The 72,089-nt window shown below is 41.8% G+C and overlaps 1 protein-coding gene across 2 annotated transcripts; it reads left to right on the top strand.

Annotated features, from left to right (window-relative positions):
• Nucleotides 1-12,360: 12,360 nt before the first annotated feature.
• On the top strand, nucleotides 12,361-71,170 carry hspa12a (heat shock protein 12A). Of its 2 annotated transcripts, XM_039783839.1 has the most exons (13): nucleotides 12,361-12,774; nucleotides 38,256-38,332; nucleotides 45,112-45,239; nucleotides 49,050-49,236; nucleotides 50,172-50,276; nucleotides 50,670-50,786; nucleotides 56,726-56,897; nucleotides 57,046-57,060; nucleotides 61,532-61,618; nucleotides 65,755-65,859; nucleotides 65,950-66,208; nucleotides 69,293-69,396; nucleotides 70,096-71,170. In XM_039783839.1, exons 1-13 carry the CDS (start codon nucleotides 12,732-12,734, stop codon nucleotides 70,725-70,727), a joined length of 2,031 nt encoding a protein of 676 aa, XP_039639773.1. In that variant the 5' UTR covers nucleotides 12,361-12,731; the 3' UTR covers nucleotides 70,728-71,170. The 2 variants fall into 2 exon arrangements, with proteins under 2 accessions (XP_039639773.1, XP_039639774.1); XM_039783840.1 differs by lacking the exons at nucleotides 57,046-57,060; nucleotides 61,532-61,618 and having other exon boundaries at nucleotides 12,362-12,774.
• Nucleotides 71,171-72,089: the final 919 nt, after the last annotated feature.

Raw genomic sequence — 72,089 nt, 5'->3', positions numbered from 1 at the left:
CATTTTTTGAACATGAGTCAGTATTTTTGTATGTTGGTTAGCCAAAGAAACGCACCTTTGCTTTGATTTGATTTGTTTCCATGTGCTTGAGATGCAACAAAATCCCCCTAACTGAGGACATACATGTAATTGTCTGTCTAAATCTATAACATACATCTGGGTGACCCTGCTTAGCAATATGAGGATGCTAAATTGTTGAGTCATACAGATTCATGTCAAGCCTAAAATGATGACAGAATTCTATAGAATTCAATTTAAAAACAGTATGCTTACTGTTAATCAGCAGTAGTTTGCTGGTGAAGCTGCTGCCAGTATATTACTGTAGATTTACGGTAACAAGTTTTGCAGTGGGGTGATCATCTTTTGTTGTTTTGACATCAGAAGAAGAAGAAGCTTACGTTACGTTAGTGCAGTGTTAGGTGCAGAAGCAGCTGAGGGCAGGACAGATGTGCAGGTAGCTCAGCAGTGTGTTGAGTCACACACAGCTCTTTGTTTAAGCCTAAGAAGTGTCCGGCCTCTCTTTCCCAGCATGCTTAGGAGGATGACTTAGTGTGGGGTTTAGAAAAACTCTAAACTTTTTGTCTTTGCCAAGTGCAGCTGTAGTGTACAGATATCACAGACTCACTGCAGCCTGTCTTTGGACATACAGTGGCACATTTGAATTCATGTTCTTGTAAACAACAAACTGTTTGTGTCAGATGAAATATTCCATATAGTCTGTTATGACCTCATTTAGAAAATATTGTTACATTACTTTAATAAAAGATATGCCGTTGTTTCTGGATGAAACGGCAAAACGGGGCGTAACATAAAGTTATTAAAATGAAATGTCAGGACAAAACTACATACATGTAGTGACCAACATTCATCTTCTCAAAAGGCCACAGATTTTGTGGTATTTAATATTATAATATTTAAATACAGTTCATACTATCCATTTTAAATTAGTAATTGTATGCAGTCCCCACAATTACACATATTCTGTTTCAAAGAAGCTAAAACTATCAGGGCTGAACACTTACCAGTAGTCCATATCAACAATGCAAATATGAAGATTGCTGTTGCGCATAGATTCTTATTTTTGACTATTTCAGTTTAATTAGTAGTCTAAACAGCCCACTAGGCAATTCATTTAGCCTTTCAGGATGTCTATGTCCAAACCGTAATCTAACACCTCCATGATGGAAGCCTGCAGGTCTGCAGTCTGCTCCAGTTTCTACACTTGTACTACCCTCTAGTGATGCATACGGAGTACTGCAGATTCAGTTCAAATCACATACTATACACACCATGGACGTCAAACTCAACTTCACTGAGGGCCATAATGGAAATGAGAATCACATCAAGGGCCACACATGTAGAGTTTACTGACATGCATACATCGAAAAAGTAAAATATCTTTGACTGTATTACCGCATGTCTCTTTGTTGACATTTTTGTAGCTTTTTTTCCGTCATTTTTGTTCCCTTCTCTGACTTCTTTTTTGTGGCTTTCTCAGACGTTTTTGTCACTTTTTGACAAATGTGTCACTTTTTGCAAAAAAATGTTCTGCTTTTTTGTCTCCGTTTTCAACTTTTGTCGCCTTTTGTGGCATTTCGGTCAACATTCTGCCGTACATAAGTCAGCAAAAAGTTCCTTAGCCGTCATAGAATTAACCATCACGTTGTCCTTGGGTCAAATATGACCAGTTTTTCAAAAACAAATTATATCAGAAATATGGGACGTTGAAATAAGTGCCGAAAATGTCAAAACAAAGTGACAAAAAGGTCAAAAAAAGTGTGAAAAATGTTGAAAAAAACATAAAAAAACAACCATAAAAACTTCAAAAACACTGGAAGAAAATGTCAAAAAAGTTTGAGAAAGCGCCCAAAACGAAAATATATATTTTTTTAAATAGTGACAAAAATGTTGGAAAATAAGCGACAAATCGTCAGACAAAGCAACAAAAACAACAGAAAAAGTGATAAAAATGTTGAAACCCCCCCCCACAAAAAAACACAAAAGTGTTTTTTTCATAGTCAAGGGTGAGGCAAATCAAGTGAAACCATGATGAGAACCTGTTCCACCGCCTGGATAGAAACCTCTCTGGTTCTCAAAGTCGGTAAATCGGCCAAATTCTGCTCTGAGTGTTAACGTAATTGGAGTTTAGAGTCAATTTAGAAATCTGGTTTTAAACCTGCAAACTTCTACTTGTAACTGCTTGTAGAGTACATGATTGTACTTTCTTTTGCATTGTTATTATCCTAATTTATTTATCAAATAATTTTTCCAATTCAGAAAGTTTTCTTTTCTTTTTCTTTTTCTTTTTCTTATGATGGTGTCGCTTCTTTTCGCTGTTGTTTAGTTTTGTCTCTGTAATTACTCCACGTTGTAAATGAGGGCTCAATGATTTCTCGAGTAGAAGTAAAGGTTGAAGGAATGAATGAACGAGTGAACATCCCTACAACTTCTAAACTGATCTTCATGTGTACAAATTGGTAGAGGGGTTCTTTAAATCATGCACGGCCATGACAAGCTTGATAGGTGTTAAAAATCTGTTCCACTTCTATCGGTCAACTTAGCCTTAAATCAGCTTTCAAGCCAACAAAGAGTATAGCAGTCTCGCTGCAGAGGAAGGGGTATCTAGTCCAGGTCTGGCATTTCTTTAAACCAATCACAATCGTCTTGGGCGGTGCTAAGTTCCGGACGGAGCCACGGTGCCTCTGCTAAATAGCCTCAGGAAGGAACTTGTTTTGGTGGAACATGTGTACGTTCAAAAGTAGCTTTAGTCGTACAACAGAAACCTCCGATTGGACAGATAGTCTAGCTAGCTGTCTGGATTTACCCTGCAGAGATCTGAGGAGCAGTTAACCATAGTCCTCACAAATCCACCGGAGGTTAGAACACCAACACAGAGACAGAGGAAGGTGTGGGACATCTGTGCCGCTGGCACCTGAGCAATGAACTATGTTTACTGTATATAAACTGAAATGTAGCAAACACCTTCAGAACGGTAGAACAGTTCTCGGTACATTGACCAGAGGCAGCAGTATGGAAGGCAGCCGGCCTGATACTGGCTATCTGTTGGATCATTCCTCTTGCACTACTGTACGTATTGTATAATCACTGTACATATTGTATAAGTCCTCCAATACTCACAGTTTGCACCACTGTACATACTATATAGTTATTTATTCTGTATTACCATAGCCATAATCATAACCTTTACATAGGCTGTACATACCTGTAGTAATAGACACTCATATAGACACATATCTATATATTTATATAGCATTTCATACCTTGCACTCTGTATATACTGTAGCATGTTATTTAATCCCTCTGGTTAGACACTAAAGTGGAATCTAATCTAACCCTAACCCTAACCCTAATTAAGTAAACCACGTTTATCATAAAACATTTTTTAATAAGTCTATCCCCCCCCCTTGTCATTTTTGTTGCTATGGGTATAGGGTCAAGTGCCACAATTGAAATAATAATAAAAATACAGTAGCAGTCCGACCAATAATCACTTATAAATATACACAATTTGGCATATCTAAACAAAATCTACAACTACCAGTCAAACACCTTAAGACCTTAGCTAATGTTAGCAATTAATTACAGTTAACCAAAGAAACGCGATTATTTATATAAAATCTAAAAATAAATGGTTCCAGGCCTACCACTAGATGGGGTAGGATGCTGAGAGACCCAAAATGACCGACACCCTCTGGTCCTCCACTGCAAACACTCTTCTTCTTTTCAGCTGTAACTCAGTCCGAAACCGTTTGGTTTTTTCCACCGAGTAACAAGAAAATTAGCCAGAGGGCATCTTCTTCCTTCGCCAGTTTCATTATACTGTTGTTCATGGTTTACTGTCAGTGGTGGTTACCATGGCAACTTAAAAGAAAAGCCTCCATACGATGCTTCAATGCAGGGCATGACAGCTCACTTAAAGTGACTATATGTAACTTTTATATGTTTCTGAAACTGTGTAGGGGAGAGTGGGGTGATTTGTGCCAGGGGGGAAGTAGATCCACCCCTTGTTTCTGGAAAACCATTGAAGAAATTAGTCATGTGACCACATAATTTTGAAAAGCCATCCATTTTACTCATCTTCCAAAGAAGAGAACACATGGCATGAGAAGTAAGCACATTTTAGCTAAAAAAAATGTTTTTTTCCTTTCAAAGTAAAATTTCTAAGATTAAGGTTTTTTGATTGTAGTGTCTGAACAATTATAGACAAGTTTGAAAACATTTCACACATGTTTTAGTGCTTTAGCAGGCTACACAATGAGTCTATAGAGTTAGCATGATGTTAGCTCTTAACTGCTGGATCATGCTAGTTCTTCAAACTTGTGGGTCTGGGGTGATTTGTGCCAAAGGGCCTGGGTTAAGTTGTGCCAGTGATGAAGGAGTCATCCCTAGAGGTGATGTGCTCAAGAAACTACCCACACCCCAAAAACTTGGTCGTACAGCCAGAAGGGAGCAGAAGTTTAGATTCCCCTGCAGCATTGACAAGTGGGATGTTAAGTAGTAGGCCAGATCCAGACCACCTAGACCTACATACACATAGGGGATAATCTGGAGAAGTGAGGAGATGGGCATGCCTCATCAGTGTTTGATTTAGGCCTACCTGCCATTTGTTTAATTTAGCTAACACGAGGGTCTGGCTTTCAACAATTACAGGATTGTAAATGATTCCAAACTGACACTGAATTGGCCCTCAGGTATTGTAAAATAACTTTACAATGTGCGATGTGGTTGTAGTCAGTACCCTACATGAAATTACGCCCCCCTTCCATTTAGCGCGCGGTTTAGTCCGTGATTGTGTCGGCCTATTTTCTTTTTGTCCCCCTGTACCTGTGTAAACCGTCCTTGGAAGCTCATGAAATGCGCTATATTAATCTAAGTTATTATTATGTTGGTTGCTACAACAATCTCTTAATGCTTTGGCTCGTGTACAGTGGCCAGTGACAGTGATACCTGTTGATCTCACAGACATCCAGAGTAGGCTGACTTACCGTATGCAACACTTGAAATGCAACGATGCATCTGGAACTTATTCTCTTATTGTAAATGAATGATTTTCTGTCTGAGCAAAACATTCATCACGACTACATGACCTCCCGTAACACTAACTCAGTAATGTACAGTTTGTAATACAGCACCGTAAAGAGAAGAGCTTTATGACAGCAGGTGTGGTAAAAACACTACCACTTTAGTCCAAAGGGGCCGCTGGAATCAACATAAACTGAAAGTTACAATAGACACTTTAAAGTTACTATGTGTAACTTTTTAATGCTTCTGTAACTGAGTAATTTTCCATCTAATGATCTGTAACAGCAAACTGTGTCACCCATTTGTATAATATTTTGCTATTGTGCTTTCTAACATGTCATCGTGCTAACCGAGCACCGATAGCTTTTACAACAGAGCCGCTTCACTACACTTGTTAGATCATGTTTCTTTACACAGTTCTCTGTTGATTTTGGTTTGTCGCTGTGTGCTCATGGTGGAAAATGCAATGCGCCATGACGTAGGTCCCCTTCAAGGCCAGGCTGATGTTAGAAGTCCCTCTAGTGGACAGAACGTGTAACAACAACCACATGCTGATAATGGCATTGACAATGCATAAGCCTGAGTGGTGTAGTACATATTAACAACTGCTAACAGCTGCATTTGAACATTAAATATTCAAATATTATTCCAATATTAAAAAACAAACAAATGAAATTTGAATGGTAGTATAGAGGATAATTGGCAGCTCTAGAGGGGACCACCTCAACCACTTCCTTTAATCGGTATGGGTGTAACCTGTGCTTTTTTCTTTCTAAAATCCACAATAAGCTCCTTAGTCTTATCTACATTAAGAATCAGCTGGACTTCCTTACGCCATCTGAAAAATGTGCCCACTTCCTCTTGGTTATCTAAGTTGTCGCCGTTAGAAATGTAGCCAACTAGGGCAGAGTCGTCAGAGAATTGTGTAAGTGGCATGATGCATTGCTATGCCTGCAGTCAGAGGTGAGAGATGAAGATAAAACTGTACCGCCACATACTGAGTTCTACATGTGAGCTAGGCCTAAGCCAAGACCCATACAACTGTGGAACTATTTAGGTTAAAATTAAGGAGTTTGTTGGCTAAAATATGTGGCTGTATTGTAGGAAAAGTGCTAGACAATCTAAACAACATTATTCTGACAGATGCACCGGTTAACTCCAGATGGCTGTAGATCCTTTGTAACAGAAAAAGGAGGGCATCTTCCACCGTTACCCCTTTCCTGTATGCAAAGTAAAGCGGGTCCTGGAAGGCACAGATCAGCCTACTCAGATTCGCCAGGACAAACCTTTCAAAACATTTCACAATATGTGAAGTGAGAGCAATAGGCCTACGGTCTTGACATGCCCCTGATGTCTTCCACATAGCTGGAATCTTGTACTGGGACAAAGACAAAGAGAATATATTGTCAAGCAGCTTGCATAGCTGATCTGCACACACTTTAAGAGCACTTGGAAGGACTCCATCCGGCCGGGGACTGTATTTGCATTAAGCCTTCTTAGCTGGGGGCTTATCAGCTGTACTACTACAGACCCATCGCTCTGACCTCTGTGTTTATGAAGTCTTTTGAGCGCCTTGTTTTGTCTAACCTCAAAACCCTCACCGACCAACTCCTGGGTCCCCTGCTGTTCGCTACAGAGCCAACAGGTCTTTAGACGACGCAGTTAACATAGCTTTTCATTTCATCGTCCAGCACTTAGATTCCTCAGGAACCTACTCCAGGATCCTGTTTGTGGACTGCAGGCTTTTCTCCCTGTACACCAAAAGCTGCACCTCCGATCACCAGTCCAAACTCCTGAAGTCCGCGGATGACACCACCCTCATTGGACCCTGGTGGGGATGAGTGCGCCTACAGGTGGGAGATTGACCACATGGTGACATGCTGCAGTCAGAACAACTTGGAGCTAAACGCTCTGATGATAGTGGAGATGGTTGTTAACTTCCTGCGTCAGCTGAAGAAGTTCAAGCTGTCAAATACTATGATGGTGCACTTTTACCACTGCCATCATTGAGTCCATCCTCACATCCTCCATCACCATCTGGTACATTGCTGCCTCTGCTAAGACAAGGGCGTACTGCAGCGTATCATCAGCTCTGCTGCGAAGGCGAAGAGCTGAAGGCTGCAATCTGCCGTCTCTCCAGGACCTGAAGGCTACACCTCCAGAACCTTGAGGTAGGGCAGATTTTAGCTGATCCCTCTCACACTCTCTTTAGGCAGAAGGCTGAGGTCCATCAGGACCAAAACCTCACGCCTCAAAAACTTTTTCCCGACTGCAGTGGGAGTCATCAACAAGACATAAGATCCACTTGACACAGACTCTTAACCCCTGTATTATTATTAAAAAAAAAGTATGGCTACGTTCAGACTGCGTGCAAATCTGATATGTTTCCTTAAATCGGATCTTTAGTTGAAGTTGTAGTCCGTAAGATTTGAGTTCGGTTGTTTCTAGCGGCAGCTTTGACGTTAAAATGTAATTGACCTTGTCTCCCTTTCGAAAATGAACAGTGTCGACGTGAGTAAATTGGAAGCTCTCACCAGCGCGATGCAGATACTCCCGTCCACACTGATAGTAGTTTAGTCTAAGATGAGCTAAGAGCTAATACAGCCATGAAGAAGAGAGCTGTGTGGGGACAGGCACACCCGTGGAGAGGATAGAGCTGGAAGCTATCTGGTTCTAGCTGGTTAACATCTAAACCAACCTGAGCATTAGAATGTGCAGGGAAGAAAAACTCAGAGGCCATACAAAATGTACGCCCTTTATAAGGGGGTTGTTGGTGGTGCTGCCTTCTCCCAAAGGTAGCGGCACAAGCCTGCCCGAGGTGGGCGTAACGTTAGGTGAGCAGATCCGGGATGGCAAGTGACGGTGGTAGGCCTATCCCCGGAGCTCTCTGCGGGGCAGGGGAGCTGCCGAACTGCTAACAGGGCGCTGACTGCTGCTGCGTGCGAAGATGAGATCCCAGCTGCTCTGACCCTACAGTCACATTAGCTACAAGAGACAGCGACACAGCGACATTCATTTTCAATGGGAGTTTAGGCTGCCATTTGAATTTAAGGCGGGAAAGTCGCCCCAGATACTCAGATTGGATTACTTGACAAAGCAGCAAATACAATCACTTTCATCAGTTGGTCATATGCTCAATCACCATTGTTTTAACTCACTTTTTGATAGATTGTTACTTTGTAGACAATTAACTGTATACATGAACAACTTTAAGACAGACTGTTTGCACTGTTATGTGCATGTGATCAGATCGGATTTGTGTGTCCAGACATCAGCGACCTATCTGCTTGGGTTGCTGTGGTAACACCAAAGACGTTAGAGTAGCTTCGCTGGCTTTTTAACTCGGAAGCATGAGAAATAGACCATCATTTCACCCTCCAGACAATCACGCTGTCAAGTCACAGTGCAGAACCCTCCACATTGGTCTGCTAGTACTGTAGCAGAATTGATTGTGCTCAGCACTTCTGTCACTTTGGATTTGACATCCTTGTTGTGTGTTTTGTTGAGTTGTCTCTTTAGCAAAATGCTCGGAGTGCCATTGACAGTGTGGAAGTAAATAAAAACCGTCTTGGTTCACGCTGGTTTGGACTACAGAGCGTCTGTGTTTTTATTTTTTTACGTGCATAAGTATAGGCACAATTCATAGCCCTCGGTTACGCGAGTGACCCAAAAGACACTTTGAAATCCAATTTGAGATGTATTTGTCGAAATCAGATTAGAATCGCATTTCAAAGATTTGCATTTCATTTTCACATTTATATGGATACAATCTGGATATGCCAAAAAGCTGATTTGGGATGGCAGTCTGAACAAAGCCTTTGATGGTTTTACATGGAATAATAATGTCAACTAAGAAGTTTACATACTCAGTAATATGGCCACATTATCAACCCCAGTGTTATTGTTCTCTCCATAAAATACAGACCAGTCCGTGCATTCAAAACAACCCTTAGCTCCTGGCGTGCCTCCTCAGATATCACTCTTTGGTGGAGAGGGGTGTGTATTTGGTAGTCAACAGCAGCAGGTTATTGTTTGAGCTTCCAATGGGTGGCAGAGCAATGGAAGAGTAACTGTCCTTGACATTAGCATAAAACAAGTGAATAGTTCTGTTACTCCACATTGGGCAAACTGCCTAAAAGAAGGCAATGAAGGGAAGAGGGTGCAGTGGTTAAAATCACAATTGACGATCATAAGAGCATCCGTGAGTGACTTTGAAGGTTGTGAGTAACTCTGGCTATTGTGTCTTTGACTAATTTTGCATTAGCATACGGTTGAACATATGCCACCATAGTCTCGCTTTGCCAGACCTTCCTCCACATCGCTGCGGAGGAAGGTCTGGCTAGTCCACACAGCATTCCTGGTTGGGAGAAGAACGTGCTCTGGTTTATTGGCATTTCTTTAAACCAATCACAATGGTCATGAGCGGCGCTAAGCACCGGACAGAGTCACGGTGCTGCTGCTAAATAGTCTCTGGAAGGAACTTGTTTTGGTGGAACATGTGTACGTTCAAAAGTAGTTTTAGTCGTGCAACAGAAAACTCAGATATCGATTAATTAATTAATTATCTCTAATGAGTCAACACACATATAGGCACAATTTACTCTTTCCTCCTCTATTGCATCTTTTGTTGGGGAAGTGACCTCTTTAAATGTGCATGTGGCACATATTCACCTCAATGATTAATTCATTTTAATTCATTAATAATCCCTCTGGACTGTAATATTTCAGATGTATTTCAGCAAGATTTCTGCTCATGTTTACAACTTTGTTCACTTTGAGTCGTGATATTTTGAGAAAAAATAAAGTTATAATTGTGATGTGGAAGCAGGGAATGTGGACCCAAACGCAGAGAGAGGCAGGCAGGCAGGAGATGGTTGGACTCAGGGATTTATTGTAACAAAAACGGCAGTACAAAGACTGGAAAACTCACAAAATAACAAACTGACGGGCAAAACACAGGAAGGAGTAAACTGACACGCAGGAACAGACACAGGGCACAGGGAAGCAACACAAGACGATCTAACAAGAGACAAAGGGAACACAGAGGCTAAATACATGAGGGGATGAGTAAATCAGGAACAGGTGAGACACATCAGGGCGGGGCGGGACAATCAACAAAGGAGGGAAAACACAGGAAGTAAATTGGACAAGACAAGACAGAAAACCAGGACTATCACAATAAAACAGGAAACTGAAATACACAATCCAAACAGGGATATACATCACAAAAAACACAGTCCACAGGATACATAAAACAGGATAAATCAACACAACAGGGAACAGAAAAATACAGAATGAATACACAAACACAGGAAACACACAGAAATCAATAATACAAGCAATAGAAATGGACAAACCGGTAACAGGTCATGTCCATAGCCATCACAATAATAGGCTATTACAAGAAAAAAATCACAATATTTCAGGAAATAATCCACCTGCCACATAGTCTGCTGTGTATTATGTGATTGCTCTGCTAATACGGTAGATCTCAGACCTTCTGACAGACACAGAGCCCCGTTTGGTCTCTGAATGAGAAGTTTATGGAAGCGGCTGTACGTTGCTCTAAACTGGAGGTGGAAAACCGAAAGTTCAGCAGAAATAAAAGTATGTCATTTTTTTAATATAAAACCATTTATTTACTGAACTATGTTGACTGGTTTATATATTTATGTTTACATTTATTTATATATTTACTGCCTTTTTTTCAGGATTTATTTCACAGCCATATTTATTTATTTAATATTGACTAAAATTATGTACCATACAGCAGAACACGAAGCTGCTGAAAACCAGTTTGAACTGAGTCATACCAGTTTAAATGTAGAACATGTAATCTCTGTAATCTTTTACTGTATAATGATATAAATTCAATTAAATGAAAAAATTCAGCAGCTATCTGGAAGGTCGGCAGCTGCGTGCTTTGCCCAGTTGTTAATCCATCCTCGATTGTAGTCATGTAATTCTTCCATGACATCCATGTAATTCAACCAAATTAGCACCAGCCATCATTCAAGTAGGTTGTACAATAGATGATGATTCTCTGTTTCACTCCAACATCAGGTGTGAACCCTCCCTTCCCTCCACTGGACAGTCACACCCTTAGACTATGACTTGCAAAAGTAAAAGCTGTTCTGGGAGCACTGAAAAAAAGTCATTTGAGGTCTTACCCAATTTAATAGATATAATCGACAGCAAGCCTCTCTTTCAATTGGCTGATCAAAAGGATACCTACCAGCCACAAAAATGAACAAATAAATAAAAAAGCTATTAAAAAGATGAATTTTAGAAATAAATAAATACAATGCCAATTAAAAAATGGCCAAACAAATATCCCACTTGGGAAACCCAAATGGGACTCAAACCCTTGGTGGATCACTGGGTGATTGATACACTTGGCCCAGTAGGTTCCTGCTGAATCCATATCCATATTTTACATGTTCTCTTTACGAAAGCCATAGACTGTATTATACAACCAGGTTTCAGCTCCATGTCCTGCATTTAGCTAACATGGTTTAGTTCATTAACTTTAATTTATTTACTCTAACATAGGTAACATTTGGTCAAATTTCCCCTTACTCATAAGAAACACACTAGGGGCCCATATAGTCAGTCTGCATGGGCTTGGCATGTGGCCCAAAATATGTGAATGATGTTAATGAGGACATTTTTTAATTTTATTTAACCTTTATTTATACAGGTAATCTTATTGAGACACAGTGGTCTCATTCTCAAGAGAGACCTGTTTTGGACAGTTACATACAGACAAACTGATTACAACAGAATTAACAAGATGACCAAATAGTATATACTTACAATAATAATATTATATGAAAGGATTTGGCCTCTCTGGTGTGATTTTAATATCCAGTTTCAAAATACTCTTCTGTCTATGTATTCAGTGGTGTAGTCTATGTGATACGCAGTATACCCACTAAGAAAGCTCCAGAATTTCCATATACCCACTTAAAAATGCCCAATGACATGTAACAACATACTTTCCATTATATATTTGATATATTTTGAATTATCATCTGGGTTTTTCTTCTTCACATAGGCTAAATAAAGGTATTTCCACCATAAATTGGTGCATAAAAGAATATCAAAATACAGGAAATGAAGTCGTTGATGCTCAAACCTTTACACCCAGACACCCCCACCACCACTATGATATGCCCCCCCGCCCCAAAAGGCTGATTATTCTGGCCAATATACAGTACAAAGTATACCCACTACAATACATTAGACTACACCACCGTATGTATAGATAAAGTTAGTGTGATGTGTGGCTGCTGGAGGCTGTGCTGAGCAGATGAGCTGCTGCAGACCAGACTCGGGGATATTCCTGGCCAGGACAGCCGTGAATGTGGTGGGAGGGGCGGACAGAGCTGCAGCAGCGGCAGTCTGGGGTCCAACATCCTCTCTGCGAAGTCTCACTGCCCCCCCCCCCCTACTTCAAAAGAGCCCCCAGAACCCAAATCTACTCCATGTGCCTTTTTTTTTAAACGGCCTTTCACATAGACCAAAAGCGGCGAGGCGAAGTGGAACCGGAGGGTCCATCGAACGAGCAGCGCGGAGGCTGGTTCGGTTCAAGTTTTTTCTCCTTCGCCCCTGTACAGTAAAGCAGGAAAATTGCTTGGTGTAGCTGTATCGGTGAGAAGGCTCGGGAGGAGGTCAAACTGCGGGAAATGATGACGGAAAAAGAAACTGCGACAGAGAAGATAATAACAGGTAAATACGCAATAATATTGGCAAATAAGCTAATGTAGGCTACGGTCCAAACAGTTTTTGGTATGTTTTGTAGTTTTTCTAACATTGGTCATTATCGTTAACGTAGTGAGCAGTTTATGCTTCGGGTCGTCTGTCTGTGGCACGCGCTCACATGCACCCGGGTGGGATTTCTGTTGTTAGTAAAGGTTGTTAAGACAGAAAATGGATGAATTCAAAAAGTCTTTTATGACACCTCCCCGCCGTATGAGTGATGAAGCACGGACTTGGCTTCCCAAGGGCAGCCGCAGTGTAGCATACAGGAGCCCGCCTACTGGCCGCCACAGGGCTGCACTCTCCTGGAAAACATGGCGATATTACACGGTTATTACTCCGCCGCCGTGTGTTTTCCGACTGCGAGGTCGAGCTCGGTGTTTCAGGGTGTTCCCAGTTTGCTGGAGAACAGATGCAGCTCAGTTCGGTTCTTCATAACGGTGCAGAGTTTGGCCCGTCCCACCGGAGTTGTGACTCAATGCAGCAAAATAGTCTGCAGCAGCATGTCCTCAGGTAACGCAGTGTTCACCGCCCCCCCCCGCCCGCCCAGACTCGGCTGTGTTTGGGACCATGCTGGGTCTGGACCGGTCTGCACACAGTGCACTGAGGTGCGTTAAAAATCAGTGCCATACATGGTTTTACAAGTCAGACATGTTTAGTCTGCTCGATGGATAGATGGGAGATACGTTTGCCCCCGATATCACTTTCTTCATTCTTGAGGCGAACTTCATTGGAATATCTCTCATTTTTTGCCTGAAAGCACAAACGTTTAGTAATTCATAATCATTATGTAAGATCCATTGCAAATACTCATATCGTGAGATTCGGCAGGCACTCAATGCACCAAGCAGAGTTTGGTAACAATATTTTTAAATGATAGTTTTCTCCCACTGTAAAAACATGATGTCACATCCACTACCGCCCTGATAACAGTGAGCAGTGTGCGCCATTCCCACAAAGTAGGAAGTTTAAAGTGCTGCTAGGGGATTCACTTAGTATCCTACATATGCTGATAGTTTCAGTTTTTAGTAATTAGTATAACATCATTGTCTGTTTGAGGTTTAAGGAACAAGCTTTCAATTAGGAAAAAAGTAAATGGAGTAAGGTTGGTTTGAAGAGCTTTCCTCTGAAGACACATTTGAGGACTAACCTTTCGGGTGTGTGTGTGTGTGTGGGTGGGGGCTTGGCAACGCTCCAGTGTTATGTAATGGAACAGAATGAGTGCCATGGAGAACGCACCCTGATGGTGTCCTGCAGGGATCTGAGCTAAATACCAGACTTTTGTGTAACTTCAACTCTAAAAATTGTTGCTGCTGTTGAATGGTAAACGTTAATTGTGGGTTAATAAAGTCATACTGGAAAGATGGCAGATAGGCTACCAGCTCTGTATTCTGTTGACAGTAGGGCTGGGGATCGTTCAAAAAGTTTCGGTACCGGTACCAATACCGTGACTTCGATACCGGTTAATTTTCAGCTCCTGCTATGTGAGTGTTGCATAACGTAGCTGAGTTTTTCCTGTGTGTCTCTATGACTTGTAACCTTAGACAGCCAATCACAGACATTATTTGATCTTGGTAGAACCATGCTGCGTGCTGATTGGAGATAGGTATTGAATGACGAGGCATTTTTCGATACTTAACACTAAGGAGGCAATATTGAATAGGGTACCCAGCCCTATTTGTCAGCCACAAGGACACACCTGGTTACCTGGATGTTATTATCACTGAGTTGTGAAGGCAGGGCTTTATACATGGTGTAAGAGATCATCACACTGCAGGTGCCATGTGTGTGTTGGGGTGTGATCAAATAAGTTGCCTGTAGCACCCTATATAGTCTGAAGATAATTGGATGTTGCTTAGTGACTTTTTAAAACTAGTCTAAACTATAGATGATGTTTTTTCCCAAAATGTTGTGTGGTTTGGTCCTGCCTCAGTCTGTTCTTCACTCCTCTTTTTTAGAATGCAAACATAGTTTGTGTAACGATAAAAAGAAAAGCCAAGGTAGTTTACACCTTCTTAAGAGTTGAAACTCTTGCATGATGCAAATTCTTTGAGTGATTGGGATTATTCCCATGCAGCATGAATGCAGCATCACTCTGCCGATCCCCCACTGTAGCCAGACTCCCTGCAGCGACACCCAGCTGCATTGACTTGCATATAAATGACAACACTCACAGCCAGATGTCACATATGCCATTGGGTGTGACACTGAGCTTGACTGATCACATTAGGCTTAACAAATCTAAAGCCAGTATGGCTAAGGGGCCGTCCACACAGAAACGTTTTTTTGTGCAAACGCACGTTTTGCATCGTTTGGGCCGACCGTCCAGACGAATCCTGCAAACGCACTGCCTGAAAACGCACTTTTTTGAAACCTGGTCTCAGGGTGAAAAAATTCGAAAACGGCTCTCGTTTGGCTTCGTATGGATGGTAAATACGGATCCGTATCGATGATGTCATCGCCACACCCCTCTTTTACACCCTCTCCCACGGCCGCTGATGCACACAACTGCGGTGAAGCTAAGCGAGCATGTCCCATCTCCATGGTTACACCAGCTCACTTCTAAATACTGAGTCTCTGCTCCCTGACCCTTCCCTCTGGATTCTACACAAGATATTTTGCTAACATTATGTAGCCAACGTTAAACATCGCTAAAGCAGCTGACCGCTCCAGCAGCGAAGTAACGTTAACGTTAGCTGCTATGGGCCTAGGCTATCTGTTTATAAAGTGGAAGTAGACAACTTATACCTAGCTAGCTAATCTGTCTGCTTATCAACTCCTTGAACGGATTATAGTAACTTTTACCACGGCTTATTGTAGAAAGGCTACTGCAAGAACAAAGTATAGATTATTAAAAAGACATCATTCATGGATCATTGATGTTTGTTTGACTGCCGATGTTAGAGCTAGCTAACGTTAGCGCGCTGGTGTGCTAACGTTAGCGCGCTGCAATCATGCGAAATAAAAAGCAATCCAACAGCACATTATACAACGTAAACAAAGACATGTTTTCTTGAGGCGGCCTTTATAAAATGAGCAGTGGTGAAAGTTATTATAGTCCACGGATGTATTAAGAGAAAGTTATAATCTAGCTAGTCATGTTATGATGGGAAGTGGAAGTGACTATGCTCTTCTTCTCCGTTTTTTGGTGAACTTCTGTAGCAGAAACAGCGCCGCCTATAGGCCTGGCATATGAAGTAGCGTATTGAGTCATTTACAAGTGGATTCGTTTGGATGCAACTATTCTTGAAACGAATCCAGGGAAGACGGGTAAAAAAAAGATTGTTTTGGTACGTGTGGACGGGGCCTAAGTTTCCGTGTCTAATATCATTTACTTTGTTTGTGGTAGTGTTTGTCTTGTATTTTCACAGCAGCACTTGGAGGATAAAAGAGGCCCTGTGTTTATGATTCGTTCATATTGATATGCTGGCTTAACTTTCTGTGGGCCAGTTCAGACTGAAGATAAGACAGGTAGCCTGTGTTTTTAGATGCCAAACTTTCTAAAGATAAGATAAGAAGCCTTTATTGTCATTATTACTGTAATGAATACAACGAAATTGCGAGTGCCCCTCCCAGCAAAAGAAAAAAGAAGCTATATTGCACACATCCTACGTAACATAAAAATCAACAACATTCATTCAACAGCCAACATTCATCATATAATACATATCAGAATTAGAATCAGAAAGGAATTTATTGCCACAGTAGTTACCCTTCGTGGAATTAGCCTTGGTGATTGGTGCATACTAGGGCTGCACGATATGAGAAAAATATGTGATATGCGGTAACTAGGGATGCACCGAATATTCGGCCACCGAAAACTTTCGGCCGAAAATGGCCCAAAAGGGCATTTTCGGTTTTCGGCCGAAATACTTTTATCACCGAAACAATACGGCCGAAAATGTTGTGATGACGCAAACAGAAACCGCGACCTGCACGTGTGTCAGTACCCGATCCGTTCCACCTGCAAAGCGTCTCCTAAACAAAGATGTTGAGACGGACCACGGAGTAAAAACAATGAAAAGTGCTCTTAGAGTCTGTCAGCACACATTTCACTGAGATCTATTCGGATACTTGATCCGCGTTATAAAGACCATTACTTGGATGCGGAAATAAAGCAGGGCGCACGAGAAATGATCCAGGCCGCGATGGATGCAGAGAACCCGCGTGGAGACGGAGCGCGCACGGAGCAGCGCCCAGCGCAGGAGATCAGAGCGCAGAAAAAAAGACTCGTCTCTCTGCACCAGATGAGGGGCATGCACCCTCGCTGTCTGATATGTTCAGTGAAATCCTGCAGAGTGCCTCAAATAATAATAATAATAACAATAGGTAAGCTATTCTGTTCTTAGGCTACTGTATACTGTATGTGACTATCAGATTGTAGCCATATTTCTGCTAGATATTTTTTTAATTAAACTTTAATATTAATTTATACAATTGCAATGCCTTGATTTTAGTAAAGTTAATACACAGTCATAACCATAAATGCAATGGTACTAATAATTGGCTTAATTTCTTTCGGTGTTTCGGTTTCGGCCAAGAATTTTCATTTCGGTGCATCACTAGCGGTAACGTTGAATATCACGATAACGATATTACTTGCGACAAATAAACAACAGATATTGAAGTGTTCTCATTTTCTGCCGCTTTCAGTATTCTGCTAAAATACAATTGCTTTTTGAATTTAAATCAAATGAAAGGAAATCACCTTCAACATTCTTTTATTGAACAAATTGAACATTGAATTGAGTATAAAAGGCACCACTGAAAAAGAGAATGAGTGAATGAATCAATTTAAAGTGCAGTTTTCTACTGATAAAAAATCTTTCACGTGTCTTTCACGATATGTCGCAGCCTTTTTGCGATATTTGTATTGCGCCAATTGATATTGCGATGATGATTAAAAAACCGATATATTGTGCAGCCCTGGTGCATACATACACAAACAAACATATTAAACATTAATAAGAATAAACAATAAACACAAGAAACAGAAACATAAAATAGCTGTTTAAATATATTGCACAGATCAGTAAAATGAATTGTAAAAAACACTTTAAAAGGTTTAAACAGTGTGTTGTGTCCACTGAACCAGATGTCTGTAGTCTATAGGTGACAGTAGATCAGAGTTCAGCTACTTTCAGAGCTCGCTGGCAGAGCTGTCCATAGTCATTGGTCAATCAATGTGTAGTCTATATCCATGGCGTTCCACTTCTGGGATTGCTCTGGTGCCATTTCGGCGGATGTCCCTCATTTGGGCCAGATATCCGTCCCCTTCCTCTGTCTCTGTGTTAACGTTCTAACCTTCGGTGGGTTTGTGAGGACTATGGTTAACTGCTCCTCAGATCTCTGCAGGGTAAATCCAGACAGCTAGCTAGACTATCTGTCCAATCTACTTTTGAACGTACACATTTTCCACCAAAACAAGTTCCTTCCCGAGACTATTTAGCAGAGGTACTGTGGCTCCGTCCGGAGCTTAGCGCCGCCCAAGACGATTGTGATTGGTTTAAAGAAATGCCAATAAACCAGAGCACGTTTGCACGAATGATTAGAGATGTTCTGATACCAGTTTTGGAAAAGCCTCCAAAACTGACTAAAATGCTGGTATCGGCGAGTACTGGAGTTTATGCACCAATCCGATACCATGTAATTTATCCCCAAAGAAAAGCTACTTTAAAGTAGTTCATTCATGTTGTTTTTCTGTCAAACTGGATAATAAAAGAAAGTTCTGTGGCGTTCATTCTCTGTCTGTAGTTCATGTTTTACAAAGAGTTTAACCTGAGCCAGGCCGTACAACAGGGATAGTACGTATACAGGGATAGTAGTACACAGCTGTTAAAACATAATAAATACAATATATGACCTACTGGAATCGGACCAGAATTCGGTATCGGCCCATACGCAAGTTCAGGTTTCAGAATCGGTATCGGGAAGCAAAAAAAGGTATCGGACCATCTGTTAGAGTGATGGAGATCAATCTGACTTGTCTTAGTGCAGTGGGTGACTTGAACTCAACCCATTCTGCGGTGGTCTCTTGATGATTTCAGCTGAATAAAATGTTGCAGGACGTACAGTGTCATATAAAATTGATTCATTCAAGGACTGTTTCTCAGTGCTTGTTGCCATAGTAATACAACTTCAACACCTTACTTTCAGGTTAATAAATGAAGATGACAGAAAAGAAGAGGAAATATAATCACTTATATGACTCATGCAAAGAGATATGGCATTCCAGATGTTCATTTTATGATCATCCATGAGTGGGAGGTCAGAGGTAGATGTGACTCTGCTGAGTCATGTCTTGACTTTCTACTAACTGCACTGAAGGCAGAGTCAAATTGCCATTTCTGCTTTTGAGAAATCTGTCCAGAGTGTCCAGTGACTAAGCATACAATTTGCTTTAGATAATAGCCTTCCAAGCCAGGGATAGCTAAGCTCCTAAATTCTTTAGTTTCCAAAGGTTGTCTCATTTCATCACTGGTCTCAGTACAGTGTAAGGTCTGGCTCTTAGCTGAGAAGGCGTTTCCCCCTTAACGTCACTAGTCCTCAGATTATTGATAGGTCTTCTGATCCCTCTGGGGACTGCAGTAAAGAGCAGTGCAGCGAGAAAAACACAGCAAATTGACATCAATTGGAACACCACTCCGCTGATTACCTAGACCATAAAGAAGAGTTCTCAACACAAGGTAATTATTGTCTAATCAAGTGTTTTATCCTGTGTGCTGGTTCAATGTATCAGGCATTTAAAACAATGGGTATACACACACCCAAATACAGCACTGCTGAAATTACATACTTTATTTCATAATCAAGGCAGAATGCTGGAGTATGTCAACATCAGGCCGGACAAGAACACCTCAGAGAAAAACACAGGAGGATGGGAGGAGGTGATGGGGTGGTAGGATAACTCAAATGTCCCCTTTTTATTTTTTTAAAGGTGGACAGAACTGTCCACCTTTGAAAGATGCTTGCTGAACAGAGGTCCAATGTGTTCAGCATGTAACAAGGGAATATTGGGTTCAGTGTTATGTCCCATTTGTCATTGCATAATGATATTTTTAACTTTAAAATGACACAGAAAAGTGCATTGATTTATGATTTTATTTTTCCAAATTGCTGGAATTCCAAGTTTTTTGTGCCGAACATTCAGATTATCCCTGTAGAACAAATCCTTCTGTCACAGGCCACCCTGCATCCAAGAGCTGGGTGATGAGTTTGTTATTCCATGGCTCCTAACCAATTCATGTTCATGTTACCACTGCATTCAAATGTGTGGTGCTTCAGGCACCAATGAGAACATGAAATATGGACCAGGAAAGCTGGTTTGAATAATAAATCCATGAGCTTGGAGGCTTATCAGAAGATTAGCACTGCATAGAGGTTTATGATACTGTGAGACAGGATTTTACAGTTTAGGAAAGTTAACATGTTGACAGTCCTTTTATTCATGTGTGTTAAAGGGGTGATAGAATGATTATATAGGGTATTTCACACTCTTCCTTAAGGTCTCCTAATAGGGTATGTAACATTGGTTGGGCTGAAAATTGCCCGAATGCTATTTTATGGGCCATAACTACCCTGTGAATATGGCCCTATTTGTAACAAGAGATTTTCTTCCAAATATGGTATGCTCATTAATATTTAGATGAGCTGCACGCTGATTGGTTTGAGCGAACCACATAGAAACACATTGGAGACGAGAAAGCAGGTCTCATATTTCAGACACTGCAAAGTTATACATTGTTTGTCTACTATTTTGTTATTAAATTCACTTCTGAAACTTTTTAATGCGAGAAATCAACTATATAAAGCTCCAATATGGGCCATTTTACGAAAATTGATGGCTAATTGCAAATTCGGTAAGATGTGTCGGATTTTAGGAGCTCCGCACAGTCTGACGAGAAAGCGGCAACCTCCATACCCAGTGAAAGTCACCGTTTCTCGGTTACTTACTACCGGGGCTCCACGGATCTAGCCGGCTGCCAGTTGCCGCATAACTAGAGTATATTTACAGTTAGAATTTCGTCACGCCACTTATATTAAAGCTACCCCAAGGTCTTATAAAGCTAACAACTGTGTCCGATTTAAATTTAATGCATTTTTGTGAACATTAGGGGTTTCATTAGCTGCTTGTGTCCCTTCAATCCTATGTGTACAGATCGCGGCTAATTAGCTACACTTTTGGCATAACTAGAGTATATTTATTACAGTTTGAATTTGGTCACGCCACTTATATAACAGTTCCCTAAGGTCTTAACAAAGCTAACAATTGTGTCCGATTTCAATTTAATGCATTTTTGTGAATTTTAGGGGTCTCCTTAGGAGGAGCTGCTAGCTAGGCTATGTGTCCCATTTAATCCTATGGGAAAAGATTGTTGCTACACTTTCGGCATAACTATCGTATATATACACAGTTTGAATTTCATAACGACATGTATATCACAGCTCCCTAAGGTGTTAACAAAGCTAAGCTGATTTCAGTTCAATGCATTTTGTGAATTTTAGAGGTCTTGTTAGGAGGGGGCAAGCTAGCTAGCTAGCTCTCATTGATAGAGCTCCATCCAGCTCGCGGAAAAGAGGCGTTTATTTCCCCAATCATTTGTTTAAATAACTCAATATACATATCCATTATAAGATTAACTGGAACCTGTGGTAAGAGATTGCGGGCGTAACAAGCTCGCTGACCGCGCCCTCACTTACACAGAACGGCAATTTAGCAGGAAGAGGGGCGCTGCAGGCCCTGGAGCTTTGTCAGGGCAGCGGCGTTTGGTAGTCCACTAACCCAGAAATTGTGACTTTGCGCGGGTATCGAGCACCGTGGGCTGCCAGCTGTGACGGAGCTCCATCTACCTCACAGCAGGCCTGTTTAGCCATCAATTTTCGTAAAACGGCCCATATTTGACCTCTACATAGTTGGTTTCTCGCATAAAAAAAGTCAAAGAAATGATTTTAGTGGTAAAACAGTAGATGAACTATTTCTGAGATCTGCCTGACGTATTCAGAAGACTAACTGACCTCAGATCAGTTAATAATTTATAATGTTTATTGATCCCCAGTGGGGAAATTACAATTTACACTCTGTTTTGTTAGAAATTACTACACACAGGCCTGAAATACACACAGACATGCTCAGGACCTATTCATGCACAAATGGAGAGATTTCAGAGTGAGTGGGCTGCCAGTGCTGGACCAGCGCCCTGAGCAGTTGGGGGGGAGGGGGTACGGTGCCTTGCTCAAGAGCACCTGGCAGTGCCCAGAAAGTGAACTGGCATCTCTCCAGCTACCAATCCACACTCTGTACTTTGGTCTGTACTGGGACTTGAACCAGCGACCCTCTTCCCAACCCAAGTCCCTACGGACTGAGCTACTGCCACCCCAAGTTAGCTGCCTAGTATGTAAATTTTGGGGCGTTACAAAGATAGAAGGTAGAGCCAAATAAGGAGGAATTGAGAAGTTGACGTCAACTTTTAGCTTTGTTCAGATTCGCCCGTTTTCAGAGGCAGTTTCAAATTGTGAGATTTGCAGAGGAAAGAGGTGTCAATGGGATTTTAATGTTCTATGTATGTCCTATTTACCCACCAAACTGTCGTTTTTCAAATATAAAATCGGTTTTGCATTCTATCACCCCTTTAATGGTTGTTCAGATTACAAAGTGGTCTACCAGGAACGTCTGCATGCATGTATTAGATCGGTCAATGCAGAGTGTTACGGACAAAGTTGCTATGTGTTGCAGCAAACTTTGGTCCAGCTTCACCTTATTTACCAGACGACCCTATGCTTTATTTTTCCTGAGCCCTCTGAAGAACAGTCAATATGACATTAGCACTGTTAAAGCCATTAGTGGGTTGGAAATGGAGCCATGTTTCTTTCTTAGAATGCTGTAACTTGTGTTGTTGAAAAGTTCAATTTAGTAGATCTGAATTCTGAAGCAGACAGTGGATGTGGTTCTGTACATATTTAGTCGGGTGTCTCTGCATATTTGGACACGTTCCACACTTACACTTGTAGCGCAGTCAACTGAAAAGAGTTGAAGCTCTCAGCTGGATAGAAAACCAAAAGGTACTTCATTTACATAACTGTTTGGTAAATGAAGTGGCTTCTGCATGTTGTTGACATCTGTCTGTGAATTGTGTGGGGGGAAGGGGAGGGTGTCAGACAGGGGTTTTGTTGGTGGTGGGTGTTGAGGGGGTTGGGTGATTTAACACCATAGCCATTACCTTTCACTCACATCCTGTGGCACAGGGAGCTGGTGCAGCCTGGACGTGTTCAGACAGTTTTGTTTAGGCTCTGATTTGAAATTAAACAAAGACTAAGGCAACATGACTTATATTGCCTTTTAAACCCAGTTTCCACCTGGTTTTAAAATCCGTCCTGAGTAACCACTTGTGATCAGATCTCACGTCACATCATTTCCGCTTGCATTTAGACGTGTTGTGTGTCTTTATAAATGTCAGTTGTTACTCTCACATTTGTATATATATTCCGCCGGATGTCCCACATTTTTGGCCAGATGTCCGTCCCCTTCCTCTTTCTTTGTGTTGGCGTTCTAACCTCCGGTGGATTTGTGAGGACTATGGTTAACTGCTCCTCAGATCTCTGCAGGGTAAATCCAGACAGCTAGCTAGACTATCTGTCCAATCGGAGTTTTCTGTTGCACGACTAAAACTACTTTTGAACGTACACATGTTCCACCAAAACAAGTTCCTTCTCGAGGCTAATTAGCAGAGGCACCGTTGCTCCATCCGGAGCTTAGCACCGCCCAAGACGATTGTGATTGGTTTAAAGAAATGCCAATAAACCAGAGCACGTTTTTCTCCCATCCAGGAATGTTGTGTAGAGAGAGCTGCTTCCTGCTTTTCTTTTTGCCAATCAACAATGCAGTATGTCAGAAAAGAGGTAATGAGCTATGAGAGGCTTTTGGTAACTTCATGGAAATTTGAGCAGTACACATTTACATAAAAAAAACAAAAACAACAAAAACACCACCTATGCCACGTGTCATACTCAAGGGTCGTGAAAAGAGTGACAAAAAAACAACAAAAAGCGACACATTTGTTAAAAAGCGACAAAAACGTCGGAAAAGGCAACAAAACGACCAAAAAAAGCTACAAAAAATGTCAACAAAGAGACATGCAGTAATACAGTGAAAGATATTTTTTTTATGTATGCATGTCAGTAAACTCTACATGTCTGGCCCTTGATGTGATTCTCATTTCCATTATGGCCCTCAGTGAAGTATGCTTTCATATAAAAGATTATATGACATATGGATGGACCTAATCATTGCCCCGAGCTGACCAAAACAAAGCGTAACAGAATAATGATATGCCGTGGTTGAGTTTGTTGAACAGGCTGTTTTCAGCATTGTGTCACGTCTCAGACATGAGCCATCTGGGGGAGGAGATGGTGATCTGTGGAGGGAGGAACAGGATGGGGGAGGTAGTACTCACAGGCCATCAGATAGGAGCTGGTAAAGAGGGAGGGAGGAAACGCCACTTATTTGTAAAACGAAAACCATGTTAATAAGTCTGTACTGTGAACAAATCTAAATATTCTCTCTGCACAAATTGTGGGCAAGTCTCTCCTTCCAGACTGATCTCATGAATTGGCGTATGTATGACACGCCAATTTGTATTCCGTTTTTGCGTGTTTTGAAGACGCATAATCGCATTTTTGCGTGTATATCAACGCAAATCGGCCGCCATTGGCCTATGTTGCGAGTCCATTTCCGCCGTAGCGAGTGATATAAAGGAACGGAGGTAGGTGGGGTGGCGGATGAAAACACAGGACTTTCACCTGGGAGAGCCGGGTTCGCGCCTCGCGTGTGGCGATTTTTCGGCCGTTATTTGCCGTTTTTTGTTTTTAATAAGCCTTACCCAATGTTTCTTTCCTAAACCCAACCATTTCTTGTTGTCTTAATCGTGTTTTAGTCGTTATTTTCCGTGTTTTTGTCACTGTTTTGTTACTAAAGCCTTTCCCTGTGTTCTTTTCCTAAACTCAACCATTTTTTTTTTCTTGCCAGGCTGTGACGTTGTTCTCGCGATAGTACGTCGCGTTCTCGCGATAACGCGCAACGTGGCGAGGCCACGTGGTGGGTCTGTTTACATCAGCTGTTTCCAGCGTGTATCATACACGTGGATAGCTGAAAATGGCGTAAAATAACACGCCATTTGGCTTTATGAAAGTGGCGTATATATTTACGCAAAGTCATGATGCCATGTTGCTCCTTCTGTGGATTCATTCAAACACTTTCTTATTACAAACTATACAAGTTTAGATCTTAATATGTGCTCCATTAGCACCAAGAGTTCAAAAGCAATATGCTGCGTCCTCAGTGAGATGGTAAATGGTTTCATATGTTGCTGTGGCATGTCAAGTATGTACAGCAAGTGTTTGCTTCATAGTAAAAAAACAACTCATTTGTGCATTCCCATTGCTGCTGTGAAGCGTTTCCACATGCCACTGATACATTTGGGATTACTCGTCATTTTCATTTCTTAAGCATGGGTTTGTTGAAAGTAGAAAGTCCCATTTTTTTTATGTCAATAATGAATATTATAGGAACATGTTGGCGTTATTTTGTCACTTATTCGGAGCAGTAGGATTGCTGGAACCATTCACCTGCATGCTCTGTGCTGGCCTGATGCCGCTGGAGCCGCCAGACAGCCTTACAGCATGCATGGAGATGAGAAGGGTATGTATCGACTTGTCTAACTCTGGGGGTTACAGTGAATAAGCTAAATTCCCAATAAGTCGGCGTGTTCCTTTAAGGTATTTTTGTAATCTCACCGATCCGTGTCCGTGGCAAAAACAATAAGGCCAATAGTTTGGCAGATTTCCCCTGACAGCCATAGTTAGCCTGCAGAGTAGAAGAGCAGAGTGGAGCGGCATAATCTGTGGATTTATCAACATTTTAATCATTACAGACATCTGTAGCATCACAACATACCTTTGAATATGGAAACCACTGCTGGATAACTGTTGTTAATAAATGTTTATATTGTCCCCTAATATAAAAGCTATAATAAAAAGCTACGTGAGCGAATCACAGAGTAACCTACAGAATGCTGAGGTCAGAAACGGGGCTGGAGTTCCTACAGATCAGATAGATGTGTCGTCAAGTCAAGTAAACTTCATTATCCCTGATTCTTTCTACAGCCAGCAGAGAATAAAAGACAGCAGTTCATACACAACATAACATAGATGTGTTGTGCTCTGTGCTGTACACTTAAAGCTGCTTACACACATAGCCGACGGCCGACCGTTGACAGAAAAGCCAGTCGAAATGATCAGTCTCCCTGTGTTGGTCCAAAAAGTGCCACAGAACACACCAAAGAGACCAGACGAGACGTAATACATCTCTATAACAGCAGGCGGCGCTAATCTGTATTGTTGCCCAGGAAATGAAAACCGGCAGCTGATTGGACGAACACGTCACATGGGTTTGTTTTCTCCGGAAATTCATCCGGACTGTCATGGCGGCCGTTCAGAATACGATCTCATATTGTACTAAAATAGTTCACTGAAACATGTTTCTGAGAACATTTTAAGTAGAGGTCGACCGATAGTGGATTTTACCGATACCGATAGCTAGGTTGGGCCGTATTTGCCGATAACCGATTAATCGACCGATAGTATTTAGAATTGATACTGGATAAAACAGTTGACAAAATACATACATTTTTTTCAAAAAAAGTCCAGACACTTTTGCCAATAATCAAAATAATAATGTCATATTTATTGATATTACACCCACAGCAATGCTACACAAGCATGTGTGTTGTCTAAAACAGTTCTCCTACATATTTGGAGTCATCCAGTGCAAAAATTAACATAATGAGCATTATAATTCATATAAAGGACAAACTATTTACATTTCTTCAAAAAAGGCCCAAATGTATGCCAAATCTGAAAACAGTGACGGCATTCTTCTCTGTAGAAGGGTTTAGAACGGTTTAGAACTAGCCTGACGTGGTCCTACTCAGATTCTAGTCAGAATGTGAGTCTGAAACCTTCTACAGATCAACAAAGGTCAGTTTAAACCTTTTTTTTCACTCTCTATCTCGCTCCACCATATAACCCTACCGTGCTTTCGGGCAGTTGTTGATGCTCCTCCGCTGAGGATTTTAAAATGAATGCGCTGTCGATTCTACACATCTCAATTCTCCAGCGGCAGCCACTAGACGGATCGTGGACGATTTGGGTCGGACTTGCGTTTATTTTTGTCTTTTTTTATTTTGTCTTTAACCGCTTGAGGTTAGTTAGCCTACTACTAATGTTTAGCGTCATCTCAGCCTCGAAAGCAAACAAACATACTGTTGTGCTGTTCTTTCTCTACTAATGCAGCATCTATTCAACAAATTAATAACTTTATAATGATATGACAAAATGTACTGTATACATACCTTTTTGCTGTCGATGCTTTAAACGCGCATCTGATGTCAGCCTTCTCCGCACAGCATGTGCTCTCCGTGCAGCGCGCAGTAACACATGTCGAAAATAAACAACACGAAGCATCAGTGATAGTTTTTATTTTGCCGCTAGAGGCCGCTATTGTAATGCATGATGCCAGCAGACCCTTCTCAGCTCTCGTGTACTGTGTAATGAATGACAGCGCGCTTCTCAGCCGCTCCAGCAACGGACGCAACCAGGAAAAACTGTCGGTATGGATTTTTGCCGATAACGATAGTTCCACCAATCAACTATCGGTGCCGATTAATCGGCAAAACCGATGAATCGGTCGACCTCTAATTTTAAGTGAGAAATAGGCATTGAATGTTGAATCTGTCTTCATTTCAGATCAACAAAGGTCAGTTTAAAAGATTTTCGTCAGATTTTGAGAGACTCTAGTCACCTCATTCCGCTCCCCATTTCCGGGTGAGTCCCAACTGCCCTGCCGGCGACTGAACATGTCAGGTCGGCCAAAATGAACGCCGACAGGCCCTCAGACTGACGACGGCACGGGACACACCGAACAGATTAGCGTCACTGACCTCGCCAGACTGTCTAACGGCCGATAATCGGCTAAGTGTGTCCCGGCTATTAGTCATGGTTTGCTCTTGACTCTAGAAATTTGGGCAAAAGACATCTGGACAGATCACCAGTCTATCTTTCAGCATGTCAAGCCAAAAAATAACAACAAATTGCAGTTCAGAAATGCCAAAGATATGTTTGTAGTAATTTAGAAACAGTTTTGTTCAGCATTTGAGTTTTGAGTTTATTTTCCTACTGTAAAGTGTCCTGCTTATGTTATATACGTTTGAGCCAACGGATTTGTTCACTCTCAAATATAGATATTGGTATCGGTGAAAGGGTTGGACCACTCAGGGCTAACACTCTTTCAGAGTTTTTAGACAAACTATCTACAGCTAATTTAAAATATCCAGTCCCTCTGACCTACGTTTCTTTGGGCTATGGGATAAAATCCATGCACAGGGAAAACAGACTTTTTCAGCTTGCAAATTCTGTTCTGTATTAGAAAAAAAGCTAAATGCATCTCTAACTAATACACACCAATGTGAAGCAGATCAATGTAACCCTTTCACTTGAAATTGAGAAAGCTTAAACAACAAACGACAAAGCACTACCTTAACTTTATTGCCTTTAATTGCTTTTATTGCTCCTTTATTATTATTTTTTTATCATTTTTTGTATGATATTGTATTTATTGTATGACATTTAGTGTGGACGGCAAAGTAAGAATTTCATTGTGCAGGGAAACATGCTTTCTTTCTGTGCATATGACAGTAAACTCTTTGAACTTGAACTTGAACTTCTCCCTGCCTGTGGCAGTCCTGACTACAGCCCTGCCAGTACAGTACCTCTGCAGAATCTGTAGTTGATATCTGTTGATCTGCTGTTCACAGTACAGGACAGAACAGCAACCTGATGAGTTATTAGTGAATATGAAGCAGAATTAAATAGTAAATGTGTTTTTTTTTTATTTAGTTATCTGCTGCCTTTCAGCTTGGACAAATATGTGACCTTAAAATGGGAAGCTGCACTGCTTAGCTGTGAATACATCCTCACTGCTGAATAATTCAGAGGCTGTTAAAATATGCACACACCCCAAGAAAAGCATGGCTGCAGAATCAGATCTGAAACATGAAGCTATGTGATACAATGAGAGAACCAATACCAAAAATCAGTTAACCATACATGTGTGTTGGTGTGAATGATCTATTTTTGTCTAGTTTGGGTTAAGAGAATTGTCTTCAGTAATGAGGGATGGTCGAGCCAAGCTTTTGCTATGATCAGTTATTCCATTTCAGATAGGCAGGAAGGAAAGCCATTGTTCAGCAGAGATTTTTAAAGCATTTCCTTAGAGTGTGACCCAAACGCTCTGCCCTCTCCAGGAACTCGCTCTGTCCTTCTGTCTGACGTTTCTGTGTATTGTTTGGTTTAAAGGTCTTTGTTGTAATGAACAACGCACCGCTTTGGGTCTTTTGAACATCTGTTTCACCAAAAGTAGCCCAACACCCTGTCTGGCTACTTTGATGTGGAAATGTGAAGCAAATTTGAAGGTAGTTTGTATGAGAGAAAATGAATGGTTCAAAAGTCTGATAGGCAGTCATGAATCAAACTAGTGGTCTGTCTTAACATGTAGCACCTTGGAGTCTAAGGCCCTTTTTACACGAGAACGCTCACGGGTGAAAACGTAAACATGTTTTATCAGATGTGCCTTTTGTTTAGACGGCGACGGCATTTTTGGGCTTAAAATGCAAAAAAGTGAAACCACCCTCCAGAGTGGAAATCTTAAAAACGCACGTTCCCATCTAAAGGGTAAAAACGTGAAAGTCTGTAGTCTCTATTGTTGTGGTGGCTGGCAAACCACCCCATATTTCGTTACATAAATCAAAATATAGAGTGATTACTCGCCCCTGGCCACTCCGCCGTTGGGTATCCACTTTTGCGTTTTCTCTTCAGATCGTTTCCGTCTAAACATAGCCTAAGATAAGTTGGTTGTCCTTTCATGTCATAACATTCATGATCTTGCCTAGCTTTAGGATTTAGGGTAATTTCAACTTGATTGCAACTAATAGCAAGTTCCCACTACAGGACTTTAGCCTTGATTTTACTCTCATGGATAGTTTTTGGAGCTCCCAAACAGATACGAAAACAAGGGGGAGGGCTCGCCTGCAACTTTACCGTACACATGTTGCTCGACTACAAGAAAGCCTACGACTTGATGCCGCACTCATGGACACTAAAATGCTTGGAACTGTATAATATAACAACGGAACTCTAGAGGCCAACTCAAAGCTAATCGCACAAGTTAACGTCAAGTGCGGGATATACCGAGGAGATGATCTGTCCGCGCTGCTGTTCTGCATCGGTCTGAACCCGCTCAGCCAGTTCATTACTGACTGAAGAGTGGCTAGGGATACAGATTTTGTCATTCTACATGAATGGCATCAAGCTGTATGCCAGGAGTGAGTGTGACATTGACTCACTGATCCTCATCCCAAGGATCTACAGCAACAATCGGAATGTCATTCGGACTAGATAAGTGTGGTCGGATGGAATCAAAGAAAGGTAAGATGGTCTTAACTGAAGGGGGAGAGCTACCAGGAGGCAACATAGCCATGTTCAAGCTCCGAGCCATCAACACATATACACTGACGATCATCAGATACTCTGCTGGTATAATAAATGAAGAGGAACCATCATTGAAGGACAAGCCCCTACATGGCATGTACCACCAACAGACCAACAGTGCAGGCAGGCACGGCATAACCAAGTGGCTGGCATATTGCACAGGAACATTTGTGCCGAGTATGGGCTGGAAGTCCCAGAGTCAAAGTGGGAGACACCTCCAAAGGTGGCAGAGAATGACAGAGCTAAGCTCCTGTGGGACCTCCAGATCCAGACTAATAAGATGGTGATGGCTAACCAGCCGACATCATGGTGGTCTACAAACAGCAGAGGAAGGCAGTTGTGATAGATGTAGCAATCCCAAGCGACAGCAACATCAAGAAGAAGGAACATGAGAAGCTTGGAAAATACAAAGGGCTTAAAGAAGAGCTAGAAAAGATGTGGAAAGTGAAGGCAACAGTGGTTGGAGCACTTGGGGCTGTAACCCCCAAACTGGGACAGTGGCTCCAGCAAATTCCAGGAAAAACATCCGAGACCTCTGCCCAAAACCCTCAGGCTCCCAGGCCTCTGGTAGAGGACCAGAGCTGGGAGTTAAAGACCGCCCAAAGAGAATTTATAGGCTATATATATATTAGGGATGCACCGAAATGAAAATTCTTGGCCGAAACTGAAAACCGAGGAAACCAAGAACGAAAACCGAAACACCGAAAGAAATTATGCCAATTAGCCTATTAGTACCATTGCATTTATGGCTATGACTGTGTACTAACTTTACTAAAATCAAGGCATTGCAATTGTATAAATTAATATCTAGCAGAAATATGGCTACAATCTGATAGTCACATACAGTATACAGTAGCCTAAGAACAGTCTCCACGCGGGTTCTCTGCATCCATCGCGGCCTGGATCATTTCTCGTGCGCCCTGCTTTATTTCCGCATCCAAGTAATGGTCTTTATAACGCGGATCAAGTATCCAAATAGATCTCAGTGAAACGTGTGCTGACAGACTCTAAGAGCACTTTTCATTGTTTTCACTCCGTGGTCCGTCTCAACCTCGTTGCCTAGGAGACGCTTTGCAGGTGGAATGGATCGGGTACTGACACACGTGCAGGTCGCAGGTTTGCGTCATCACAACATTTTGGCCATATTGTTTCGGTGATAAAAGTATTTCATCCGAAAATGCCCTTTTGGGCCATTTTCGGCCGAAAATTTTCAGTGGCCGAATATTCGGTGCATCCCTAATATATATTATGTATATATTATATTGTACTTTAGCTTAGGGTTAGAAAGATAATATACAATAAAAATAAGCAGAGGGAAGAGCAATGAGATACATTATAACCACATATACGTAAGATATTTGGAAATACTATAAAACACCACTTAAAAACTTAATAATTGAGAAGTTATCATTCATGCCCCTGGAAATAAACATTTGAGCTAAAACATCCACAATGCTTCTGACAATAAAGTGGTTGTTTATGAGTGTTGCCGGAGTTATGACCTCTTCATAACCAGTGTCTGGCCAGAGAAATCATTCTATGATAGTAATCAATTAACCTCACCCTAACCCCTAAGAAGCTGGTAATCTATGTGAAATAGGGATGGGCGATATGAAGAAAATCAAATATCACAATATTTTTTACCAATACCTTGATATTGCTATTGCAACGATATTTTTTTCATCAGTAGGCTAATGTGTACAGGACCGGAGTGGGACTCATTTTCAGCAGTAGAGTTTCCTGCCTTTACTTCATGACTGCAATAGCGCACTGTTCTCTACAGCCTTGTAATTCAGTGTATTTTTGTAAAATATCATCATTTCCAATTCAGTGCAAATACAGTAAGTGTTGCTTCACAATGTAGATTTATTACAACAGTGACCTTTTTTATAACAACACAGTGATGTTCAACAATATCAGAATCTATTTTCTGTGCAGATAAGTGTTCACAGATATACAAACCTTGAAATGAAATAAAAGAATAAATACAAATTTGAATAATATTTCATATTACTTTCATCCTATTCCCTTTCATTACTTTTACATACACTTTTGATGATATAAGGAATATATACTATTCAATCCAGTACCATGACTGAACACTGCCGGCCCTCGCGACCAAAAAACCAGACCCACCCGGTGCTCCCGATTTGCCAATGCGGGCCTCAATGTGTAAATAAAGTTTAAGTCGGTAAAGGTAAAGGCAAATAATAGAACATCTAGAACAAGAAGTCTTGTAAGAAAAATCAAAAGTAAAAAGTGAAAAATCACTTTACTTTGCAGCCTTAAAAACCAGGAAAAGACACCACTTATGTCGTATTATGATATTAAGATATACAAAATCTAAGACGATATCTAGTCTCATATCATGATACAGATATAATATCGATATATTGCCTAGCCCCAGTGTGAGAAAATGTTGTTAGTGTGGCACAGCACTTTCGGCATTGGGTCTAAGTATCCTCTGGTGTTTCAGACGCTTCATCTACCATGTCAACAATAAAGAATAATAAAAATGATTCAATGTAAGTATTGAGTATCTGCTAGCTCTTAGCAGCTTTATTCTAAAAATATGTTGTCATTCGTCCTCAAAAAAACCATTTGTGCAGATCTGTGTGTAGATGTGACAGTGCATGCAGATTTGTGTGTGTGTGTGTAGTGGCTGCAGCTGTTGTCAGGCTGTTTCTCTGCACTGTGTGTCTGGGCTGATGGCCAAGTGGATGCAGTTAGGCGGGGAGAGAGGAGTGTGTGTGTGTGTGTGTGTGTGTGTGTGTGTGTGTGTGTGTGTGTGTGTTGTGTCTGCGTCGGGGGGGTAGGATCTCTCTCTGCATGGTATGAATGAATGAGACCTCACATGGGAAGAAGAAACAGCACATTCTCTTCCCAAACTCCTTTGGCCCTCGCCCTTATGAATGTGGCTCTTTGATGGTGTATTGTGTTGTGTTTGTGCCTCTCAGTTTGCTGCAGTGAATTTAATGAGGCTCTTCTTCTGCTATTGTAGGTAGCAGTCGGTGCTTTGCTTTGTATCTGTCTCTGTGTTCATCACAGTCTTAGACACCACTGTCTTCTCGAACAGGCTTCCATTGTCTATCAAGATTACCCAAGATTCTCTGTGTCTTTATTAACAAGTTTATGCACATTTTGAATATTTAACTAGACTAGTGCAGCGTCTGCTCAAATCATGCATGTGCAGAACAAGCCGATTGCTTGGCCTGTGGTATTGCTGCTTGCTTTTGAGAACCGCTCATCTCATCACAGCTCATCATCTCACTCTGCTCATCTTGTACTGAGCTTCCTTGGGTCCTGAGCAGTTCACCTGCAATGACATAGTTGTGCCATATATCCAAGTCTCAGTGGTTCAAGGGAAAAAAACACCAAGAGCAGACTTTATCAAGGCATGTATAGGCAACTGCCTGGCGGCCCGAGGTAAAAGGGCGCCAAGCAGCTATAGATTCATTATAATGTTTAGATATGAAAAGTATTAATGTTACTATTCTAACTCGTTGAAATATGACCCCCAAAAGCATTTAAAATACAGTATATTCAAGCCAACTGTATAAAATGGAAACACACCGCACGCGGAAGCGCCGCTAATAGCCATGATCGTGCACCTAGTTCATACCAGGACGTGCATTTTTCCATGCCGGTCACAAAGCGATCCTTCTCTTCTCCACTCTACAGAACGTCTCTCTCTCTCTCTCTCTCTCTCTCTCTCTCCTCTCTCTCTCTCCTCTCTCTCTCCTCTCTCTGTCTCTATCCCCCCCAGTGCGTGTTTGGTTGTGTGTGTCCGTCCGTTGGTCTCTCTCTCAGTGGGCCTGATCCTGTGTCTCGTTGTAGACACAGCTGAGAAGTCAAGACCAAAAATCACCGTAAACCTGGGTGTTTTATTTTGAAATTTGTTTTATTTTGTAAAGTATCTGGCTGCACTGTGGCCTTCCTGTATGTGATTACCTGCCTCGCTTCACACATTTGCTCGCAGCTCACAGAAGAAACAGAGGAGATGCCGAAACAATCGCTGCAGCGAGCGGGCCGGCCGCTCCGCGCCTGATCGCAGCCGGTGTGGCCGGACAGACTGGATAATGAATATAATGAAAATAGCTGTCCTTTGCGGTTATTTTTAGCGCTTCAGCGTGCGGTGTGTTTCCGATGTAATTCTTCACAGTAAATACCGAAACCTTTTTCCCGGCAACCTAGCAGGAAGCTTTTATTGTGAAGCAATTACAGGAAATGCAACAAATGTACAGAGCCTTGAATAAATATTGGTCTACACAACAAGATATGGACATATTTTAATGACATCCTCTTGCTGACATTTTTGAAACTACCTTCAAACTTGCACATTTTAATGGAAGAATACAGTAAATAGTCAGATTAGATAGTTGGCTTTGTCATTTATTGTCAAGATGTACAATGGTTTTTACCGGACTGCTATCTATTCTGGTGGTGGGACGCCTGCTGTCTGGGTAATGGTTACTAAAGTGTTGCTGGTGCCATACTTTCTCCCTTGAGTGCAGGCTAAAAGCATGTATTGGATTAGCTGCTCTTTTCATCAGGCAGACCCTTGGTAATGTGACCTTAGTCCAACAGATCAAAAGATGCGACAATGTCAAATTGAAGATTGACCATTACTGATGTGAGCCTTTTACTCCAAGGAACCTGTTTTCAGTTGTACTTAGACTGATTGATTTTTTTAGTTAAGTGCCTGATCATTTTACTAACATGCTCTCGTGGCTCAGGCCTCTGAGCTACAGTCATATGGGGAATAGATGGAATGCGAGGCAACAGGAAGTCAGTGCTCCTGCTGAGAAGAGAGAAAATAAGAGTCTTCACATCCTTTTCAGCTGCATAGTCAGTGCTGCAATATCAACTTGAGTTCAGCAGGCTTTCAAAGGAATACAACATTTCCAGTTTAATTTGACTCATGCCTCTCCAACGTGTGGAACATGGACAGGACCCGGAATGCCCTTATCTATACTGTTAAGTGTAGGTTAGGTTAAGCAATGCTGTTATGCAGTCAACTTGCAAGTATCAAATGTTGAGGATTAGACCATTTCAAATACTGCTATTGCATTTTAGACATATTTGCCTTTACAAAATAGCAGAGAGACAGAAAACAAACACAGGTACATATGCATACTACTGACGTACGCAGTATGCAGTAGGTACTACATACTGCATCTGTCTGTAGTATGTAGTTGGCGGTTCTGAATACAGCCACAGAAAAATAGAAATGCATGGCAAAAATAGCATATTGTCTTGTTGTTGTTTTTAGGGGTGCTTATGTCTCATTAAAGGATAACTTTGTTTTTCTTTTCATCCTGGACCCTATTGTCCTATGATTTTGTGTCTAAGTGACTGCTGGGAACAACAATCTTTGACATTGGTCCAGTATTTATGTTTATTTGGTTTACAGCTGACTGTTTTGTTAGTATTTTGATGTGTTGTCTTGAATATTATGGTTGTTATTTAATGTTGTCTATTTATTGTAGGCGTAGGTGGTGACGACGAATGGGGGGGGGGGTGTTCATGTTGTGAGCTCAACACATTCTCATGAATGGGTTCATATGATATTGTACAAAAAGTAATGCACACTAAAACATATGATATCCTACGAAAACTAAGAGACTGCCGTATGGTCACGTGACATCGGCTACAGAGCGCCGTGCTACAGAGCGCCAGTCGCTAGCTGTTTAAGGGCATGACAAGTAGCGACGGTGACACACAGCGAAAACTAGCTCACCACCTGGACCGATGGCCGACTTGGTTTGTCAGCACCTTTACCCAGACATAAATCTATGTCGTATTATGATATTAAGTTAGATGTGTCGACGTCAAAGACGTGCCTGGTGGCCCGCCTTATTCTGCCTCTGATTGGCTTACTCTGGTATTCGTACCCTAACCCCAACCAATCCCCTCTCCCCATGTCTAATCCTAACTACGTTGACCATTCTAGCAGATCCGATTTAGGATCTACCACCATAAAAGCCAGGTTTGACTTCCCAACAAATTAGAGCAGAACGAAGCAGGGACCAAATTTATTCTACTATATTCTTGTGGATTGTTCAATAATTTGAAGGTTTTACACACAGCTTTAAACAAGTGACTGTAAACACTATTGATTGGTATGACTTTATCTCCCATTCATTTTTGTATGGAATTAAAAGTAGGATTGAAAGACTCAAATGAGTAGATAAGCAGTTGCTTTACAATGCACAGCTGCCTGTTCAGAAACTCTGTAATGAAATTTCTTTTTCCATCGAGGTAAACATATTGAGCTAGCACAATTACAAAGAATACCTCAGCCAAACCTCAGTAGTACAGCACTTGAGATAGTATTTACTACAAGAGCAATCACTTTACTTCTTTAATCGGGATTATATTTTTATGGCAATTGTTGGGAATAAAAACTCAAGGTTGTAGAGGTGGTTTTGGGAGTGGGCTGCTGGCGCCGCGTAGAGACGGGCTGGATGGAGGCTAGATGGATTGTAGCCACAGGTGGTCTGTAATTCTGCACCGTAATTGCCTGGCAAAGTGTATTATGGGTCTTCAGACCACTCATCCACGCCGTAGGGGTGGACAAGAGAAAAGGGTGAGCGAGGCGGAAAAATAGGATGGATAACGTGCTGTCCCGTCGTGAAATGATTCTGCTAGACACTTACAATACATCGAGGGAGTATTATTATTGTGTGCGTTCAAAGAACACTTTCTGTGAAAGCTGTTAAGCCAGACTAATGAAAATGATGGTAGCAAATGGGGAGACAATCTCCAATTCAATTGAAATGTCACTGTGTTTTAAAGACAGGTGCAACAGATGTTTTCTGCTTTTTGAATGGAGTAAATGTTGTCAGTCTGCAGCTCTGCACCAGGAAATGAGCCATCTTTTCACTTCTCAGACATTTACAGCCTGAGACTTTCCAGATTTCGAGCTCCCCAGCTGGGCCGAGCCTCTGTGTTTCTGAGCCTCCTCAGTCACCATGACTGTTTGATGGTAAAGGCTCCTGGCAGCTACAGGGATCAAACCAAAAACATTTTAGCCAACTTACCAATCAGCCTTGATAGCCAATTGTTTGGCTCTGTTTCATTCACATTTCTACTAAGTGTGTTTGTAGCATTGTGCTCAAAGTCATGAGCTGATTTCAGTCACCGCTTTAGCTAAATTGTTCCTGGTAAGCTGGAAATGATAATTATGCTCTTTGAATTAGGGTGCCATTAAATAGCTGTTCTGATAGGACTGAAAGTTCAGGGGTTGATCCTCTGTTCTCCAGGAGGATTAAGGTGACACCAGATCACCTCAAAGGTTAAATTACTCCAGTCACTCTGGACCAGAGCTGGAATGATTCGTCAATTCATTCATCAATCGATCAACAGAAACTGCAACTATTTATGACCATTTTAAAAACAAGAATGGCAATATTCACTGGTTTCAGTTTCTCAGAAAAGATGATTTGTTGCTGTCATATATGATAACAAACTGAATATCTTTCATGGTCCAGTCAAAAATGGAATTTAAAGAAAAATGATGATGCCTTTCCACTATGTTTTGACATTTTGTGAGCAAAACCATTAATTAAAAAATAAAGAGAATAATCAGATTAATTGAAAATGAAAATAAACATGCATGCACACACACACAGGGATGCTCTCCATTCAAAAAGAACATCCAATTTTGTGAACACGTAATCGACATAAAACGACTCACACTTTTTCGTACATAAGTTCCAGAAGAAAATATTGTCTTATCATAGTATAGTATAAGTAAGCATCCCAATAAATAACTGAATAATGGAACACGCAAGATGAAAAAGGTACAGTGTGTGATTGTGACATGAATATCTTTCTGTCTTCCTCTACAGATGCGATGGCTAATCCTTCTCCAGCAAAGAGCATGGGAGACCCTGGAATCACCCCGCTGTCTCCTTCACATACTCAGGTGGCTTAATTCTCTTATGGACTTATTTCTGGACCTGCTGTTACTCTGTACCCCCTGTGCTTTCTTTGTGTGTAATAAAGTGTTACGATTAGGGAAATGGCGGACTCAAAAATGCAGTGACAACAGGGCAGTGGTGAGCTTGAGGATTTAATAAAATAAAAAGTGATACAACAAAAGGAGTCCTGAAGAAAGCAGGCGAAAATGGTACCAAAAACTGTTGAGGAACCAAAAGCCAAGGCATCCAAAAATAAACCGGCACACAGAGACAAAGGGGGTAGACTTATGCTACGTTTACACGTGGCCGGCTATTTTCATAAACGGACATTTTAACCTCTCCGTTTTCAAAAATAACAAGGTGCACAGCTGTCAGTTTTCAGAAAAGTGTTTGTTTACATGTATCCGTGTATATATATGCCGTCAATGCCGTCAAGAGCACCCCAGACCTGTAGGTGGCAGTGTAACGAGAAGAATCAGAATCAACAACAGCAACAAATCACTTCCTCTCTCTCCTCTTCCTCACTTCCTCGGCTGCCTAAACCTCCGTTTGTCTCAGTTTACATGCAAACGTGCAAATAAAGTTTTCCCAAATCTCCACTCCACTCCACACAGTTTTTAGAAAGACTCGGTTTCAGAGGAGAATTCTCCGTTTGCGTGTAAACGAAGGGTACAAACGAAGGGAAATGTCTCTGTTTTTCTAAATAACCATGTACATTTAAACTGGGTAGTACACACACAATGATATGACAACAGACCAAGACAACACAGAGACTAAATACACAAGGTAACGAGATGAAACAAAGGACAGGTGACCCTCGTGTCACCTGTCAGGAAGCTCAGGAACAGGTGAAACACATCAGGGTGGGGCAGACAATCACAAAGGTGGGAAAACACAAGGCAGGAAGTAAAAGAAGACATGAGATGATGGGAGAAAACAGACTACAAAATAAAACAGGAAACTAAAGCATAAAACATACACAAGGATGAAAACAGGGTCAAACGCAACAGAGAACACAAGACATGATAAACAACAAGGAAACGGGGAATAAATTAACACAATAAAACAGAAAATCACAACCATAACATAAAGTGAATGTGAAGCCAATGCAGAAGCTCCTCAAGGCTGCATTCTATCTAATTTCCAGCAGGGGACACTTCCACTAGCTCCAAAAAGAAGTCTGTTCCTATAGAAAAATGACCCTACTTTTCACTTGATTATTACCTCAATAAACGTTTTAATTATCAATTTATGGTCTCAATTGCTAGTTTCAAGTCTTCTTCAATACAGCATGACATTCATTTTGGAAATGATGTTCCCATTTATTCTAAAATAGATGATAAAGCAGGGGATGCTTTAGGACCTGTCAATCAGGACTAGGGCTGCAGCTATCGATTCTTTTTGTAATCGATTAATCTAGCACTTTATCGATCGATTAATCGGATATTTTTTTTTTGCGTTTTTAAACAACCCAAACTAGGGAAAAAAGCAACATTTTCGGAAAAAAGCAACATTTGTATTGCCTACATTGCTTACAATATCATCTCTCAAAAAACTAAACATTAAGTGCATTTAAGTGCCATATTACATTGTTTTTAAAGATTTTTTTTTTCAAATGATATCAACCTCAAACTAAGGCATACATTAAACATACACAAACATTACATTAAGTTGTGCAACTTAACTTTCAGAACTGCAAGTTTCAACCTGAGACTGATCTGTATACAGTAGGCCTATATGTAAATATTAGTTATACTCAACCTATTTTCATTTATATATTTGATTATAATGTCACACAGCTCTGTTACACTTATGCTATTAGATCGTTGATCAGCTGTTTCTCCGGGGAGAGAGAGAGAGAGAGAGAGAGAGAGAGAGAGAGAGAGAGAGAGAGAGAGAGATGCGCAACAATCAGCTGTTTTTCCGAAGGGATAGTCAACGCGTCAGCTCTTTAGATCAGATCGTGCTCACCACTACGTATTTTCTTGTCTTTGATTTTGGTAGTTGTTGTGTTTGGTGTAGTTTCATCGTCCATACGACTCTATGATTACTTTAGTCGGTCCGCTTCGTGGAATGGATGATTAAGTTAGACTCCATGTTTTCTGTTGAGATGCTAAAGCACTGACGTCGTGCTATTATCGTGGTAAGCTAGTTCCATTTTGCAGTAGACATACTGCACAGAGTTTTAGTTTTAATTACGTTTGAACTGATTCCAAACTTTGGACACTTTCTGTCGTTTTCTCCAGCCTGTCTCTTCTCTTAAGGTTAGCACCTCGCTATTTACGCTCTGGCATGTGTCGCAGCAAAGCCGGTCTACGGAAAGCCATTCCACTCCCTATTCAGCCCCATTGTACCGAATTTGGTTGCAGTTCCACCAGAGTTCCACTGGGGGTGATCGCGGTCCAGTGCAAAATGAATGGGACTCTATGGAGCTAGACGGCTAAATGTGGCTCTTTCACCTGATTGTCGTTGAGAAACCTCTGATTTGATTGTAGTTTTTGCAAGTTCAACATGGGTTATAGGTCGAAAGTTGAATGAACGAGTACTTATGTCCTTTTGATTTCTTACAGGGGGAGTCGTTGTTGCCCATAACACGCTAGCATTATGCTATTGAATGCTGATTGGTCAGTGAAGGTCTGATTACGCTCGGAGATCCCGCTTGACGGCATCCGAAGCAGAGCCAGAATGTCAGAGTGAATATTTCGGCGAGGTCTTTAAAACATTAGCAAACCTCTTTCTAGCACATGTATTAACAGGGAGAGCCGAACCTGTTAGCTGTGTTGTCGATGCCTCGAGAGAACAAAGGAAGCGACTCAGAGCTTGCCGTAAAGCAGTATCTCCGGCCGTATATGTGTATGACGTCACTGACATTTTAAAAGGCTTTTTAGAACAAAAAAACGACTTCAAAGAAATCTAACATCCAGCAGTGTGTATTTTCTCTGCCTCCCCTTTCGAATGCAACATTCAAATTACTAGACAAAAAATTATATCCTGAGAAAAGTGGGTTTTGAGGGGTATAGCTCCATAGAGCCCCATTCATTCTGCACTGGCCTGTGAGCGCCCCCTATATGGAACTCTGGTGGAACTGCAACCAGTTCAGAACCCGGAAGTAACGAGGGAGTGGCACTTCTTGGTATATTAGAAGTTCTTTGGTCGCAGCAGACTGAGCCGCGTCTGTGCGACAGTAATAATGCTCCGTGCGGAAACACCGTCCGTCAGCGATACAATGTTGGTGACATTGATTTAACGAAGCTTCGAGGCAGCCATTTTGCATTGAGGATTTTTTGTAATCGAATTATTCGAGTTATTCGAGGAATCGTTTCAGCCCTAATCAGGACATAGGCTTAGCAATGCTAACCATGCTAACACTGTGGACATTAAAATAGACCTCAACTTGTTTTTGGGTGTTTCCGTGTTTTCATCTTAAACTCTGACCCTCTCACTGTGTGTTTTCACTTCATCAAAGTTAATTGGAACATTTTGGTCGCCTGAAAATGTCTTGTTCAGCGTTCTACCAACCAAGCTAGCTAGCTACAACTAGCATTAGCTGGTAACTTGAGGGAAGGCTTGTACTTTCTGCCGTGCATGCTGATGTATGGCGCCAGTTACTGGAGGTCAGTGTTTACCTGCTGTACCCAGTGGCGGTGCGTGGCAAATTTGACCGAGGAAGCCAGTGAGCTTAGTATGTATACTTGCTCCATGTATGTCTGACAAATGAGCTTTGTTTCAGGATTGTAGTTGGCAAGTGCCCGCATCACCACAGCAGTTATGGCTTCAGCATCTCGTTCAAGGCTAACGTCAAAGAAACCAAGAAACCGCTCACATATCATTCCCTTTTTATTTACGTAGCGGATAATGACCGTCACTTGGCACTTGCATGATATGTCTGTGGTGTCATCCACTTCCACTGCTATGAATGACGCTGTGTTTATTTCTTTATCTATTTCTTCCTGAATAACATGAGCAGTGCTCTCTGTTATGTAATTCTGAATTGTCTTTGACACACCCGTAAATGTTGTAGCTGATGCTAGGCGCCCTGCTAGCGTTGTGTCAAACTCGGCGACAGCTTGCACCATCATGGGAACATATTTTGAATTGGGGGTGCTGACAAATTTTCCAGAGTGAAGTTTTCAGCCACAGTCAACCACCACACACCAAACTGCATCCATCACAATTTATTGAACTGTATAGAGATTCAATTCATATAAATAGCCTATCCAAGACCGTAATTAGCCTGCCGTGGGCTACTGATCCCCAAACACTGGGAAATAATAGACCGTTATCGCTATTCAACCAAGTAAAATTTCTGTCATATACTGTCAAGATGAAGACAAAATATCTCTATTTATTAAAACAAAGACACTTTGTGGTGTCAAAACAGTACAGCTTCGGTACTAAAACTGGAACACAGGTACACGCTCCACAAGCAAAAAAACTAAAACATGAATAAAGTCCAAAATCCAAGACAGAACAAACTAGGCACGGGTAACGCAGGATATAGGCACAAAGCTACGGCAATGGTACAGAATAGGCCTACTACAAGCTCAAACACTGAGCCACAAAACACAAGGGTAACACATCACTGAATCATATTAAATCAAATCAAAGTATGTCAGGACTGACTGATTTGAACACTGAAATGAAATAGAGAAATGCAGCCTTAAGTTTTTGTAGCACAGCAATAGCAAATTACAGGCATAAAGATATTGGGCCTGCGTGTTAAGCTGGGCCTAATAACAATACGGTAGGATAATAAAAAATCGGTATGACCTCATTCTGGTCAATACGTACGCTAGGCTTTACACAAGTGTAAAAAACACAATTATCTCCAATAATTCGTATAAACTTCCAGTTGAACTGTTACTGAACAGTTGATAAATCATGCCAATTTACTGCACGGCGGCAGCATAATAATAATAAACCAGCATTATTACCTTGTGTTGCAGTCATAACACTAAAAATAAATCCTCATCTCCAAAACGTGTACCAGGAAAAGTGTGACCCGAGGCTGGCAGCACTGAGTTGACGTTGATGTTCCCTCTGCGGCTACCCTGGTGCTGCTAGCTTGGTGCTGCTATGGTGCTGCTAGCGTTGCTGCTAGCTTGGTTTAGATTAGCTCCTTCGTCGTCTGTTGCTAGCGGGTCGGCTACTTCATTCAGTTAGTTGCTGAGTTTTCTGCCTCCGGTCTTTTACGCTTTTTAGCTTGTGGTTAATCAATAAAGAAAATCAAAAGCGGCTTTTGTCGCCATTCATTGTGTAAACTTGCCGTTAACTGACTGTTAGCTCAGCTGACACCGGACGGCACCGCTGCTGTACTGTTACCATAGTTACCCATCTGTCTGAGGCGTGTGATTGGTGAGAAGCCAGGATCAACCTGGCTTCCCTGGTTTTTTATTTATGATGAATTGACCATTCAATGTCGAGCTCGGTCAAACCTAGCCTCAATCTGATTGGCTGAAAATATAATTTTTTTTCTCTAAAGGAGGCCAGGAAAAGCTGGCCTCCTTTGAGCGTTCGTAGCATTTTACTGGCTAGACAGAGCACAGACAGGACTGCACCACGCACGCAGTGACAGAGGGGCGCTGTTTCGCTCTGAAGAAAATGATAATGGAATGTTTTGATAAGGGAAATTACAAAATCAGTAAAAGACACAAACGTTAATTTATAATTCCTACGGTTAAAAATATAAAACGTAATTTTAAATTATAACATTTATCGTAAAATTATTATTTTTTTAATTTTATTTAAAAAAAAAAATATTTTATATTTTAAATTATGTTTTATATTTTTATGGGGAGGCCAGGCTTCCTTTGGCCTCCTAGAGAAACCGCCACTGGCCGTACCCACCCTAACTCTAAATCTCCGCTCTGGACCATGACTGTTCATCACAAATGCAAGAACCTGTACATCCCTACAGTAGACTTGTCAGCACGGGTTTCTTCTTTGATTTTAATCTGTTCATCTTTGACAAAACATGTTTTCTTCAGCTACCGTTTGACAACTACAATGTCTGTCTTTGGATTTATTGCATAACAATATTAGAGGAGCACAGCAGGAGGGCCAGATGAGGTCACTGCAGCAACAAACCCGTGATAGGATACAGGCCACAAAATACAGAACCAGGGACTCTAGATATGCAGGAATGAGTTGTAAATATTTTAGTGCTGCTGCATGTGTTCATGTCCGTGTTAAGAAGTGATGCTACTTTTGTTATTTTGAAATGTTTGATGTTATTGATCTGGATCAATTGTTGCTCTTCAGTGATTGCTTTTAAAATGTTGCTGTCGATGGCTGCATTTGTTACAGCCTAAATGTGTGTGTGTGTGTGTGTGTTACTTTTTTGTGGTAGACAATCAGCTTGTCTCATCATATGTCATTGTCACATGTCCTAACATTCTCGTGACAAGTGCAATATCCCCCACAGTCACAGACCCAGCATAGTGTTTATAACCTGTACATATTTTTTTACTTCTACTCATTCTCCTCCTGGTTTACAGTAGTACTCATACTCCAGTTGCAGTATTCATAATGTGTTATATGTTTTGCACTCTTGTATAGTATCTGAGTTTTTGTCTTATTATATTTGAATTTATTTACCTTGAATAATCTTTTTCTGTCTTAGTCAGTGTGCTTTGCTTTGCCCTTTACTCTTTTTTACTTGACTCAAAGAGCCTGCACAATAATTCCTCTGTGCCTGTACTGTTTGGTGTATGCACAAATGCCAAATAAAAATCTTGAATCTTGAATCTAACCCTGTCAAACTCTATATCTTCTCTCTGTACAGCAAAACGACACAGACCAGGTCCCGTCAGGGCCGTCCTTCGTGGTGGTGGTTGCCATTGACTTTGGCACCACGTCCAGCGGTTATGCTTACGCCTTCACTAAGGAGCCAGAGTGCATTCACACTATGAGGTAGGCCAGCACTGCAATGCAGACACTCACAAACGAGGAGTGTGGGGATGGGCAGGAGCTGCAGCAACATATGGACTTTGCTGATAGTGGTCTATCTTGCTTGAATACAATTAAGAAAAATGATAATAGTTTGCAACTGAAATTACTTTTTTGCATCGCTTTTTTTTGAATGGACTGGTCATATCAACAGATTTGAAAAGGCCCTAAAAAAAGGCATTTTCTCAATCAGCCTCTGACTGTGAAGGACAGGTGTCCGACATGAACACATAACTTTCTGCCAGAGTTCAATCCGTTTTGTTTTATTTCATTTCTGTATTCTTTTATTTCTTTGGCACTGGGCTTTGCACTAGATGAATTTGAGTTGCTACAGTCGATTACTGAATGTCTACTCTCTGAAGTCATTCAATTCAATTTTATTTATATTGTCAAATCATAACGAGAGTTATCTCAAGACACTTTACAGACCAGGCCTGTACTACGAAGCAAGATTTGGCGTTAACGAGGTAACTTCAGGTTCCACCCAGGGTTTTGTGTATCACAACGGTGGATCACTTGTTACCGGGTTAAATCGCCGTGGTAACTTATGCTGAACACCTAATCTGGTCAGGAGCAGGTTAAATTGGAGATTAGAGATCAACCGGTGTAAAAGCACCACCTACTGACCAATCAATACTCGATTGAGCCCGGTGGAGCTCGATGTGTTAAAACATTTAGAGACTGACTACCCCGTTAACATTCCCTGATGGGTACTTTTATGAAAGATATAGATTTTCAGCGGAGGGAATTACACATAGGCTATTTTGTCGGCTTGTTGAGCCGTGTGTTGCCAATGCCACACATCGGTTTGAATTATGTTTTTATATATTTTATTTGTTCTCACGATGGCTTACCACTGCCAGGGTTGCGACTGAAATAATAGGCTAAAGCAACGACAGTTTATGGAAAGGACAAGTGTAATCATGGTTAGATCTTGGTCCTTGTCATACAGAAGTGAGCGTGGTTTAATCTAAATTAAGCTTAGCATTAGTTCATGCATCTACACCATACGTCCCCTGATTGAATTATCATTCCTATCAGACACACACCAATCACAGCCATCCTCACATCACGGTGGTCCTTTTAAATGTGACTCCCTCCTCACTGATCCCTGCTACACTGACCCTGCTTCACTCACTGCTGCTGGCAAAAGCTTTCCCTCCACCACCCCAGTCTCCACCTTCCTAGATCTGAGTCCTTATAACCAATGGTGTTTCTGCATGGTGCTCCCTGTTTCAGCTTAGCATGCTGCTTGGCTGGTCCAGGGAGCATTATCAAGAGCGGAGCCATCAGCGCCAAGCTGTATTTCCATTTGTTGCAATAAATGGTTAAATCTATGACGAGAGTGTTCCCTAAACTCAGCTCTGAAAGAACAGTGTGCAATATCAGTGCTAATGTACATCTGCAAATTTTCAAATAAAAGTTTTGCCCTTATTTTCCAAGCTACTGTCACTGTCATATTCCACGGGACCCACGTGAGAGCAGTTTCCATGGAAACGCAGCCGCAAGGCTTCGTCGCTGACACGGGTCATTAACTCTAACCATTAGATAAGCTGGAATCAGATATTTTCACTCAGTGCTACTAGATTTGCTGTGAAAACAGCTCCAGACACCCTGATTATTTAGTTTGGGTGAGTCCTTCCTCTGCTGGAATCCTTACTCAAACAAAGACTGTTTGACGGTGAATGTGTCGTGTCAGTGGGAAGGGTTTTAGTTTCTAAGGAATTTTTGAAAAGCTGTATGAGAGGGGTGGGAAGTGTAATGGTGTGCTACGAGACATTCCTCCCCCAATAGACTGAACATTGGCATTCAGCAGCTGTCCTCACAGGGAAATAAACGGAGCAGGAACCTGATTTCTGACATAACAGAAAAACAGTCGGTGGTGCTGAAAGCTATTTAGAGATGGAAGCTGGATCCTCATTTCATCACTTCAAATCTTCTTCACAGAGATGCAAGTTTCCAAATATTAATTGTGAGGAATACATACACATGATGTCAGGCTATGTCTTGGAAATGTACTTCCTTTGATCCAGACTAGTCATCTAATGATATATTGCTTTGTTCATGACTCTTCTTTGGTTGTCCTATGTTTTAGCGATATACCATCATACCGTAGTTTTATAGCAATCACTGTGGTGCTGTATTACCCTGGAAATCCAGAGTTCTCACAAGAGCACAATTTGAATTTGCTCAGCGAGTCCCTCTGGCATCGAGTAACGATGCTCATCAACTATGCCCTTGTAGCTGAGCTGCACCAATCACATAGGTGTATCTGATATAGGCGGGCCAGAGGCGAGCTAAACAGATGACGACAGTTTAATCTACCAGTTAGCTCCGCTGGTAGCTAAGAGTTTAATCTACCAGTTAGCTCCGCTGGTAGCTAAGAGTTTAATCTACCAGTTAGCTCCTCTGGTAGCTAAGAGTTTAATCTACCAGTTAGCTCTGCTGGTAGCTAAGAGTTTAATCTACCAGTTAGCTCCTCTGGTAGCTAAGAGTTTAATCTACCAGTTAGCTCCGCTGGTAGCTAAGAGTTTAATTACCAGTTAGCTCTGCTGGTAGCTAAGAGTTTAATCTACCAGTTAGCTCCTCTGGTAGCTAAGAGTTTAATCTACCAGTTAGCTCCGCTGGTAGCTAAGAGTTTAATCTACCAGTTAGCTCCGCTGGTAGCTAAGCGTTTAATCTACCAGTTAGCTCCTCTGGTAGCTAAGAGTTTAATCTACCAGTTAGCTCCTCTGGTAGCTAAGAGTTTAATCTACCTGTTATCTCCTCTGGTAGCTAAGAGTTTAATCTATCAGTTAGCTCCTGTGGTAGCTAAGCGTATGGGGCTCTGGATACGTCACCCTGTGTATTGTTGTGATTGGTCCTAGTGTTATCCAATTGCGTGCAGTGAGATTTTCAAATGCATGCTTGGTGCCGCCCCTCAAGTTGGGCCATTTTCATTACTCAGTGCCAGACCCAAAATCTTTCGTATTTGTGTCTGGATTTCCAGGCTAGCGCTGTATAGCAAAAGTTCCGTGTTACATGAATACACTTAATAATATGAATAAATAAATGAAAGAACAGTATAGTTTTGCTTAACAGTGATGCTCACATTTACTGAACAGGCTAAACAACAATGGGACATACGGAAACACACACTGCACCAACAGGAAACTGAAGGCAGTTCCTCTCCCAGACCAGCAGTCAAAGAAGTAAAGAACACAACAGTCACGACAACAGCAGCATAAGGATTGTATTTATTTCAGATAAAATGTGATAAGTGTAAAAGAGATATCCCACCAACCCTATGCTTCTTGAAAGCTAAAAGTTGCCCCATCCAGTTTTTTTCCCAGATCTCACAAATTAGTATATCTTCACCTCAGGTGCTCTTAGGGAGATGGCCTCCACAATCCCATCATACACCTCTCCCAAGGAACAGAGATAACACTAATTATAGCTGACCTCCATTTGTCCAGAAATACTGTGGTAGCTCAATTAGCCCACAAGAGAAGTTCTGATGGAATTTAATGACTGATTTAATGATTTAAACCTCATAAAAGTGTTTACAGGTCTTTTCACAGTGCATACAGCTCATAATAGATGCAAAACTGCATGTGCAATTGATGGAAAGTCTGTAAAGTCGGGTTGTTAAATCGGGGGGGGGGTTTCACCTGCAAAATGATTTTTCAGATGACATGGTTAAGTTGCTAACAATTCCAAAAGTTTATATTTGATCAATACAAAAGCAAAAATACAGATGGATGGTACATGTATTGATAACTGACTTCCTTCTAGGCGTTGGGAAGGCGGGGACCCTGGTGTGTCCAATCAGAAGACTCCAACCACGATCCTGCTGACTCCAGACAGGAAGTTCCACAGTTTTGGCTATGCGGCACGGGACTTCTACCATGACCTGGACCCCAGCGAGTCCAAACACTGGCTCTATCTGGAAAAATTCAAAATGAAGCTTCACACCACTGCAGTAAGGATACAAACATACACACCCAGTAAATAAATGCAATGCGGTTGTCCATGTTTTCCTTCTTGCAAGCATGCCAAGCAGCAGGAGAAGCACACTCCATCCTCATCACTCAGTGTCTCACCGTGTCTGCTGTTATGTATTGTGATGCTGTTTGGGGGGCCTCAGCTGATACTGCAGCACACTGCTGCTGACTTTTTTTCTTGCTACGTGGCAGGCATTTCTGCCAGTGGCTGTTGGCTTACGGTCCTTTACTGCCCATAATTCTTAATAGATAGATACTTTATTTATCCCTGGGGGAAATCCCAAGTCACAGCAGCAATACACGACCGAACCACACGGTGCAAAGAATCGTGCAAAAGCCAATACTAGCATAAGTAAATGTAACATACTTGTATGTATGTACATGTATGTGCATACAAGTGTGCAAATTGAATGTAATTATATAAGTTATAAGTTAAAAAATATGTTTTGCACTTTGCCAGAAGTTACAGCTTAGTCCACAATCAGCTCCTTGGTCTTGCTTAAGTTCAGCTGCAGGTGGTTTAGTCTGCACCAACAGTCATCCACCAGGCCTCTGTATTCCTCTGCTGTTGTCCACTGATACGCCACAGAATGGCAGAGGCATCTGAGAACTTCTGCAGGCGGGATGACTCGGTGTTGTGTCTGAAGTCAGAGATGTAAAGAGTAAACACGCACTTAATGATGAAGGAAGAAGGAAGAAGAGGAAAGGTCACTGGGTCACCAAAACCATCAGGAATAACGCTCTGGTACAATGTCACATATCAGCAGTAGAACACAGAAGATAGCTGTAAAGTCATTGCAGACCTCATATCTCCTCTTCATATGATAAATGAGTCTACGTACTCTTATTCTGTAGGGTTTCGATTTTATGTCCTTATTCAAGTCTAACTTTAACATCTTCAACCCACAATCAGAATCTGTCCATCGACACGGACCTCCACGCAGCCAATGGGAAGCGAGTGAAAGCTCTGGATATCTTTGCATATGCATTGGCCTTCTTTAAGGAGCAAGCACTGAAGGTAACATACCTCTGTCAGCACTCATGAATGTTCTGTTGTATTACATACACAATGCATTTTTTATTTTGATAATTTTATATCCACATTCTGTAGAATTTGGGCTCACTCCTAGCATGAACCCTGAAGCCAATGTTCAGTTTATTCCATTTACTTTTTTTTAATATGCTAGTATTCATACCTAGCTAATCTGACATATTGTGGCATAATGACTATCTCAGGGAACATGTGATGCATACAAAGGGGGTGAGTAGCAAAGGAAACACATAAGGAATCATCCTGACCCAGTCATTCTTGTTTTTGAATTGTACCCCAATGGTCTGAGCCCACAGTGTGACACTAACCCTGCCATGACTTTTCTAACTTGTTGATTGTGATTCACGTTTCTTCCGGCAGGAGCTGAGTGATCAGACAGGCGGAGAATTTGACAACAATGATGTGAGATGGGTGATCACTGTTCCTGCCATCTGGAAAATGCCTGCAAAACAGTTCATGAGGGAAGCTGCCTATAAGGTTGGCAAAGAAGCCTCATTCACATTTGTATACCTGTCATTTGTTTCAGCTCGCATCTCTAGTCTGAACACAACCGTTTGCTAATGACTGATTTCATATCTTGAAGGAAATTTCAACCATGGCTGAAGACAGGGTCTAACATGATGGGTAGCTTAAATGATGTCTGTGTGAGAACTTCTCACTGTGGAGAGAGGTGGATGCTCAGGGTTGCTGCAGTGCCACACAGTAATCAATCCTCGCTCTCATTCAGTATGTGACACACACAGCGAGCTACAGACCGTAGGAGTCATCATAGAGACACAGAGAAAAGAATGAAAGGAAGGAGAACTATCGAGAGTGATAGAAAAACCCAATAATAAACTCTCCACCAATACTGCAGCATATAGAATAGAATAGAATAATAAATAATGTATTATTTATTGGACTTTATTGTCGTTGCACAACCTTGTGTACAACCAAATTTGCTGTGCAGTACCTGATTATAAAGTACTAAAAGTAATAAATACACAAAAAACATATATTCATTCACAGTCATCCCAGTTAAAAATATATAAGAATACACATTTTAATAGCATGGAAACAGTATTGCACGGGTTGTATTATTGCACATCTAGTTCCTGACACCAAGGTGGGGAAATGTTTGATTTTTGTTCAGTTCAGTGGTGGCTCTTGGATAAAAACTGTCCTTCAGTCTGGAGGGCGAGCTTTGAGTGCTCTGTAGTGCCTCCCAGAGGGTAACAGACAGAACAGGTGATGACAGGGGTGGGTCTCATCTGCCAGGATGTTTTTAGCTCTGTGAAGACAGCGGGTCCTGAAGGTGTCCTCCAGAGAGGGCAGGGTGATTCCAATGATGTTTCCCCATTTTTTATGACTCTCTGGAGATTTGTTTTTGTTGGCCTCTATACAATTTACATACCAGGCAGGTAGTCAGACAGTATGTTACACATTTGAAACAATGTTAATGGGGGCTTTCTGTGATATTACAAGTGTAATTGGAATATTTAAATATATCCTAAATCTAAGTGGAAGCCAGTGCAGAGGCTTCAGAAGAGGGGTGATGTGATCTCTAGGTATGTAGTTATGATTCTTGGATGCAGGAAGGTTAGATTAGTGTCCATGATAACAGCCAGATTTACTGCCTGACCTATAAAGTGCTGAGATAGTGTAATAAATTGTAGGTGGCTCTCTTCACTATTTTAGACCAATTACTAGGATCACTGTTTTGTTGATTTAAGAACATTTTGGGTCAGCAGCTGAACAGAGTTGTCAGAGTTGCACATCAATGAAAATTAATACTGTGAGATGATGACCCAGTGGACCCAGGACAGAACCTTATGGCACTCCAGTATGACATGTTCAATCTTCAGTATAAGTTGCTAACGGAGGGTTTAAAATGAATAAATGTCTCTAAATATCAATTAGCAGGGAGGAAGGTAGTGAGATATAGTTATTATTTTTGTTTTAAGGAATCAGAGGACTCATATACAGTAGGGAGATTTCCAATTCTGTGATAGTAGCCCTGCACTATCATATCAAGATCAGTAGATAGAAATGGCTTTTTAATGGTGGTTTAAAAATCTTTAGGTTAGGTTCTGTTAGTTGTGAAATGATATCGCCTCAGAAGCTTTCTGCTTCTCTACTGATTCAGCTTAGTCTGATCACTGTCTGATTGGTCACTTGCATTTATCCTTGCACTCTTGTTGATGGAGGTTCCTTACAAGCAGAGAATTATAAACGTGTGTGTGTTTATGTGTGTATGTGTGTGCGTGTATGTGTGTGTGTGTGTGTGTGCGTGTGTGCGTTTATGGGCAAGTCTCTTCAAACCATTAGTGTATGTGGTCTCCTGGGCGTGGCTGTCTGCAGTGAAGAAAGAAGCAAGAAGCTGGAGGAGGAGAGAGGAGAGACACACAACAGCTGTGATAAGTGTGTGTGTGTGTGTGTGTGTGTGTGTTAGGCTGTTCTGACCTAGTTTTAACATCTGTCCTGAGCAGTAGAATGTGTCTCCAAATGCATCCTTAGTGACCACTTGTGATCGGATTTCACGTCCCCGCTCTATATGCACATAAACACGTACATCATTTCAGTTTGCCTATAGGCTGATTGTTAATGTTTATAATGTCAATTGTTACTTTCACATAAATCAAGTGAAAAATGAAAAAGCTGACTGTGTGCCGACCATAGACTGTAGCCTATATTAAAGGGTGTCGACATGAGGAGATCTACTGACGGGCAGCAGGACCTGTGCAGGAGAGAGAGACATTTTTAAAAGTTTCCGTGTGTTCAGCTCTCAGTACATTTGTAACTTCTAATTGAATCTCTGTGGTTTGAAGTTCAGTTAGTATATTATAACTGCTTTATTTTACGTTTCATGTTCGCTTATAGGAGTTGCTTTATGTTACTTCTGATGAAGACCCAACATTTCCTGATTTTGCCGCTTCATAATAAAAGCATTTAAATACTAAAATAAATAAGAAATTATAAGAAATGAAACCGTTTCACAGCCGCTGTGATGACCACACATTTCACCGTCAACAAAGACAGCGCTGTAGCTCTGGCAATTCAAGACTTATAGTTAACAGATGGAGACAACATAATGGCAGGAAGTTTTGTAGTTAGTCCTACATTCGAGGGCGATTTATAAAACTATAATTAACGTTATTTTCCGATCAACGGCGCTGCAGAGAGCTCGAGAAAGCCGGGGATATAGGAGCAGGTAGCATGCAGGAACAAAAACACATCACTAACAGCATATGACATATGTATATAACATCCAAAACTTACAACTCACTCAGTGTTTTTTGTGAAATGAGAAATACTTTGAATGAGTACTAGTTCTGTTTACAATTGAGTAGTTGCTCTTTAATGTGGACACAGGATACATTCCCGTTCTCACTGCTATTAGAACGTGGACACAAACCACCTCCAAATGTGTTTTTTGCTATCCGGTCTCAATGCGTCCTGAGAGAGTGTTCACCGTTACCTAGAGCTGTCCACTTGTGATCAGATCACTCAGACCAGATCTTACTACCAGGTGGAAACCTGGAAACTCTGTGGGATCATCACAGTTCACATTCAGGTTTCCCCCAGTGTATTGCAAGCCTAGTGGCCTGTCTTCCCCAATGATATCATCCCTTTGTACTGATCACATGCCTGGTGTGCAAGCTAAAAAAAAGAAGGAAGGAAGGATGGAAGGAGGGGGCATGTAGACGAGGGTAGAAACAGAAAAAGGAGGAGAGCTTTTAGCTGTTCTGTGGTGGGGCTGGAGGCAGGGATGAAGGGATGCGCTGACAGAGAGACAATGTGAGTAAACAGAGGTAGAGAGAGAGTGAACAGAGGGAAAGCTGGGTGTCTGCAGTGACTCAGCATCAGGCAGTGTGGATGATTTGATTGGCTGCTAATGGAGGACAGAGGGAGGGAGAAAGTGAGTGAACGGCAGCCCACTGCAACCACTCCTCCTCTGATCACATCATCCGTTAGCTCTCCTGCAGCCATGACACAACCCACAGCCCTTTCTCTTGCACTTTCTTCTTTTGATACCCCACTAATCTTGCATTGCCAGTCCTTCCTCCACAGCGCTGCATAGGAAGGTCTGGCTAGTCCACACAACATTCTGGGATGGAAGAAAAACGTGCTCTGGTTTATTGACATTTCTTTTAACCAATCACAATTGTCTTGGGCGGGGCTAAGATCCGGACGGAGCCACGGTGCCTCTGCAAAACAGCCTCAGGAAGGAACTTGTTTTGGTGGAACATGTGTACGTTCAAAAGTAGTTTTAGTCGTACAACAGAAAACTCTGATTGGACAGATAGTCTAGCTAGCTGTCTGGATTTACCCTGCATTGATCTGAGGAGCAGTTAACCATAGTCCTCACAAATCCACCAGAGGTTAGAACGCCAACACAGAGACAGAGGGAGGGGGCGGATATCTGGCCCAAATGAGGGACATCCGCCGGAACCTCCGGCGGCACCTGTACAATCCCGGAAATGAAACATCGTCGATATAGAATAATCCACCCCTAACACCAGTCACCATTTCTTCTCTGCCTTTTCCCTCTTTCTCAAACAGTAAAAGCATTGCAACTCCTTTGGACTTAAACCAAGAAAAGAAAAGAAAAGAGAAAGTGAAACAAAGTTGAAAAACAAGGAGTCTTTGGTTCTGAAACAAGCCTCATGTTTCTCTAGCAGCTATTAATCAGAACACTGAATTAGCAGCTTTGTATCATAGCTACTGTTTTACATTCGTCCGTGACCTTTGTGACACATTCTTGGCTCTTGATTGCACTTTTTAAACTATACAACTACACAACAAATACAGATACAATCTTACTAGTTACCTTGACATGGATAAACATGTTAATGCCATGATAGGAATACTGTATATAATTTCCCTAAATAAATTCCTAAATTAAAATGTAATAAAATAACAAAAACCTTTCAAAGATATGACACTTACTCCACATTATATAAATGTGAAAATTGAGTCAGTGAGCTGGTCCCACTTTGCCTACATGTCCCAGTATGCATCACACATTAACAGAGGTGTCAAAAGTATTCACATTCATTACTCAAGTAGAAGTATAGATACTAGGGTTTGAAAAGACTTCTGTAGAAGTTGAAGTATCAACTCAAGCTTTTTACTCAAGTAACAGTATAAAAGTACTGGTTTCAAAACTACTTAAAGTATAAAAGTAATGTAATGGGAAAAAAATGCCATTAAGGACAAAAGCTTAGCCCGCCCCACCTCCACAAAAAAGCATTTTTCTAAAGACAATGATGACTATAATGTTATATTACAATCACTTACACATCATTACTGTCAGCATTTTAACCGTGTTTACTCCAGCTGCTAGCTAGGCTAACGTTACCTGCTATCGAGTGTAGTGTTAACTAGCGTCTCCTGCAGCGATGTTTCAGTTCCCTCTAATGTCTGTTTTCGGAGCATCAGAGAGAAGCGTAGGCATTTAAGTGGCACCTAAATAAGGCCCCGAAATCCGCGTTGCTATTCGGTCCGGTAGATAACGGTCGTTAAGGCACCGGAGCCGTATTAGCACCGGGTCTGTGCAGGTGCGATGGATCGAGTACAAACCAATAAGGTGTCGGAATGGTATATGTTTATACTTCTCATCCAACCACAATCAAATTCACTCTCTCCGGATGGCGCGATGTGTCTGGATAGTTTTTGTTTTTAATGATGACAAGCCGGAATGAAAACAAGCTGAAATGAAATAGGAGTAACAAGGCTATTTTTAAAATGTAAAAAGTAGAAAGTACAGGTAATTGCGTGAAAATGTAAGGAGTAGAAATAAAAAGTCTGCTGTAAAATAATTACTCCAGTAAGTAAGGTAACGAAGTATTTGTACTTCGTTACTTGACACGTCTGCACATTAAGGAACATTCTGACCAGGCAACCGATGGTGTACCACAGTGTCACCATCCAGAGGGCTATAGTCAACATAAATAACACTGTGTCATTGTATTTTTATGAATCATCAATATGTGTATCTGATGCCTATACTGTCCCTGTTCAGGTGGTTCTATGGCTAAAAATAATAGCATGAATTACAAAGTGACAGCTGGATATAAAGTTATTTACCTGCCCCCCTCACACACACTGCAACAATAATGAAATGAAGAAATTGAAAAGAAATCGTAAATTGTCATGATCCTGGGTTTCGCACTATTTGCACTTTTGGGGCGACAAGCACTGTCAATAGAAGGGAAACTGCGTCAGACCGGAGCAACTTTTTCACACACTAGTGTGTGTTGTAGTTGCAGTAGAAACAGGCACAAAGAAGTCCAAAACGAGCCGATACAACTTCAGACATAGACTGCTACAGTAGGCATTTTAAACCATCACCACGTGAGAAAGAAGTTGCAAACAGCAAAAGTTTATCTTGGAAGTTAAAGTGTTTTTCCTGTCTGTATTCTTCCCTTGTGCAGTCTGGTCTGGTGTCCCGTGAAAACCCAGAGCAGCTGATCATCGCCTTAGAACCAGAGGCAGCATCAATCTATTGCCGCAAGCTCCGCCTCCACCAGATGGTGGACCTGGGCAGCCATAGCACCCAGAACGGCTGCAGCCCCACTGACAACGTGGGGGGGGGAATGACCCAAGGTACATCCCATCAACACTGACACCATGTGGTGCTGAATGTTCTGCTTTCATACAGGTTGTCATTTGTCACCTCAGCTTCTCTCTTTGGCAGCATTAGTACTGACATAACCGCCGTTTTCTCTCCTGTTGAATGTTGTTTCTTCCATAGTTTCTCCCGGTCATGGTAAACATGCTTTCTTTTTTTTATTCAGACAGGGAATGCATGACTTTTTATTTTGATCCAGCCATCACATTTCAACTTGCTTTTTTTTCTTTTCCAAGATTCTATCCTATATAAAGGCTTATCCTTATCCTTAACCCCCTTTAATTGGATCTTCATTAATGAATTATTCCCATTTCTGATGGGATCTTTATTATAGGCCCAAATGTCCTCCCAGGTCCCCCTTGATGTTTGAAACTGTGTTGAGTTTCAGTCATCACTAGAAAGCTGGGAGAAACCTATGAATGCAATGCCTACCAATTGACCTAAAATACAGTACCGCTATAGTAGTGTAATACAGTGGATAACATCATACATCATCATTTGCTTTAGTTTGATAAAAGATGAGTGGTTACACTTTAATGAACTATGTCCGCAAATATCAAAAACTGACCCACATTGAAACCTAATGATGCAATATTTAAGTATACCAACAAGAGAATGTTAGTACAGTTCATCAATCATAGGTAACGGTTAACACTGGAACTGGAAAAGTATTACCTTAACAAGTTCTAGCTTATTACCTGGTTATTAATGAACCATATTACATGAAGGACATTTCTAGCTTCCATCCATTACACAATGACTCTTTGGTCATTATTCTTGCACTGTACATTACTATGACATAGTTTTGGCAATGTGAAGCAGCAACAGCAAGTACCCTCTCCTTTCTTTTTTAAAATAATACATTTTTCACTTTTATTTAGTTTTTGTCCATCACCACCATCAAAATGTAAAATCCAAAATAAGGATTTACAGGGTTCCTTTTAGTCCAACTTCTTATCTTCTCTGTAAAGACAACCACAGTATATCATTCACTTGCATGCAGACAAGATATACCCAGGTCCAATAGGTCTGTTTTTGTTATCCAAATAGACAGTCATTTAAAACAATCTTGTCTAATATTTCCATTTGTTCATTTTTTCTTTTTTATACCATCAGATATGAATGTGTATGAAGGCGTTTCGTTGGAAAAGCACTTCTACTTGAATCTCACGGGCATGTGTGCACTCACATTCTCAATAGATGTATTAAGACATTCACAACTAACCACTCTAATGACCCCTGTGTTGAGGAAGATACATTAATCTTGTGTGGAGAAACATGTCTGACCAATTTATATTGATAAAGGTTTTATATCTTAGCTGTTTTAGGTTTAAAGTGATGGTTCGGAGTAATTTCACCCTAGGGTCCTTTGCACCATGACCTCGAGCCAAACACCCTCCCAGAAGCTTTTTTCACCTGGGTCTAACATTGGGAGAGTTAGCGTAGAGTAGCGTTATCAGCTGAATAGCTTAGTGCAATCGCTAATGGATCCAACTGTGTATCTCGTAAGTTACCCCACTAATAATGCCCAAAATGATACCAAACTTCTACACCAGTACAAATAGGTTATGTACTCATAAAACGATGGATTGCAAAGTTTGTAAGTACACCAGGAGTTTATTTTAAATAACAATTGCCTGTTGGCTTCTGCTCTCTGCTGCTGCTGCTACCGGCAGTAAGATGAGTGCTTAGGGACGTCTACAAATTACAACACCGAAAAGAGATAAAAATATTTATTAATTTAACTTATTTTTTAAAAGTAAGTGCTGTAGTACAACTAGCAGGAGACAAGTTGTAATTGAGGTAAGTTTGGAGACACTAACTTATTTAATCATTAAATTAATAAATATTTTGTACTATATATTTTTTTTACCACAAATCCTTTTACTCCCTCAGGAACCCTAAACACTTTAATACTAGATTTTCAATTGATTTTGATCTTCATATGATAAATAAACACTACAGATTACAGATCAGGAAAAGAAGAAACACAAGATAAAGCTAAATTTAGTCAAGGGGGGGTGCTGACATTAACCACATGCCTGATGTAGAGTAGATCTCTTTACCAAAACGCAGGGAAAAACAGGAGGCTTTTTATTATCTGATCAGCCAGAGGGTGGACTGCAACAAACAGCTGACTGCCTGTTTGGGATTCCAAGTTCATAGGACTTGTGATTTTCAATTGATTGTGGGATTCAGAACGTTCTGCAAGGCTGCAAATTAGTACCAGAAATATGCTCCCCTTTTGTCCAGTCACCATGGAGACCCAGGAACTAAAATTTACTTTTGCACATTCCTGTTTTCATTTCCACCACATCTGAAGAGCTGAGCAGATAAGGCTAAATAGTCCAATAACGGACCAAAAATGACAGTGCCTTTAGATTAGTCAGGAAGCCGGCAGCAACATGTTAATCTTAATAAACTTGACAAGTAGCCTTATGTTATGTTACAAGAAATTAGATGAGAAGACCAATTGGGATTGACAAGGATTGAATGAAAAGTAGGATTACAAGAAAAGTCTGTCTCGCATCCTAATATTGAGACAACCAGTGGTTTTACAGCAGCACCCATCAGTAACGATCATTACTGCATACTCCACCTCAATAGTTCCAGGGCCATCAGAAAGTTCTACCCCCAGAGCAGGGACCTTTGGGACCCAGAAACTAGAAGTGTGTCCCAATTCGTATACTTCCGTAAGCGCACTTACACGTAGTGCACTGTGCATACTTGTGCAGCGCATACATTTCGACAGGGTAGTGTTGTCCCATGGCCGTTATGCACCATACGTGGGTTTGGTGATGGTGATTTCGGGGCTGTTTCTTGTTTAACAAGAAGTATTTTACTCTTTAACTAAAAGGTCTATCTCTGTAGGGATCCATCCCATAATGTTGTCACACACTTAGAATAATAATCTGAGTCTGTCAGCGGCAACAACAGAACTTTTAGTGGACGCTGACTGAAGGTTGTTAGCAGTCTTGTTATCAGTAATACTGGACCATGTTGTTCCTGTCAGTCACTTAGAAACCAAAACCTGGGAAAATAGGGTCCAGGTTGAAAAAACCTGAAGTTACCCTTTAATAATGTATCAGGATATTATACGTTTTTTCAGCTCAAGTCTTTAGCTGTTGTCTGGAAAACAAAAGGAATATTCAACTTGGAATCTACTGCTGCGGTGTCCTTTTGACTTTCCCATAATGGGCCTTCCCACTGTCATTTAATGTCTCCTGTTAGACAATCATTTCCTGGCTGATATTTGATATATAATTGTTTATTGTTTGTCGTTGTTAAAAAGACTCCCATTAGCTGATGCTGTAGGAGTCAGCTACTGTTCCTGGGGTCCACACTAGACACAAAATACATACCCATTACATCGCAGACGTTCCATTACATGAATATATGTAAAATCACATCAATATGCAATACACTTATCCACACCCACATACATACACATGCATGTGTACACCCTCAAACATACACACATACATTTCCCATAAACAAGAGATCAAACTAACAGTCACACTCAGCTAACTAACTATCACATTATAAATAACTCACAATCTAAAACCTGTTCGCACAGAACAAACATTTCTTATAGAAAAACAATTATAAAACAAAATAGGAATATTTTTTAAACAGTATAAGACATACAAGCCTTATACAGTTACTATACTTATACAGTTATAAATAAATAGTGATAGATTTGCAATGACATACTTTATTATAAGAATATTACCAAATTCAGATTTCACAGAACATTTTGTAATACAACTGCTCAATTGTAAATCAGTCTTGGGAGGTAATGATGTTGTTGGAATGTTAGGCTGATGTAATGTTAACACTAGACCTCTCTCATGCCCTCTGCAAAACTAACGAGACTTGTCCTTCATTGTGTGTATTGTTTCCTGTGTGTAGGAGGAAATGTCCCGCTGACATTTCCTCCTGTCAGGTCTTCCTGCTGACCTCAGGGCCCATGGCTCCACTGGGCTACAGCTGCAGTAGCCTGTAGTAGGACACTGGGGTTCTTAGATATACGTTAAAACACAATGAATGCTTGTAGAAATGTTTAGGTATTTGTTTTAGAAAATGTTCATTTAATCAAAACCACTGTTGCAGAAACATTTGCTTGTTGAACTCCTTTATGTAATTTCCTTCAATGGAGCATGAATGTAGAATCATGACCCTGGGAGGTTGATGTCGGATAAGTTAAACTTTGGATCACCTATACAGAATATTTTTTTCCTTTTATTTCATGGAGGGGGGAGGGGGGGGGTCTTGATGGAGTCACATGTCCCCTTCACTGCATGTTAACACTGTGAGCAACATGATTGGTGTGACAGATAGTCCTAGAGCACACGTGTCAAACTCAAGGCCTGCGGGCCAAACCAGCCAAATGATCTATTTCTCATTTAAATGCAGCTGCTCTTATAAAAATATATGCATCATAGACAGAATAAATGATTAAACTCTGAATCTGACTTGCTCACAGCGTGGATCCATGTGCATCTCAGCTTGCCGCTTGCCTCACACACACCACTGTATATGAGCTGCACAGCAGAGCTTCACGGCTTCATCCCACTCACCAGAACATTCTCTCTCTGTTAACAAGCAGCAAAGGAGCATGTGCGGCGCAACCGGCAGAGCCGCACCTTTTTGGTGGAAAATGTCATAGGGGAGCTTTGGTCGGAGCTGGAAGAAGGTAGAGTCTCTCTCTTCTTTTACTCATCTGTTATGCTTTCCTTTCCTTCTTCCTCTTGCTCTTTCCTATGCTGCCAATCTGCCACATTAGGTACTAACTCTAGAGATTTTGGTAGAAATAAAGAATGTTAGTTTTTTGGGGAACTGTAACAATCTGGAGACTTAGCTTAGCTTACATTCATTCAACTTAAACTCGAAAGAGCTTTGGCCCTCATTTACAACGACATTGAATAATTACACAATAACAAAACAACACAGAAAAGAATACACCATCATAAGAAAGATAAAAAGACAATACAACTTTGAAATATTTGGATTGAAAATTTGATAACTAAAATTTGATAAATAAATTAGGACAATACAGATACAAAAGAAAGTACAATTATGTACAGCAAGTACAAGTAGAAGTTTGCAAGTTTAAAACCAGATTTCTAAATTGTCCAAAAGGCACAAGTGAGTTGATTTTAAGAACATGCTGTAATTTGTTCCACTCCACGTACAGACATGTATGTCTGTACATTACTTCCCACTTCTTCAGTTTAGTTCTAAAGTCCTTGAAGGAAAACTAAGGTTTATTACAACTTGGATTTTATTTTAATAGTACTTTTCATTGGTTCTGTCAGGTAGGATGACATTGTACTCAGAACAGGGCAGTGTCATAGGTTAGACAGGTGAAGAAGAAACACCGGCAGGCCGATGCTCAGAGAAGTTGTAAACAAATTCCCAGGTTAGTTGGACATACTTGGAAGATAAAACAAAGGTTGATAAGGAAAAGTAAAAGTATTACGCAAACTGTCTGTACCAACACATTGCCATTCTCACTCCCATCGCGTGAAATACGGACGCTTGGTCAGGTATCTTTGCCGTTGTTATCGACGCTAAAAGTCTCCCTTAGTGTCATATTTAAACGCACTTGGTCGGGACTATTGGCGTCACTTTTAATGCAGTTAGGTTTAGGGAAAGATCGTGGGTGGGCTTATAAAAGGTACGTTTGCGTGACACGCGAGACAAGAACAGGACAGTTGGGTTTAGGAAAAGAACGGGACAGTTGGGTTTAGGAAAAGAAGAACGGGACAGTTGGGTTTAGGAAAAGAAGAACGGGACAGTTGGGTTTAGGAAAAGAAGAACGGGACAGTTGGGTTTAGGAAAAGAAGAATGGGACATATGGGTTTAGGAAAAGAAGAACGGGACAGTTGGGTTTAGGAAAAGAAGAACGGGACAGTTGGGTTTAGGAAAAGAAGAACGGGACAGTTGGGTTTAGGAAAAGAACGGGACAGTTGGGTTTAGGAAAAGAAGAACGGGACAGTTGGGTTTAGGAAAAGAAGAACGGGACAGTTGGGTTTAGGAAAAGAAGAATGGGACATATGGGTTTAGGAAAAGAAGAACGGGACAGTTGGGTTTAGGAAAAGAAGAACGGGACAGTTGGGTTTAGGAAAAGAAGAACGGGACAGTTGGGTTTAGGAAAAGAAGAACGGGACAGTTGGGTTTAGGAAAAGAAGAACGGGACGGTTTGGTTAAGGTAAAGAAGAACGGGACGGTTGGGTTTAGGAAAAGAAGAACGGGACAGTTGGGTTTAGGAAAGAAGAACGGGACAGTTGGGTTTAGGAAAAGAGGAACGGGACAGTTGTGTTTAGGTAAAGAAGAACGGGACAGTTGTGTTTAGGAAAAGAAGAACGGGACAGTTGGGTTTAGGAAAAGAAGAACGGGACAGTTGGGTTTAGGAAACGTGACACACGGGACACTAACCTCGGTCTCCTGGGTCAAAGTCCTGTGTTGTTTGACACTATGCTCCCTACGTGGAATTTCAGGCTTTCATACTACTCATTACTGTTGTCTCTGTTAATACTACATCATCTTCAAGCGCTGTGTAGCTGCTGCTCTGCCTGGTGCGTTCTACACACATGCTGAAGGGGGATTTTTGCGTCGTATAATCTATCTATCCATCTATCCATCTATCCATCTATCTAAACTTAAAACAAAAAGTAAGGAAATTTGTGTTTGGTGGATTATTTCTCTGTGGTAACAATGCTTTTTGGCAATAAATGTTATACCTTTGGAAAGACTGTTTAGTTTCCTTTCAAATGGTGCCCCATTTGAAAGGAACATGCATTTGTGGGATGAGCAGCAGCACTGAGTATGTGGGTTGCGCCCATGAAAAATTTGCCAAATCTTCTCTGCCAATGCCAAACAGCTTATTCTGCCAATGACTTGTTTGGTGTTTGGTGGATTGGATGATTGAAGTTTGAAGAAACAAGACATATTGGCAATTTAACAATTTATTAATTTCACAAACAGGAGCCTCAGTAGCGTGTGGAAGAACCATACACAGCCACAACAGCCTGGCACCTCCTCCTCATGCTGGTCACCAGCCTGGTCACACACTGCTGTGGGATGGCATCCCATTCTTCAACCAGCATTTGTCGCAAGTCAGCCAACGTGGTTGTGTTGGTCACTCTGGCACGAACAGCACGCCCAAGCTGATCCCACAAGTGTTAAATGGAGTTGAAGTCAAGACTGCTGGCAGGCCATTCCATCCTCTCCACTCCCACATTCTGGAGGTAGGCTCTGATAAACCCCGCCCTGTGGGGGTGAGCGTTGTCATCTTGGAGGATAGAGTTCGGTCCCAGACTGTAGAGATATGCGTGCTGTTCGTGCCAGAGTGACCTTGGCAGAGATTTGGCAAATTTTTCATGGGCGCAACCCACATACTCAGCGCTGCTGCTCATCCCACAAATGCATGTTCCTTACAAATGGGGCACCATTTGTAAGGGAACTAAACAGGCTTTCCAACGGTATAAGATTTATTGCCAAAAAGCATTGTTACCACAGAGAAATAATCCACTTAACACAAATTTCCTTACTTTTTGTTTTAAGTTTATCTATCTATCTGTCTATCTATCTATCCATCCATCCATCCATCCATCTATCTATCCATCTATCTATCTATCTATCATCTATCCATCCATCTATCTATCTATCTATCTATCTATCTATCATCTATCCATCCATCTGTCTATCTATATATCTATCATCTATCCATCTATCCATACAAAGGAAATTTCATTTTATTTATAGTGTCAAATCACAACAGAAGTAATCTCAAGACACTTTACAGGTAGAGTAGGTCTAGACCACACTATAATTTACAAAGACAACAACAATTCCCCCCAAGAGCAAGCATTTGGTGTGACAGTGGTGAGGAAAAACTTGTTTAAACAGGCAGAAACCTCAGACAGAACCTGGCTCTTGGTGGGCAGCCATCTGCTGCGGACACAGAGACACTGATACTGGAATACAGATATAAAGAAATATGACTCATAATGATTATAGCAGTTGGCATGATGCGCCATGGCACTTATTGTAACAATAAATATAATAGAACTATGATTAGAAATAACAGTGCAGTGAATGGCATTAGTAGAGCTACCTACCTTGAGGTGCGCACCCACTTTAAGGTCTGTGACATGTAGTAATAAAGCAATGCTTAAAAAGTGACCTTAAATGTGTTTCACTGATGTGTCAAACTGTGGCAAAGCCAATCCTGAGTCCCTCTCTTTACCTCATCCACTTTCTCTTCTTTCATCACCTCACCGCTGCACTGCTGATAATGCAGCTACAGGAATGTAGGTTAGCAGTACTCTCTGTGGCCTGGATCAGAAAGCTCAAGAGCCACAGAGAGTCACGTTGAACCTCCCTCGAGAATGTTCTTAAAATCAGCAGAGTTGTGGTAGAGAAGCTGTGGCTGCATGTCTGAGCAATGAGTCCCCATCACATCACCTTTATTTATTCAGGGAGAGCCAATTGAGAGCAAGCTCTCATTTCACATGATGCCCCGATTACATGCCATATAAAATTGCAATACATATAAAAATTACTGAACATAGTAATTAATATATAATATACAGTTGCAATACACAGTACACACATCAAACAATTAGAGTCAAAGTGATTAAATGGAATCAGGGTGTTCAATTTCATTAGAATCTGCAAGTTATTCCATTTATATGGTGCATAATCAAATACAGTTTTGCCTAATTCTGTCCTAACAAATGGAATATTTAGATAACAAGCATTTTAGATGCCTTGCACCTCAACTTACTGCACACCATGTTCCATGTGTGTGTATTCTCTGTGCAGGTGACCGATATGTGGTGGTGGACTGTGGCGGGGGAACAGTGGATCTGACTGTCCATCAGATTCGTCTTCCAGAGGGACATCTAAAAGAGCTCTACAAGGCCTCAGGTAAATGACACTTAACATCATGTCTCTCTGCTTCATGCAGCTGGGGTTTCATCCTGTTTTTATTTGATTCCCAATCCCCTCTTTTCCCAGGTGGTCCCTATGGCTCTATCGGGATTGACTATGAATTTGAGAAGCTGCTATGTAGGATCTTTGGCCAGGATTTCATCGACCAATTTAAGATCAAGAGGCCGGCCGCCTGGGTGGACCTGATGATTGCGTTTGAGTCTCGAAAGAGGGCAGCAGCCCCTGACAGAAGCAACCCCCTCAACATTAACCTGCCCTTCTCCTTCATCGACTACTACAAGAAGTTCAGGGGCCACAGCGTGGAACACGCCCTGCGCAAAAGCAAGTGAGTACTTACAGAAAACCAGGGAGCAATCCCTGACACGTTGGAAAGTGTGTCTATAATACCCTAGTCTATATCGACGTCATTTCATTTCTGGGATTGCTCCGTTGCCGCTGGAAATTCCGCTGGATGTCCCTTATTTAGGCCGGATGTCCGTCCCCTTCCTCTGTCTCTGTGTTGGTGTTCTAACCTCTGGTGGATTTGTGAGGACTATGGTTAACTGTTCCTCAGATCTCTGCAGGGTAAATCCAGACAGCTAGCTAGACTATCTGTCCAATCTGAGTTTTCTGTTGCACGACTAAAACTACTTTTGAACGTCCACATGTTCCACCAAAACAAGTTCCTTCCTGAGGCTGTTTAGCAGAGGCACCGTGGCTCCGTCCGGACGATAGTGATTGAAAGAAATGCCAATAAACCAGAGCACGTTTTTCTCCCATCCAGGATGTTGTGTGGACTCGCCAGACCCTCCTCCGCAGCGCTGTGGAGGAAGGTCTGGCAATACGAGACTAGTAATACCCTGAACAGGAATAGATAGGTAGAAGATAAGATGGAGAGTAGATTATCCATTACTGTAAAGATGCACTATTTTTTATTCCAATCCCCCTTTATTCGACAGGAGCAGCACTGATTACAGTAACGTTGGTACACTCCTCCACAGCTTAATTGATGCATTTGCATGGCTGCCGTACAGCGCATTGAGACAGTGAATGGGACATAGAAATGCATTTGCACAACAATGTTCACTGCATTTCCACCAGTTGGATTTTGTTATCAGGAAGCTGGATGTGTGGGGCGACCTCAAGCTCACCCATATAGGCTGAGGCCTTTGTGGCGGCCCGGGTTCGAATCCGACCTGCAGCCCTTTGCTGCGTGTCATCCCCCGTCTCTCTCCCACCTTTCCTGTCTATCCACTGTCTCCTTCAAATAAAGGGAAAAAAGACCCACAAAACATAATCTTAAATAAAAGTATTAGCTGGATGTGTACGTCTGTAGTGGTGCACAATGGGTGAAACATACAGTATACAAACACAAAATACAAATTGTATTTTTGAACACGTGAAATTGGTGAAATCTGAGCTTGGGAAACAGTTTAATCACATACTTCAATCATCAAGTAGAGTGTAGCACAGTCAATCCAGATGTGGTAAAATTAAAAAAAGAATTCTTAACCTCCAGACTTGATAAAATAACACAGCATTAGCACTCAATGTTCGACAGAGAAGATATAAATGGTGATGTAACTTTTCACTTGAAGCCATTAGAGTACTATAACGACTGACTTCTGGGACCAGCATGGAGTCTAGATTTTAATGGCCCTGTCTCATGTCTGTGTGGATTTTCATAATCCCACAGAGAGGGACATTAAAAGATATTTATATGGCTGAAACTGGAGCCCTCAGTGCGCCAAAGGCTCCTCTGACACCTAACTGGAAGTGCTCAGTCTGTCTCATTGTGCTGAAGAAAATTGGGAGGGGCCAACATTAACATTAACATCACACTCCCATCTACACATACTGTACATGACTCACACACACGGGATCACTGCAGATGGCTACTATTGATTCTTTCAGGATTTATGATTGGACATAGAGACTGCATCAGGCGTAGAGATGTGCTTGTACGCCTCAAGAGACAGGAATGAGGGGAATAGAAACATCTATGACAGCATACAGAGCCCACGCTGTCACTAGTTTCAGCTTCAGGTTTTCAAGCTGGGGAACACATTAACTGATCTGAAAATACACTTTGCTTTCAATCTATCCACCAAAAACACTTTATGAATGCATTTAAAACAATAGAGTTGCACAATCATGCTTAATTTTAAAGGTCACCTCTTGTAAATATTTGCTGATTGATCTGTCCGGGCTGCATAGATTCCCAAATGCTCAGACTTACTTTCTGTGCACACGGACAGCTGTGGACTTGTACCGGTTGTGCAGACATTTACACAGTTCCATTCATAATACAATTGAGGGTCCGCGTCAGTCTGGCGTTCCATGTATGCAACTGTTACAGATTTTAATTTGATATATGATTTGGTCATATTCAATTCAATTTGATTTAAATTCAATTCAATTTGATTTAAATTCAATTCAATTTGATTTAAATTCAATTCAATTTGATTTAAATTCAATTCAATTTGATTTATAGTATCAAATCATAAAAAGAGTCATCTCAGGACACTTTACAGATAGAGTAGGTCTAGACCACACTCTATGATTTACAAAGACCCAACAACTCCAGTAATTCCCCCCAAGAGCAAGCAGTTAGTGCTACAGTGGTGAGGAAAAACTCCCTCTCAGGGAGAAACCTGGGACAGACCCAGGCTCTTGGTAGGCGGTGTCTGACGGTGCCAGTTGGGGGGGTGATGAACAGTGGCAATAACAGTCACAATAAAGATAATGGATCAGTGACTAGAAATAGTAGTTGTAGTAGTTCATGGCATAGCAGGGCACTGCAGGGAGTCACATGATGTAGCAGGGTATAGCAGGGTGTCACAGGACGTAGCAGAGCACTGCAGGGGGTAGCAGGGTGTAACAGGACATAGCAGGGCGCGCAGCAGGACCACAGCGACAGCTGCAACCATGATTTTGGTGCCACCCTAATACAAGGAAACATGCTGGGCGAAAAGAAAACATAAGGACTCCAGGGAATAAGCTCCCCAGAGCTAGGTTAGTAAAAGGCATATCTGGAACATGGAAGCACACAGATGGAAAGAGAGAGGAGAGAGAAGCTCAGTGTGTCAAAGGAAGTCCCCCGGCAGTCTAAAACTATAACAGCATAACTAAGAGCTGCAGAGAAGCAGAGATAGGGAGGGGGCGCGCCGTGACTGTTGCTACACACACCCCCCTGCCGGTCTAGGCGAACGCTGCAACTCCTCACTCCCTAAATGTAGCCTAAGCTTTCTATGAAGAGAAGCAGCGATGGGGAGGGCAGCACGCCATGACTGTGGCTACACACCCTCCCCCCGTGATAATTTGTGATAAATTGATACGTGAAATTGTTGTCATTAATATTGTAATATGGCTTCTGATCATACCACCCAGCCCTTTATACTCATTCATTTCCTCTCCCGTCCTCTTCTAGTGTGGACTTTGTGAAATGGTCGTCTCAGGGGATGCTGAGGATGAGTCCAGATGCTATGAATTCTCTCTTCAAGTCCACCATAGACCACATCATCCAACATCTCAGTAAGTGTACACGCACACACACACACATACATACACACACACACATGCATGCATAAACACTAGGGCTGTAATGATACACCAAACCCACAATTTGGTTCGTATCACGATTTTTGACCCACAATTCGATACAAACCTCTATTCTTTTGTCAGTAGAGCGTTTATATCGACGACATTACATTTCCAGGATTGCTGAAAATTCCGCCAGATGTCCCTCATTTAGGCCCGACGTCCATTACCTTCCTTTTTCTTTGTGTTGGCGATCTAAACTCTGTCCAATCAGAGTTTTCTGTTGCACGACTAAAACTACTTTTGAACGTACATGTTCCACCAAAACAAGTTCCTTCCTGAGACTATTTAGCAGAGGCACCGTGGCTCCGTCCGGAGCTTAGCACTGCCCAAGACGATTGTGATTGTGCTGTGTGGACTCGCCAGACCCTCCTCCGCAGTGCTGCGGAGGAAGGTCTGTCAATGCGAGACTAGTAGCGCGCAAACTCCGACCTAAGTTAGAACTTATATTCAAACTAGTCTACGTTTATACTTAACACATAGCTGGTGCAACCTGGTACTGGGGTTACAAGTAACTGTTACACATCTAATTGACATCAGGGCACATCCATTAACATTAACCTAAATAGATCACGAATAGTATATGTTGTCCTTCGTGTAACCGTCAGTTGAGATTCTGTTTCTGTCCTACAGCGGAGCTGTTTGAGAAGCCAGAGGTGAGCGACATTAAATTCCTGTTCCTGGTGGGAGGTTTCGCTGAGTCCCCCCTGCTGCAGCACGCTGTCCAGGACATGCTCCAGGGCCGCAGCCGCATCATCATCCCCCACGATGTTGGCCTTACTATCCTAAAGGGCGCTGTGCTGTTCGGCCTGGACCCCAGCATCATTAAAGTCCGCCGCGCGCCCCTCACATACGGGGTGGGCGTCCTCAACCGCTTCGTGGATGGCAAGCACCCGCCGGAGAAGCTGCTGGTGAAGGACGGCACGCGCTGGTGCACCGACGTCTTTGACACCTTCATCGCTGCCGACCAGTCGGTGGCGCTGGGTGAGATGGTGAAGCGGAGCTACACGCCGGCCAAGCCCTCTCAGCAGGTCATCGTCATCCACGTCTACTGCTCCGAGAAGGAGAAGGCAGGCTTCATCAGCGAGCCGGGCGTCAGGAAGTGTGGGACACTTCGCTTGGACGTAAGCGGAACGGAAAGCGCAGCGCCGCGCCGCGAGATCCAGACGCTCATGCAGTTTGGTGACACAGAGATCCGGGCCATGGCAGTGGATGTGTCCACCGGACGCACCGTTAAAGCTAGCATTGACTTCCTAAGCCACTGAGAAGAGAGCGATGTTCCAAAATTGTTGGAAAAATGTTAACATACACACACACGCACGCACAGACGCACACACACACACACACACACACACACACACACACACACACACAGCAAGCTGGGGAGGTTTACTGTAAAATGGTTAATGATAATGAATATCAAGGCTCCGTCACTGTGTTTAAGTGTGGGTGGTAGACAGTTGGAATCAAAGTGTTAAACTTCCCCTTAAACCCGGGCTGACTGTTCAACTGTAGAATTCATGTTAGGAAAAAGGAAAAAGACAGTCTGGTTGAGTTCAGTGTGTTTAAGGTCCGTCGCCTCACCCCGACCCTGTAGTCTGTTTGCTGCAGAGCTCCATAGTGTTGACACACTCATAACAAACCATAGCATACACACCCCACGATCAGGCTGAGGCTGAGGCTGAGGCTGAGGCTGATGCTGAGGCTGATGCTGAGGCTGATGCTGATGCTGATGCTGAGGCTGAGGCTGATGCTGAGGCTGAGGCTGAGGCTGAGGCTGAGGCTGAGGCTGATGCTGAGGCTGATGCTGAGGCTGATGCTGATGCTGATGCTGAGGCTGAGGCTGATGCTGAGGCTGATGCTGATGCTGAGGCTGAGGCTGAGGCTGATGCTGAGGCTGATGCTGATGCTGAGGCTGATGCTGAGGCTGATGCTGAGGCTGATGCTGAGGCTGAGGCTGAGGCTGATGCTGATGCTGATGCTGATGCTGAGGCTGATGCTGATGCTGAGGCTGAGGCTGAGGCTGATGCTGAGGCTGATGCTGATGCTGAGGCTGATGCTGAGGCTGAGGCTGAGGCTGAGGCTGAGGCTGATGCTGAGGCTGATGCTGAGGCTGAGGCTGATGCTGAGGCTGATGCTGAGGCTGATGCTGAGGCTGATGCTGAGGCTGAGGCTGAGGCGCTGAGGCTGATGCTGAGGCTGATGCTGAGGCTGAGGCTGATGCTGAGGCTGATGCTGAGGCTGATTCTGAGGCTGATGCTGAGGCTGATGCTGAGGCTGAGGCTGAGGCTGATGCTGATGCTGAGGCTGAGGCTGAGGCTGATGCTGAGGCTGATGCTGAGGCTGATGCTGAGGCTGAGGCTGAGGCTGATGCTGAGGCTGAGGCTGAGGCTGAGGCTGAGGCTGAGGCTGATGCTGAGGCTGATGCTGAGGCTGATGCTGAGGCTGAGGCTGAGGCTGAGGCTGAGGCTGAGGCTGATGCTGAGGCTGAGGCTGATGCTGAGGCTGAGGCGGCTGAGGCTGAGGCTGAGGCTGAGGCTGATGCTGAGGCTGATGCTGAGGCTGATGCTGAGGCTGATGCTGAGGCTGAGGCTGAGGCTGATGCTGATGCTGAGGCTAAGGCTAAG

The sequence above is a fragment of the Perca fluviatilis genome, chromosome 19, assembly GCF_010015445.1.
Source record: "Perca fluviatilis chromosome 19, GENO_Pfluv_1.0, whole genome shotgun sequence".
NCBI classification, from domain to species: Eukaryota; Metazoa; Chordata; class Actinopteri; order Perciformes; family Percidae; genus Perca; species Perca fluviatilis.
The sequence above is the reverse complement of the archived record's forward strand: the minus strand, read 5'-3'. Positions and strand labels throughout refer to the sequence as shown.

Excerpts from the sequence above, each read along its gene's own strand:
- hspa12a (XM_039783839.1), top strand. The coding sequence starts at position 12,732 with ATGATGACGGAAAAAGAAACTGCGACAGAGAAGATAATAACAG. Across the intron at positions 50,277-50,669 it reads TTAAGGAGCAAGCACTGAAG|GAGCTGAGTGATCAGACAGG; the intron begins GTAACATACCTC and ends TTCTTCCGGCAG. Across the intron at positions 66,209-69,292 it reads CACGCCCTGCGCAAAAGCAA|TGTGGACTTTGTGAAATGGT; the intron begins GTGAGTACTTAC and ends GTCCTCTTCTAG.